The sequence below is a fragment of the Amphibalanus amphitrite genome, unplaced genomic scaffold, assembly GCF_019059575.1.
Source record: "Amphibalanus amphitrite isolate SeventyFive unplaced genomic scaffold, NRLGWU_Aamphi_draft 001083F_arrow, whole genome shotgun sequence".
Lineage (NCBI taxonomy): Eukaryota > Metazoa > Arthropoda > Thecostraca > Balanomorpha > Balanidae > Amphibalanus > Amphibalanus amphitrite.
In genome coordinates, this window is record NW_024882577.1 from 1 (window position 1) to 70,130 (window position 70,130).

At 47.8% G+C, this 70,130-nt stretch overlaps 5 protein-coding genes across 8 annotated transcripts; 2 read left to right on the forward strand and 3 right to left on the reverse strand.

Moving 5' to 3' along the window:
- The first annotated feature begins 103 nt into the window (after positions 1 to 103).
- LOC122369911 (sodium- and chloride-dependent glycine transporter 2-like) lies at positions 104 to 6,562 on the forward strand. Of its 2 annotated transcripts, XM_043345055.1 has the most exons (5): positions 1,861 to 2,411; positions 3,570 to 3,698; positions 3,986 to 4,085; positions 4,306 to 4,574; positions 4,790 to 6,562. In XM_043345055.1, exons 2-5 carry the CDS (start codon positions 3,576 to 3,578, stop codon positions 4,997 to 4,999), a joined length of 702 nt encoding a protein of 233 aa, XP_043200990.1. In that variant the 5' UTR covers positions 1,861 to 2,411; positions 3,570 to 3,575; the 3' UTR covers positions 5,000 to 6,562. The 2 variants fall into 2 exon arrangements, with proteins under 2 accessions (XP_043200989.1, XP_043200990.1); XM_043345054.1 differs by having other exon boundaries at positions 104 to 3,698.
- Positions 6,563 to 7,448: 886 nt separating this feature from the next.
- Positions 7,449 to 34,992, forward strand: LOC122369908. 3 transcript variants are annotated; one of them, XM_043345050.1, is made up of 32 exons: positions 7,449 to 7,918; positions 8,148 to 8,321; positions 8,680 to 8,898; positions 9,085 to 9,210; positions 11,198 to 11,292; positions 12,409 to 12,554; positions 12,827 to 12,987; positions 13,285 to 13,447; positions 13,617 to 13,780; positions 14,032 to 14,349; positions 14,556 to 14,671; positions 15,062 to 15,282; positions 15,546 to 15,643; positions 15,837 to 16,411; positions 16,771 to 16,913; positions 17,256 to 17,404; positions 17,737 to 17,838; positions 18,052 to 18,245; positions 18,714 to 18,902; positions 19,250 to 19,412; positions 19,756 to 19,884; positions 20,202 to 20,419; positions 22,909 to 23,006; positions 23,313 to 23,449; positions 23,674 to 23,941; positions 26,119 to 26,223; positions 28,814 to 28,953; positions 29,204 to 29,320; positions 29,569 to 29,710; positions 29,998 to 30,311; positions 30,619 to 30,759; positions 34,768 to 34,992. In XM_043345050.1, exons 1-32 carry the CDS (start codon positions 7,688 to 7,690, stop codon positions 34,900 to 34,902), a joined length of 5,691 nt encoding a protein of 1,896 aa, XP_043200985.1. In that variant the 5' UTR covers positions 7,449 to 7,687; the 3' UTR covers positions 34,903 to 34,992. The 3 variants fall into 3 exon arrangements, with proteins under 3 accessions (XP_043200985.1, XP_043200984.1, XP_043200986.1); XM_043345049.1 differs by having other exon boundaries at positions 7,465 to 7,918; positions 14,029 to 14,349; XM_043345051.1 differs by having other exon boundaries at positions 7,465 to 7,918; positions 14,029 to 14,349; positions 23,761 to 23,941.
- On the reverse strand, positions 20,453 to 22,386 carry LOC122369910 (hyaluronidase-like). The gene has a single exon (XM_043345053.1). It carries the CDS (start codon positions 22,075 to 22,077, stop codon positions 20,725 to 20,727), a length of 1,353 nt encoding a protein of 450 aa, XP_043200988.1. The 5' UTR covers positions 22,078 to 22,386; the 3' UTR covers positions 20,453 to 20,724.
- LOC122369909 lies at positions 24,192 to 28,711 on the reverse strand. The gene is made up of 2 exons (XM_043345052.1): positions 26,504 to 28,711; positions 24,192 to 26,472 (listed from the first exon to the last, which is right to left on the reverse strand). Exon 1 carries the CDS (start codon positions 28,376 to 28,378, stop codon positions 26,708 to 26,710), a length of 1,671 nt encoding a protein of 556 aa, XP_043200987.1. The 5' UTR covers positions 28,379 to 28,711; the 3' UTR covers positions 24,192 to 26,472; positions 26,504 to 26,707.
- An 813-nt stretch (positions 34,993 to 35,805) lies between the features above and the next one.
- On the reverse strand, positions 35,806 to 52,640 carry LOC122369912 (apoptosis-inducing factor 1, mitochondrial-like). The gene is made up of 13 exons (XM_043345057.1): positions 52,229 to 52,640; positions 48,776 to 48,866; positions 42,141 to 42,304; positions 41,359 to 41,685; positions 41,077 to 41,207; positions 40,635 to 40,810; positions 40,041 to 40,214; positions 39,521 to 39,717; positions 39,093 to 39,233; positions 38,507 to 38,618; positions 37,722 to 37,906; positions 37,092 to 37,247; positions 35,806 to 36,784 (listed from the first exon to the last, which is right to left on the reverse strand). The coding sequence occupies exons 2-13, from the start codon at positions 48,864 to 48,866 to the stop codon at positions 36,710 to 36,712; spliced, it is 1,929 nt and encodes a 642-aa protein (XP_043200992.1). The 5' UTR covers positions 52,229 to 52,640; the 3' UTR covers positions 35,806 to 36,709.
- Between the last annotated feature and the right edge of the window lie 17,490 nt (positions 52,641 to 70,130).

Sequence of the window (70,130 nt, forward strand, 5' to 3'; positions counted from 1 at the left end):
CGGAGTCCGCCACGCCCGTCATCAGCCCCGCAGCGCGCGCCGGTCTGTCAGCTCAGCCGGTGGCGCCGCGCCGGAGCCGTGGACCGACGCCGCCGGGCGGGGAGCGCCGCGACGGACCTGCCGCCTGCCCGGCACCCCGCACCTAAGGAGGCGTTCACACCGCCCGCGGCGACCCAAACGGCATCTCTCACCTCTCACCCCGCCACTAAATGAAACAAAACTTCAGTCACCGTTAGATCAGCTGACCTGGATTCGGTCGTATTTGGATAGGTTGACTCGTTACTTGAAATCCTCTAAGACGGGTTTGGTCTGCAAGACTGGGCACAATTCAATAACAATGATGAATGTCTCTTGGCGATCGTTGTTGTCGGTGTGAACGCTGCATTAGTCCTTGCCCCTCACCCACCCTGACCCTTACCCACCTCACACCAGCAGTGTTCTGCTGGCTGCAACAAAGTAACATATTTGTCCTGAATGGAAAGTACGAGGCGAAGACGGACTTTGGAATCAAAATTTCATTGTTATGATTTTCTTTAATTATAATTTTCTTTACTCTTGGGGTTTATAAATTTCTTGCAGGGGTAATATGTTCATTTGATTTTTTCCCAACAAAACATGTTGAGAATTTGTATTTTGATTACTGTATGCTGTCATGCACAAGACACATTTCATAAGGAATAACATCTTGTTTTTACGTTAAAACTCAATGTTTCGCAAAGAAAGATGTCTCAAGTGCTAAAGCACAATGACAAAAAGGGATACATTTTATAGGATAAGCAACATGCATTTGCTACAAAAACTGGGATATCTGCAAAGCTCAGATAATTTTAAAATGCTCTGCATAATGAGGGGATTCAAATATAATTTCGAGGTATTGAAAATACACATTGCTTCGGAGACGTACACTAACACACGACATACCAATGTTAACTGCCATGGAACTTGGAACGACCATTTACCAGTGCTCAACTGTTTTTTTCAGGTGGGCACCTCGCCACCTTGTTTGTGCTTTGCTGTGCTGTGTTGCTGTGATGTATGTGTGCGACGCTGGTTTCGGATAATAAATCGTTTGCTGCGGGGCCAATGTTTGGTCTACCTCCTCCATTTCTGGGTATTTCATAGAGCCTGTTCAGGAAATGTGATGGAGAAAAGATTATCTAGCTCAGGTCATCGGCATTCACATATTCACATTCATTCACATTTTGTTCATTTGACATGGCCTATAAATAGATACAGACGCATGATCGGAGCTAGCAATCTTATCTCTACAGTATTGTTATCTTATAAATGATGTAATCGACAATACCTGTAAGGAGGCACGAGAAGCCTTGGGGGATGTATCAACCAGTCATTTTTCTCCACTTCTAGATATTGTCAAAATGTTGGCTTCAGCTTTTATTAAAACCTCACCTACTAATCATCGAATTAGCCCCTTGTTGGTTTTTGTTTCAAGCAACAAACTAACCTCAAACGTTTCCAAACATTGCACTGTCCTGGAGTGGCAAGAAAAGTCTGCGAAGGTACATTTCCAGTGGCAGCTCTGCAGCAAAAGCGTTTGTGTTTGTGTACATTGTAAACTACACACGAAGCATCTGAACGGAACTAAAACGGCCAACAGCTGTCTGAGAATGCTCAGCCGGACCGACATCATGATTAAAAATTCCAACTGTGGAAGTATTGTGCCATTAAATTTTGGGAACTTTTCCACATAGCATACGCCAGCAGTTCAGTCAAAAAGCACAAAATTTTCTATTTCGTTAGCAATTGAAGCACCTCGGTTTCCTTTTCAACGCCAAGACAGAGCACTGATACGGCACAATAGTCCCAGCAAACTTGCTATATTGTATTTGCTATATTATATTAGGTATAATTAAATGTAAATATTCTTGAGTAAAAAAGGAAACAAGAATGTATCAGAGCTGTCTTGTTCATTTCTTTCTAATGGATAAGCTATCAGTGACCCCGAAAGCTGGGAATCGCACCTTCCTAAACGGGCGATAGTGTCTTGCAGCACAGCATGCGGCAGGCGGTGCGTCTCAGAGTCATCTAGTGGCGAGATTACAAACTGCCGGTGCTCTGCGGCGCAGTATGCATCAGGCGCTTTATCCTAGAGACCTCTAGTGGCGTAACCTCAAACTATCGATGCTCTGCGGCGCAGCATGTGTCAGGCGGTGAGGCGTCTCGGACGGCTATTGGTCGCGGGAGGCGCGGGGGACGGCGCCGGCCACTGCCCGCTGCCTGCCGGCCAGGTCAGGTCGGGTCGAGTGGCCGGCGCCGCGTCGCCCGGTCTTGCCAGCTGGTCAGCGCCAGTGTATCTCTCTCTTTCCCGTCAGCCAGGTCGTCACAGCAGGTGCGCGAGGGTGGCGTGACGGGGCCCGGCCGGCGGCTGGCACGAAGGACGTCCGCCATAGGTCTAGTTGATCGTTCCCCTCGTACATATAAACATCCCCATATTCCACATCTCTGCTGTTCACCCAGTCACTACGGCGCACTCAGTCATGGCCGCATATGAGTGTCGCTCGCGTCTCTAGTGTGTGAGTGGCGGCGGGCGCGGCGCGAAACGGATCGTCCGCCCCACGCCACTGCAGCTCTAGTGTTATTATTATCGAACCATAAAAATTGTTCGGTTATACGGTCTAAAAAAATGAAGTACTTTTATATTAACAACTCGGGCTGTGACTATGGTCAGGGATGGATGCCTGTTCGCGCCGCGCCAATCATAACTGCTAAGGCTTTCTGATGCGACCGCTCAAATCCTTAGATTAGAACACTTGGCATTTTTTGATAGAAACGTTACAGCACAGCGGTAGTAATAAAAAGGACAATTGCTTCAAAACTCGCAATTTTTCTTTTGAAATTGACGACAAATGGAACCTTAAATGCAAAAAAATAACGCTTAAAAATTAGTCAAAACATTTGTTTCTATTATGATCGTGATACTGGTTTTATTTGTTTTTTTTCGGGCGCAGCAGAAAGCCTTGGTATTCATCTTATTGCAGTTTGTTGTGCATCGACTGATGGCAAATGATCTCTGGTATACTAACCCAAAATATCTGGACTGTCATTTTGATTGACTTTGAGTTCCCAGCTGGCTATCCACTTCTACGCCTTTTCTCATCAAGTCCAAAACATGTTGACGGGTCCAAGTCTTTTGGGTGTTGTGTCCCAGAGTGCATGAGTTTGCCCCTACATAATGTCGTATGATTGAAAAGTATGCCAGCGTACTTCCCCTCAAAATTCATTGCTTTCCAAAAGTTAATCTTTCTAACTCGAGGCTCAGGCGTTGCGACCTTTAAGTGACAATAGTTTGTCGCGCCTAGTTCGCCGTTTGGAGTGCGTCTCACTTCACTGTGCCGTTTCATGAGAGAACATATATCCTGTTTGGTGCCCAATCGCTGCTCACCGCGGCTTTGCACAGATCACTTGCGCTTGCAAAGTTGCTGAAAAGCCAGTACCGATGCACCACTACAACCGTGCGGTTGGCTTTACTTTCCCTTAGTCTGTCTCTGAACTAGCCCGTGTGCTCGTATTTATTTATCGGGGTACTGACGGAGTTTATGTGTTCTCAGTTCGGCATGTTCGAATGCCTGATCTCGGCGTTTGTAGACGAGTTCCCGTGGCTGAGACCTAAGAAGATCCTCTTCACAGCAATGATGTGCTGCATCCTCTTCTTGCTGGGCATCCCGTGCGTGACCAACGTAAGTACCACAGCTGCTGTTTTGATTCCAATCTTATTTCCAAGCCTAGTATCACGCAAGTCGAAAACACATTCGAGCCCGAGTGCTCACTTGAACCGGCCCATAACACTTCGTTGATTATTTGAGAAGCTTTAGTTGCCTGTAGTTTACTGAATCGCAATTTTGTCTGCGACACATCTCTATTAGACGTTGAAATGCGTCTCATTCCAGTAATTATCATGTCTTATAACCACCGTTAGTTACTGCCTGCACCTTCACATCTACGACGTCCCCGCGTCCTTCCCCAGGGCGGAGTGTACGTGCTGCAGCTGATGGATTGGTACTCGGCCGCCTTCTCCCTGATGATCGTCTCACTCCTCGAGTGTGTCGTCATCGCATGGGTCTACGGTACGCTTTCTCAATAAATGAGTGGCCTCGAAATGTATTATATCTAAAAGATGTAATGCCTTACAAGAACGTAATCCATCTAGCAATGCAGCCATCCTTTTTGGCTTTTTTGATACAAGTTGTTCGTGTTTTGTGTTGAAATAACAAAAAGTGTTTCGCCTCAACAATATTTCGGCTGTATAATGTATATGAATAACTGGATTACTGTCTCATCCCGCAGGAGAGGAGCGTTTCTCGCTGGACATTGAGATGATGGTCGGCCACAAGCCGCACAAGTGGTTCCGCATCTGCTGGAAGTACATCTCTCCGATGGTGATCTGTTTCATCCTGCTCTTCACCTTCATCAACCACGAGCCGGTGACCTATAACGGCGTCGAGTACCCGGGCTGGGCTATCGTCATCGGCTGGCTGATGGCGCTCGTATCCATCGCCGCCATCCCCACCGTCGGAACCGTGATGATGATGAAGAAGCAGGGCACATTCAAGGAGGTGAGGCACATTCGGAACGAGCGTTACGATATTTTGATAATATAAGTCAAGGAAAATGGAGTTTTTAGACGGGGAAATCTTAGGCCGTAATGAATTAAGGTGAGATTTTCGCCAAAATCAGGCTCTTGAAACGAGAATCTCTAAAAATGTGCTGCTAAAATTACCAACCGACTTTGACAGCTGACCAACCTAACGTCATTTTTCTCTCTCTCCAGCGGCTGTTGCAGTGCCTGCGGCCTGACCCGCTGTGGGGCCCTATCAAACAGGAGAACCGCGTCCTCTACAGAAAGTCGCTCGAGAAGCACGCGTCGCGCTTCAAGCAGCTGCACGTATCCGGTGTGGACCGGATACCCAGCGGCGCCAGCCTGAGCAGCGCCGGCAACGAGATCGAGTGTCTGAACACTGACGGCGACCTGCACGTGTAACCCGCCGCCGTATCGCGGACCAATCGACAGACGTCTAACTGACGCGCTAGGGGAGGGAGGGGAGCTGTGGACGCGCTAGGGGAGGGAGGGAGGGAGGGAGGGGTGGGAGCTGTGGAGAGGCCGCGTGGACAGGGTGTGGGGGCGACTCCCACTGAGCGCTCTTTCTACTGTGCTGTGCTCTCGGAGCGCGGCGCATCTCGTGTTCCGCGCAGTGTGTGTCTGTATGCGTGTCTGCGAACATACATCTGTGTGTGAGGACTGGCTGACAGGACAGTCGTGTGGGTGATGGGTGAGTGTGTTCGCTGTATATGACAACGGTCGTCAGGTGAGGCTGGGGGGTGGCAGAAGAGTAGCTCCAAGCCATTATTACGTGTTATGACAGTATAGCCTAGAAGCAGGGACCTTCTATGACAGGCTCCTTTGTAGGCAATAGAGGCCAAACCGAGTTTCTGTTGGGAACTACTCACTGCTGGTCGGATATTTTTCACGGCACAGATCTTTGACTTCCGGTATCTTGCAATGCAAAATGTCCGTTTATGTTGCTGTCCCGCCTGCTTTTCTGTAGATTTTTTTTTTTTTGTTAAGTAACGCCTTGTCATATGTTGGCCCTGCTGGTATGACTGGGATTAATTGTTTTGTACCCGATGTGAATTGCTTTAAGTAGACTATCGTATTTGAAATGTTTGGTGGAATCGCATGCCTTGGTGAGAAGTTATCAGACTCTGAAATGTTTAAGCCACAAATTGCTTATATCATCTTGTCGCGTTGGTGTTTTTGAGTTCAGAAGTAGCCACTTAACTATGTTTTAACAGAAACTGATGCTAATATTTATGATTGGTCATTTCACGAGTCGTGACCTGTCTTAAATGCCTTTGTTTGCTTTACGTAAAGCATCGTGCCAAATAAAAAAATGCGCATGCTTTGCCTTTTCGACTATAAAAGATCTCTCGACGCAGTCTGATATTGTGGCATTGATAAGTGTACTTTATAGCTGGTTGTGTAGTGTTTCGAAGCAATATGCCCTGCTGAGTTGATAAGAGATGTCTCGGTTTCCGTACTTAAACAGAGTATAGCAGCTTTTGGTGTAGAACTACAAATGCATGCCAGCTTTACCTGCGATAGATCAGTCCTTCATTTGCGCGGAGACAAACAGACAAACCCAATACCAGTAGCTTTTTCCAAAGGACCTGAAACATTAACTGTCACAAGCTGCATTGAACCACTTGAACTTATTAATTTGATCATTAATTTGATTTATGATCATATTATTCAGCTTATAATGATCCCATTTGTTAGGTGTAATCCACAACGCTGATCATCCGCGCTTCGATGTATGGTACTGAGCTCACAGAAGATAAGTAGATAAAGCTGAACTGCTTTTTCGAAATTATTTCTGCCCTTTTGTTCTCTATCTGATCAATGCTTGCCAAAATCCAGGGCATTCAATCGCATGCTGCATCTGCGTTGCCAGCCGTTTATGTACACCCGGAATGAATGTGATGATTGTCATTGCCATTTGTCAGCTGCACAATGCACAATGTCAATGAAATATATGAGTGAAACGTAGAATGAGTTCCGTTTCAACTGGCCTGAGAGGGTACCGAGTTGTGTTTTATTGGATTCTCATCGGAGCTATGTGTTTATGATTTGTTGGATATGCTAAACATAAATATGTATGTAATAGTATGGACGACGAAAGTGGTAGCTTTGTAAAATGCTATCAATTAGGAGAAAGGTATATCTGTATCTATGAAAGGTCTGTCTATTGGCCCGAATACGTCCACGTGCATAATTGCCAACCGGTGACTGTAAATTAATTAGGCAAGCTATAAAATACAATTACGATTCGATTTCTAGCCAGTTTAAATGTTCTAACCAGACACCAGTAACCAATAATTGCGACATAAGTATGTACCTATGGCTGCTAGAGAAAATGCGTGAATGCATATTAGAAGCTCCGATACATCATGCTCCTGTGCATAGACCGAAACGTATCGTTTAAGCAAAGTTTTGATGTCATTTTCTAATCACCTTTATGCGTGATTGCTGCTTACTACAGTTATGCTTTGTGATTAATTATAAGTGATTATGCAGATTATTATGCATAAGCATATGCTTACACGCCCACTGTCCTGCAGCATTATGTACTGGACAAAAGTTCAATAAAACATTTACCTTGATTTTTTAACTCCATAAGATGCTTTGAAGCCCGCTTGCCGATGCTCTACTGAATTCACCTATTTTCGGTCTCTAATTATCTGCCAGCTTTTTCAGTTTTGTCGTCGTTTGAAATGTGAATCGTAAAAGGCGCCGTACGCATGTTCATTTATGCAGCCAATATTTACTCGAAAACGAGCATAAAGTGCACGTGAGAGGCGGTGTACAGCGAAGAAAAGGCACGTTCATGCGTTCGGCTCTACACATATTCACCAAATGATGAACAACTACCAATGCAAGACACTAATGAAGTCGAGGTGCCCGCACATAATAAGTGCAGAGCATCGTGTAGCTCACGTTTTGCGACAAAACGTGCCGCAGTAGTCGACGAGCGGAATGCGTTATCTTTGCGTTGCATAATACGATACTGTTATAGGAAGGATAATCCATTTGCAAACGTCTTTTTCATTTGTACAGATGTGCTAATCAGTGTTTCATGCGACTATTATCTCGCCAAACACCACCACTAAAATGGACCCAAATGAGATAGTCGACATCAGACCAGCTCCAGCGAAGCCGGTCACATTCAGCTGGACAGCACCAGATAACAACGGGTATCGAGTCAGCAGCCAGACCAGACCTTGTCTCTGGCCAGAATGGAGCGACAGCGCCGTCAATAATGAGCGATGGGGCATGGCTGCACCCAAACCAAAGGACAAAAAACAAGCAGCTGCAGCACCCTCGTCACTTTCTTCAAACGAGGTAGGGAGCTCCTATTCACGTCAGGAACATTAAGCATGAATAACTACTGAATTTTTAAGTCTTGTTCGATGCTTGCTTTGCAAGCATATACCGTCAAGATACAGAGATAATCTAAATTCGGCAGTAACTTATCCACAAACGTAAAAGTTCTCAAAATATTGTATTTGAATACGACAGCGTCTCCGTCACGACGTGGGGGCTTTAATAGAAAACATAACGTCATTCACAGTTATTCGAGGAACCTTTGGGAAAGCGGTTTCTCTTCAATGATATGGAAGCCAGCACCTGGATACGACTCTCGGAATATTTCTCAAATCTAGAAGAGACTGGCCCTGTAACGTGGGATGAACAAGAGTTTGTTTTCGACGTGTCGGCTCCAAATAAGCATCTCGTCAAATACAAGGTAAAGCATTGATTCTACTCAAATAAAACAATTACCTAACTTGTCTAGAACAATTCATATGCACATATACCTATATAATGAAGGAGCGATTAAAAAGAGGGTGCCTACATCGTAAATGGCAATTGGCAAGGGATCATACGTTTCTGCGAATGACCAGCTGATGTGATCTTGCACCCGGATTGCTTCGAATAGACGAGGCAACAGAACTTCATAGTCAAATCGGGATATCTTTTCTCACTTACTTCTCATTGGCCAGCCATGCTGAACAGGTATTGAAATACCAGTTGCCCAGCATATTCGTATTCCTCTCACTATCCCACATCCTGCCGATTATTTCTCCTACATCCGATCTCCTCAGGTGCTCCGACAAATGATGACCGTGCTACACGCGCTCTGGGAGCTCGGGAACGCCGGAGTTCTGGTCAACGCCAACTATGTGCCCGGCGGCCAGGGCGGCGTGGGGAAGCCGTGGCGACCCTGGTCGCTGATCTACTCCATGTGCCGGGCGGGCCCCGGGGTGCCGCATCAGCCCCTCTACAACCCCAGCGGCAAGTACCTGGTCCGACTCTTTGTGCTGGTAAGTTATGATATATTTGGGTAAGAGCTATGGATGTGGATCTATGCTAAGATTGTTTTAGGGCGTCACTTTGGACATTAGAATTGTTTCCTACATCAAAAGCTGTAGAGTGTAGACGGTTGAAAAATGTCATTCTCTAGAGTACGAGCAGGCGTTATTTCGTTTTGTTGTTCCTGGAATTTACAGGGGTGCTGGAGACAGGTATGTGTGGACGACTGGTGCCCCCTGGATCGAGAGGGACGGCCTCTTCTACTGCGCTCCATGAAACTCACCGAGCTTTGGCCGCTGATACTCTCCAAAGCCCTTCTGCAGGTGTGCTTTTGAGTATTATTTTTCATTTTAAAATCTGTATAAAATATTCTATTCATAATGATTGAGAATTAAGCTCAGTATAATCACGACTTTTAACTTGAGCAAACAGACATTAATTAACAGAGAGGTACCTACCCATAGACTGGAAGGTAAACAGAAGCCTAAAAACGTAAAAATTATCATGCAGAGAATGGAAGACACACGTGGAGTGAGCTGTTAAAGCATCTTTATTTGATACAACAATGTGTCAATAGAACGCTTTATATTATTCCGAAGATTAATCAGCATTATGCAGCATGCCCTCTAACAACGCTTCACCGTAGCACCGCTTCGCCGTGAGATGCATTTGCCACAGCTCGCGGCAGAACCGTGCGAAACGAGATCAGGCTCATAGTTCCAATGTCTACCGCTAGATGTCTGTGAAGGTTTGCGCCGGGATGTATGCTGTGCCGCATGGCTAGTGGCTAGTTTCCGCACCGGGCGCTAGATGTCTCTGTAGGAATGCGCCGGATGCGATCAGCAGGTTATCGGCTGCTCAGAGGTTACACCGTAAGGAGTACGCTACTTGACTTGAACATAACATCCTATCGGTGCCGTGAAAATTATGCCCATGTAATAGCATGCAGTGCAGGGCACCTATTGCTAATAAATGCATAGCGAAAGCTTCACGATATCCCTACGGCTTCAGCATGATGAAGACATCACATATCTAACTCAGATAGCGTCAGAATATTTGGGTCAGGAGAGGGTCCAGGACATCAGAGTTGTACTTACTCAACATACACGCAGCCTATGCGGTATGCATTATGCACCACATACCTGTATTATTATATATTACTGACCGGGCCGACGAAATTATTTGGAAACGAGGTTTGCAAAATTGACGGAGGCCCGAGTGCGGAGCACGAGGGCCGGAGTCAAATTTTGCAAGCCGAGTTTCCAAATAATTTCGTACGGCTGAGGTCAGTAAGATTTTTCCTACATGCCGCATACCTATTAAAACGTTTTGACAGGTTTTGGTCACACTTATACAATTGTTTTGTCCATAATTTCCTTACAATGATTGCGCTACTGCTGTGGATAAAGCTCTGAAGGAAATTCATAGAAGAAAATGCATCGAATTACCTTACTTCCAAAAGAATAGCGTCTAAAAATATCAACACAGAATGGCACAACAACTGGATATCCAAGGAACATAATACATGAATAATTTGCTTGCCACGACATAAGAACAAGAAGAAGGTATAATATTCCTAGTGATTAAACGTAAATTTTCCAGTGCTCTTACAAGAATCTTTTATTTATTTATGTAATCGTACTTTGTTTATGCTCTATGGCTGAACTTTCGTGAAATACATTATATTTTCCATATTTTACATGTTTGTTTCGAGGAAAGGACTTACAACTTTCAAATAATAACGCAATAACTTAGGCCCAAGGTATCAGTGGACATATCAAACGAAGATAAGACAACAAACGATAACGGATTTCGATAGGCGCATATCTTACCATAATTTCGCCTTTGTAACCAATACAAAATATTTCAAAACCCTTGATAAGCAGAGCAGATATTTTTTTACCAAAAAATGTTAGTTTTCTTATTTTACGCGGCAAATATCATGCAATAATGATGTCAATTATACATTCCGAGTCAATTATACCTCTGGGCTAATGCGATAAACTGTAGTTTAGAGGTCATTGCCCTGGGCAGTAAACCCGGGCAGTAAACTTTTGTTTACTGCCCGGCCTATCAAATAACATGGCATTTTGACACCGACAGTTTCTTGGTCATAGTTTTACTGCCCGGCTCGTGCTGTGCTTAAGACATACCCCGGCATGTAGGAAACTATTGACCTACACGTCTTATGTGAGCAAAACATTTTGGGTAGCGAGTCGTGAGTAGCCTCTCTGCTCCTGCCACCTTCATGCAGATCTAACACACGTATGTATGTTTGGTTTACACTGCTTTTTGTCACCACGTTTGCAGGTGCTCTCGTCTGGTCGTCGATCGAGCGCGGATGTCGAGGGCCACGAGATTGTAACCATGCTGACCGGCTGTATGGAGAGGACCGTTTACATGAGGTATAATGACGTAACGGTCAAGTCAGTTTGGAAGAGTCACTTATGGTAGAGGCATCGTACGTAGTCCGATATGGGCTGGTCTCCTGACTGGTTTATTATTTTCATTAACTGATATTTTTCTCAATGAATCATTTCATGTCATAATGCGCAGATGCGTTGAACTTTCTTGCGATTCTTTGAATCCATAAAAATAATATATTTGTAATATGTTGATAGTCAAGCAATTTTCCTTAAGGATAAAAACACGCACAAAACAAAAATAACATAAAGTAATTGGACAAAACGTATGATCACAGTGATCACAGTGAGAGCAGTTCAGATAGGTCGCTCGAACACAAGTCGACAAAAAAGCCGACGCCGCTTACCTATGCGGATCTCAATCACCAGTACCCGGATGCGTCCTTTACTCGCATCGCTCACAACTTCTCTGTATCAATTAACAGTCCAGGCTTTGAATGATTCTCTGGTCCGCAACCACGCTCTGGGCAATCAACCACAGATTTTGTAATTCAAGCTCAGTGGCCCAAGAAGTAAAAATGGGCGTAAAGCCAGAATGGACCAGTCGTTTCCGAATATTTTTTTCAATTTTTATATAAATTGAAATGCTGAAACAATATTTTAAAATATGCACATCATGCATATATCTAGAAGGTTTACACCAACCTAGATACAGGCAAAGTTTTTGGGTGCAGACCGCATAAGATCTGAAAGCATCGGCAATACGGATAGGCCGTGCCATAGACGTAAATAACTTGCCACAAACGGCAAGCACAGAAAACGGTTACCGGAAACCTGACAGCGTTATAATGGGTAGACGTGAAAACTCAGATGTTTTTACCTGTTCTTTAAATAAAAATATTTATGATAATAATAACACATATAGACGTTGCCAGAAGAGTAAAACAGATAACAAACGTTGCCAGAGGGGCAAAACAGATTTCAATTTATTGCAAATATCAGCTGCGAGCCGGACATCAGAACCAGCTAAAGTCCTGCTGTAGTCTATCTAAACATTCCTGACGATTCTGATAATACATAGATGTAGCTTTTTGTACGGCCTCTATAAGCATTCTTACGGCGGCTAAGATAATCGAGTCATTTTTGCACGCCCTGCAGACACATGAAGGCGGAAGAGGTATGGAAGCTGATGCAAGAAGAGCTGCTTCCTCGATACACATGGCCAGAGCCTCCTCCGGAGAACGTTATGGCAGCACCGTCAGCGACCTCCTCCCCGAGGCCGGCACACAGCAAACAAAAGCCAGGCAAGGGGCGAGAGGAGAGAGAGATAGAGAGAGAGAGAAAAAGAGAGAGAGAGAGAGGGAGAGAGAGAGAGAGAGAGAGAGAGAGAGAGAGAGAGAGAGAGAGAGAGAGAGAGAGAGAGAGAGAGAGAGAGAGAGAGAGAAGTCATAGCCTTTTAATTCCGTTACTAATATATTTGATTGCGAAACTATCGGCCGTATGAATTGTTTATATCCAAGGTAATTTTCCAGCTACCAATCTACACTATAACAGCGCAAACGTTTCTCCACCGCAGGAGAGAACTCGGCGACAGGTGATAAAAAAGGGAAGGCCGACAAGGCCAAGTCCAAGAAGCCCCAGCCTCCTCCTACGACAGAGGAGAAGCCCGAGGAATCCGAAGCAGTGCTGCAACTGCGCAAAAAGCCGTTCGTGTTGGCTATGATGGAAGACACACAGGTACTGATGGTGTCAAATCACCAGCCAGAGTTTTGGGAGATGGAGAACTGGCAATCGGAAATTAATTGTTTATGACACATTACAATACCTTTCGCTAATTACAGCATGCGTGCACGTAATTAAGCATAATGTTAGCCAAAATTGCATACATTTATGCATACATTTATAATTACGAAGTGTCAACAAAGGTCCTTTCAAGTCAAGAAGCTGATCAGCTATAAAACTAACCTCTGTACTCTAACTAAGCTTGTCAGTCGGAAATATTCTACAGCCTTCCTCATCCCACTCTGCCACCAGGATCAGTACTGCTCGGCGGCCGACGTTCCCCTGGACCCTGATCTGCCCCACCTAGCGCTGGTCTCCCAGTTCCGGGACGTGCCGCTCGAAAAGCCACCTCCCCGACCGCCCACCCCGCCCTGGAAGAACGTGCGGCGCTACCTCTGGGATCCGGACCTCACCAGTACGTAAATGAAGGCGAGGAATTAACATTAATTTCTTTGAAGAAATGCATGAGCAAAAATGTCGGCAATGATCTAGCAAGCTTCGAATCATCAAATGCTAACGCGCTTCAGTGTTTGAGTGATTTTTACGTAAAAACACCAATACTGTTCTTGACTCTTACTTCGCAGATCCGCCTCGTCCGATTCAGATGCTGGAGGTGCACACTCCTCTGCTGGAGGTCACCACTCCTTGGAACCTGTCCAGCTCGGAGCTGACCACGGACGCTGCGGAGGGGGTGCCCACAGATGTCCCCTCCTTCAGCGCCGAGCACAGTCCTGCCAGTGCCGCAGCGGTCAGTGCTTACTTTTTAGGGAAGTTTCTCCCTTTTGCAGAAATAACGATGGTTATATAACAGATAGAGGATAAAAAAGAGTGATGCTGTTAGTTTTTCAATCAATAGGTAAATATTTTACGTTTTCATGTGCATTCATGTATGTTTTTATGAGTTATAAATAAGTATGTCAGGATAGGAAACTAGCAGTCTGGCAGTTGCACTTTTAAAGCATGTTTCGAACATCTCAAACCGGATTTTTCTGTCAGCAGACCGGAGGAGAGGTGTTATCAGACAGCAGCGCGCGCGCTCCAGCCACCGCCAGAACTGGCGGAAACAGCGAGAGGAACAGCAGTAAACCGAGCAAAACCAGCAGCAAACCAACAACCAACAGCACAAAAACGAGCAAAACCAACAGCAAACCGGCTCCGACCGAAAGTCCAAAACAGAGTCAGGCCAGCAACAAATCGCCCGCGCCCGTCACCGTGGACACGAAACCAAGCAAGAGCGGCAACAAATCCAATAAGCACGACAAGTCTGTCGAGAGGAAGCCGTCAGCGACCCAATCTCTGTGTCAGCGGGTCAGTGGCGTAAGTAGGGAGCTGCACCGTCTAAATTTACGTTCCAACCTGTTATTGCATCGTGTTAGTTTTTATCGTTAGAATAACTTTTAAGGGATTTCCTTCTCTATAATGTTATCCAGTGTAATATTAATTATGAAGTGTTCATGACTTCGATATCAGTTTGCCAGAGCACTGTTTCGATAACGAATGATGTGACGTATGTTCTGTCTCAGAGAGCGTCGCGTCCGCTGGGAAGAGTTATGTCCCCGTCAGCACCGGCCATCATAATGGCAAAGGCAAAAGAAACCAAGACGTGGATGCACATGGATGAGTTCTGCAAAGTATTCAAGTGAGCAATGACAAACATCGGGTCTGCCCTGACGTGAAATAGCATAATTGATGAGTTATAAAAAGTTATTTTGTTGCATATAAAGGCGCATCGACGACGGGATCATTATGCGCCCAGAAGTGACAGGAATTCCTCCATGTCCCGCATGGACATGGAAGCTATGCGGCACAGCATAACTTAATGCCCATTTAGAAGTAGTTTGGTTACACTTAATTAGAATATACTTATTGCCTCGCCTTCAATAGTAGTAATTACTCTTCTTGGATGATATTTGCCTGTTTGACCTCAACAAAGAGCAACAATAAAACCCCCTCCCGTCAACCGAAACTTCAACTGAATATTCAATCCCAGCCCGGTTTCGTTCAACCATAACTTCTCCTTTCTTCCCAGTCGTCTCCACCTCTTCTACTCGGTATCAGCTCTACGCAACCAGTGCGTGCTCTCTGACCTGGTGACCGCTCCGACACCGCCTCCCAACACCATGTCGGGGCGGGGTGACAAAGACAAGGCAGATAAGGCGGCCAAGGGGACCCGTCTGTCAGCGAGCAGCCGTCACTCGGACGGCGAACACCCCCTGAGGCGACTGGACCACACCGAGCCTCTCTACATCTGTATCCTGTCACGATCGGGCTGTGGGGGGGGGGGGGCAGCTGTGGGATGTGAATAATGGATGGTATGGCCAGAAAGATATTATCTTAGCTCATATAAGAGCGTAAACATAACAGAATCTCGGTGTGCTGTTTTATACGCCATTTTTTCGTAGAGAAATTCTGTATCCGTACTTGCATCCGATAGTTCTGTCTTCGCTGTATGAACTCACTTTTGGCCTTGGAAGGTTTCGATGACATTGAATTTCCTTAGCATTGATACCCAGTCATCGACACGCTGGAAAGCTCTCGGATCTTCATCAGTCTTCATGTGGCGCCGCCGGAGCCTCCTCCCGAACCACCCGCCCCGGTACCCGCCAGCATCGTAAGGAACTTTGGCTTGAGTGATGTCTCTTAAAAATCGATCAATACAAATTGACATCAATGCTGAGACATTGTTCCATGATGTTTTACGCAAAGCAAAGCTAAGCGTTTCATACAACGATTGAGCATAATGCTGGGGTGGCTAAATATTATCATCTCACCAAGCCTATTGTAGTTTTTTTTCTGTCCACCAGCCGGACGAGTCGGCGCCCCCTGCCGCCGCCGTGGAGACCCCGGTGACTGCCACCGTCACCGACAGCCAGGCAGTGTCTGCCACAGCCGAGACCGTGCCGGCGACACCAGCCACCACTGAGAACCCCAGCTCGATCACAGACAACACGGCGGGACTCTCAGAAATCCCCGGAGCGCTCTCAGACAACCCCGCGGCGCTGTCAGATACCGTAGCTCCTTCGATGACCTCGACTGAGACGCCCCGGGCGCCAGAGCCCTCGTCTTCTGTCCAGGCCACCGGGACCACACCTCTGCTGACCGCTCGCTCGGAGACCCAGTCTGAGTCGGCACCGGCTCCGGCGCCCGCCGAGCCGCAGCCGGAGCCGGAGACACAGCCGGCAGCACCGGAGCCGGAGACTGAGCAGCCGGCCGAGCCGGAACCGGAACCGGAACCGGAGCCGGAGCCTCCGGAGCCGCCGGAGCGGCGCGGAGCCGCCGTGGTGTCAGAGTACTGCTGGAGCAGCGACCAGCCAGGGAGGGTGATGCTCACCCTGGGCCGCCGCTCTCCGGACTCGGGAGTCATCAGCCTGCCGGCTGGGTAAGCGATGATAGGCGAGGTGGTGCTCTGATTGCTTTGCACGCAAAATTAAACTCAGTAGCAGCTGCAAACGGCACCGTTGAACGTTTGACTAAATACCTGTTGCGTTCAGTAACAAATTTAATATTGCTGTCAAGAGGACTCACGGAATGCATTTGTTTTAATTGTAGGGACGATGATATAGAGAAAGGTGAAGCTCTGTCATCGTAGCAAAACCGTTGAAAAGCTCCTCTACATACTCCTCTTCCTTTGGATAAGGTGCATTTCTATTTGTATTAGAGGTGTTTGGTCGGTATTGTAGAAATAAGGCGTCATATTTCTTTACACCAACATGTGACGTTCCTGTTTTTGTCGTGCAGGCGTCATGTGGCCCAGCTTTTAGTGACGTCAGGCCGAGGTTATGCGCTCCAGATCGGCTCCAACAGCCAGTTTCGATGCGGCACCATTCGTGACCTGGTGCGATGGCTGGCAGAGCCTCCGCGACGCTATCTCAAGGCTGGCAGTAAGTCCTCTCTTCAGAAGCAGCACGATCTAAAGTAGCAGCAAGCATCTGAGCCAAGCTATTCATTATCTTAGAAAGGTAGTTTTGAAGTTCAGCCTGCATCTGAGGCTCATTATGTGAGGTTGTTTGGAGTTTATTCTGCGACTGACATATTTAACTTGTATTTGACTTTGAAGAGTTTTCGAGTTTCAACAGACTTCAGTAAACTCCCTGCATATTTGTTTTCATTCCGAGAGCAGTCCCGTTTACCTTGTGTCTGGTCAAGACATCCGATTCAGTTCTGTGATATGTGCCTACGTCAGTCACATGCTTACTGAACTCTCACCGTCTGTTTTGCCACAGGTGACGTTTCTGATGGTCTTCTTCAACTGATGCAAAACTTTATCTCTGAGACACCCAGTGACCACAAGGAGAAAATGTCCGCCCTCTGCCGCATATTCTGTCCCGAGACCAAACCGGAAGAGAAGGGCCTCCGCCTGTTTTATCAAGAGGTGAAACTTGTCTCTAAAGCTGAGTGGTGACTATGTCCATAAAGTTAGTGATCCCGCTCATTTGAATGATGCAACGTTTGTCTTTCACATTTAAAGCGAACGCTAGCAATGCTTCCCGGAAAATGTCAGTATGAGTAACCATGTCTACTAATCTAACATATAAGGAACTTGAAACGAACTCTTGTTACATAATTCCGTGCACTTTATTGCGCAATATTCACTCAATTCAGTTGCATAATCGGGCTGCGATGTAGGCTTTACATATAGAGCCAACAGCGCCGTCTCTTCCGCTGCCATTCCCAAATCTTATTTTCCCGGTGCCTCCTTTCCAGACGTTCCTGAAATGCCTGTGTGAAGTTTTGCCGCAGCTGCTAGCTGGTAATATAAACAGCGAGTCCGTCTTCCCATGGAAATGCTTTCTGATGGATGCAAACGTAAGTTCAAGGGGGCCGATAGACCAAACATCATGAATGGGAAATCTGATCTGCATACATCTGCAGCTATATTGGGCTTCCAGGGTAATTTATTTGCTTGGAAAACAAATTTCCATCTTGCTGTGAACCGGAAGACATTTTCTTAGATCAGAAAAATCCTCAACTCTTTTCGGTAAACTGCGGTTCACACTCTCAAATTGGCGCCGATTGCAGCACTCGATGCAGTGCCGCCGGGCCGGCAGTCCAGCACCCTCCAAGGACCGGCCCAAGAGCAAGCAGCGCGCCGCCACTCAGGGCAAGAAGGAGGTCGGGAAGACGGGCAGCACTCCGGCAGCGAAACGCACCGGCAAACCGCCCAAGGAGGAGTCGGAGCGCAGGAACGGACCGGACGATGACGTCTTCAACAAGTGAGCTAATTAGTCGGAGGCCACCACTAGAGCCTGAAACAGACTATTTCCTCAGTCAGGAAATCGCATGCGAGAGCCTATTTAAATGCATGGAAGCACGCTCGCATCAATCGCACGCACCTCCCGGATGCGATTGCTGCAAAAAACTATAATGTAGTTGAATAGGCTCTCGCATGCGATTTCCTGAATGCGGAAAGAGTCTGTTTCAGCCTTAAGAGGTGGTTGATGACTATTGCTATGGTAGAACAAAATGTACTCCTAATCGTGGGACTTATTGTGCAATGAAAGTAGACATGCAGGGGATATTTTATCATAATTATTTGTTGATCAATTATCTCAACATGCATGATGCAAGCTGCAAACTCTCATACTAAATGACCGCTTGGCTAATCTATTTTCTTGTCACGGTACCTCAGCCCAATGAAACACTGATCTAACCCGATGTCCCCTCCCCCCCCCCCCCTCCAGAGGATATGGGTCACTGGAGACGACGGCTGCCGTACAGCTACAGGGGTTTGCGCGCCGGCTGCTGGCTCGGCGAATGCTGCGCGCTCACCGACGGGGAACCATCGAACACCAGCGGGTGTTGGCTGAGATTCAGCGGGCGACCCCTCAGCTGCAGCAGCAGGCAGATAAACTGGCTGCCGAGATGCTCAGGTGGGACAGGCATTTAGGTAGACGGGTGGATGTTATCAGTGGGTAAAAAACGCAAATGACTCGCAGCAAGGCATGAGACGAGGTGCTGTTATTAGCTCGGTCTGTTGGTTTGGGGAAGCTAAGAATTGCGAAAAATGATAATTTTAATCATTGATGCTAATCTAAGTTGTCAATTGCATGGATAAACGATTAATGTCTTGTCAGATGGCAACCAGCTTATGGAATTTCCTCCCCATACCTTGCATCACAATGCCTTTTTTATTCTCCTGTTTGACTTTCATGACCTTGGCTACGTCGCTGTATGATCATTTGCACAAACTCTGATGTTCTTCCCCCTGCCTCTTCAGGAGGATGCTGGACGCCACCCGACCGCTGATGTCCCGGTACCAGTTTTACGGCGACCTCTTCCACACGGCCAACTGCACCGAGATGAGCGGAAACGCCACCGATGTGGGCGACCACCGCTGGTTCCTCCTGTTCCGACTCGGATTCCGAATCAACACTGATCATGTAAGACATGCGAGCGAAAAAGAAGCACCCGCAGTCTGAATGCAGGGTGTGAGGTTGTTGAGGATTAGCTCAGTACTGTGATATTTGCGGAATGCAGCCTTTTCGCTGGACGTTGAACGGAAAAAAGGTATGTGTGTACGGAGAAGAAGAATGAGAAAAAATAAAAATAAAAGAGCCAGTGATCGAATGAAATCCAGTTTATCAAGGATGTCACTATTTGCGAATAATCATTGCTCCCTAAAACGTTCTACGTCACAGTCCCATAGTTTTCATCTTTACGGCGAGTTACGGTGAGTTAATACTGAAGTCGTTTCATTGACTTTATCGGGCGACCCTGGCGCAGGTGGTTGCGATTCGTCCGTACGTGTCGGCCGGGTTTCCAGTACGGACTCATCTGTATGACCTGGACAACAGGTGTCTGATGGACCCCGTCCGACACACCGGGTACCCCATGCAGGCCAAGAAGGGAGCGGTGAGTAATATCGTGGCGCCGCGCAGTCGTGATGCTCTCAGGCTAACATGACCAATTACAGTTACTAACTGTAATTGGTCAGGTCAGTCTGAGAGCATCACGACTGCGCGGCGCCACGACATAGTCAGTTAGTGGTCTTCCAATATATTGCAAAAATATATGTTTTAACCTCTGTGTTCATGGTTGTTTATTCAGTTTATTTCTTTGACTATGCCTGGCTGTCATGAAGACATTGTAGAAAGCCTAAAGGCTGAGTTTACATGAGTCTACACAACCCCATACACAATCCCACCCTGATACGTGGCATCGTCCTGCAGGAGGGTTTCTGCCTGGTGGCGGAGGCCCTGCCGCAGCAGGGGCAGCGGGAGGGCCACGCCGCCGACGGACGCTGGACCTGCTGGCTGATGGACCAGGTGCAGGACCGCAGGCTCTTCTCCGATGTCAAACACATCTCACTGGCGGGCTGCGCGGCCTCCTTTCACACGCGCCACGTCGTGGACTACTACGTGCCGCGACCCGACCAAGTGGTCTTCGAGTAAGTGAACGGGGCAAAGAGAAACGCATGGGCACAGGGTTTTAACTTGTATTAGCATGCTGTCCGACAACTTACGTGTTCGGTTTTTACAGTTTTCAGCTACCCGAAGCACAAGTACGAGCACTCTAACTCGTAAGTTTTCGGTTCACTTTGACTAACTTATGGCGAAGTGTATTTCAATTCGTTTCACAAAATTGTAAGCATCATTGTTCTTATGCGTCGAAAGTGTCAAGGCCTCAAGACAGAGGCTCATTGTAACTGGATTTAGGGTAAGGACGCGTGGCTGCTTTACTTCAGCATCATACCTATCGATACTTTTCCTGCGTCCGCTTGATCTCCCACAACTGCTGATCCAGTGAGGACTGCCATTCACGAATCTTCTGCAGCTGCTGGTTGTTCTCCCACCCCACTCCGCCGTCTTCAACCGGTGCTTTCTTTTCACCCGTCAAATAGTTGACCCTGTTGTCGCCAATGCCGAATGACGAGTCTGATGTCCCCGCGAGTAGCTCCAGCTCAGTGATCATACCCACGCCCTTCTTTCGCTGCGGGTCGGGCTGTTTCTGAGACCACTGCTTATGCTTAATCGCGAGACGCAGCAGCTGGCGACCGGCCGGCTGCTCCAGCAGCTGTCGCCAGGCGTCTCGCTTGGCAGGCGTCAGTTCGACCAGGGTCTGCACGATGGGTCCCAGGTGATCACGTAGGTACTCCTCCAAACGAATACACTGGGCCGCTGTGTCGCAGTTGGAGGACGAGCCCCACATGACCGCGCCCGCCGAGCCACGCGCAGCAGGCTCGCCGAGCATGATGATGAGGTCCTCGTCCGAGAGGTAGCTCTCGTCGTCGTGATACTGGAACCATGTGTACGGGAGAATGGGAAGACCCTCTGCTTGGCGCCGAGCCTCGACCAGCCGTCCGATGACAGTGTCTCGGCGATTTTCGCTGGTAAAATTGTTCAGGAAAAGGTAGATTGAGGGGTACAGCGCAAAGCTGTCTCCAAACAGCCAGGACAGCTGATCGTTATGCTCCCGAACGTTCCCTGGACACGTTCCGTTCTCAACTTCCAGGTTCTTGCACAGGGGGTACTGGTAATAGCCCCAGAGCGCCGCAGGGCGCGCCTTCTCCGCCGCCCTGAGAGTTTGCTCGAGGAAGAGACGCGCCCACCACTCCCAGTCTTCTCGGGCCTGTTCATCGACTCTCTCTTCTGGCCAGTCGGGGTGTTCATCTCGCACTGCCTGGTGTGACGCGAGCCGGTACTTCATAGGTGACTCGGTGAACCACGGCGTCCACTCCTCGAAGTCGATCACTGCCAGACCGCTGAAGTTGACGTCTGGAATGTAGCGGTCCACATCAGCAGCGAACGCGTCTAGGTGAAGTCTCAGGTCGCCCAGCTGTGGAAGCCCGCCGTTCACCCGGGTGCCGTTGGAGAGGATCTGAGGATACAGGCCGGGGTTGTAGAACAGCACGATCCGGTCTCCCCGGAACGCGCCGTCCGAGTTGACTATGAACCCGTACTGTGCCGGGTCGATGGTCACGTTGAAGTTGGCGCACTCTGAGGAGGGCACGTTCCACACCACCTTGAAGGAGTCGTCTGTCTTCTTCGAGGTGGCTAGCGGAGACACCGTTAGCAGTGCCAGCGTCAAAAGAAGCATGGCGGTCATAGTGAAGGGTGCTCAGACAAAGTTTCTAGGAACACTGAACCCTGAGCTTTATGTTGAACAGATGATTACAGTAAAGAGAAATGCCAAACAACCCGAGCACAGAAAACAGTCTTAGTACAACCCTCTTTTTAAACTATCAGCAGTCTTCGCTAGGAGTAAAATGGTTGTTCCCAGGCTCAGCTCGTCCACTGGCGTCTCACAGCACCGCTGACAGGCCACTGACCGCCGTCCGGCCCGTCCCGGAGATCTGTTTGGGTCGTATCAGTTCAGCTTCCGACGACGCCGTCCGCTCGCCCTCACTATCTCGGGTCTATGAGATCGGCCAGAGGAGCATTGTGTTCGGCGATGTCTCAGTGGTATTTTGAAACCCAGAGTTAATCGGTGCAACGTCGGTCCGAGACTTGAACTTTGCAGTCCAATGATGCAACTGTAATCGCATATATTAGCTCAATTTTACTCTCATGTTGGGGTCACGTTTTCTCAGCAGGGTAATTCATGAGCCCATGTTAGGCAATATTCCAGGGCATTTTATTCCAAGCATTTTATTTCATTAAGATTGCTGATTGCTGGCAAGTACCTACACCTATTTTGATGAGTGAATTTATAAAAGGGTTGTATCTAGTTCATCAGATTGTAGTCTTCTGAGGGTTGACCTTACCGCTACGTCATGGTTAGCCTATGTTATTGTTCACTTGGCACACTAACTCAAGTGCTTCACTTGAACGAAAATAACAATACAGCGATACACGAGTGCTCTCATACTTTCGGCACTAATGTGCCTTTTATCTTGAGCTTCGGTACTTGACATTCATGCTCTCCGTTTCGTAACAGCTTCTACATGAGAGCGGGAAAAGGACATCAACTTACTCTGCAGATGGAGACAAGCCATCGGAAAGCCCTCATCAAAGTGCAGATATTCGATTTCGAAAGTAAGTTGTGCAATCGTTAGGTTGCACGTTTGGGTTATCAAGATTGCATCTTTTGTTCTATAGATCGCTCCGCTACGATTTGAGACGGCACAATGAAAGTTTGGAAGTAGTTAATTTAGTGATCATTTTGGAGGACAGTAATACATTTGGATGTTGGAAGGCAGGCCAATGTGACCTACTGACCGTCTCTTCCTAAAAAGTAAATTAGCCGTCTAGTGCAAAGCATCACAGCTGGCCTTCAACAGTTGGGTTTTGACCTTTGCAGCTCACTTTTTCTGACCAGCTGCTCGGTTTTGGACGTTCCAGACAGCGTCGTGGCCAGTGCAGAGGGTGAAGGGCAAGCGGTCATACCACTGTTCGTCATGGACGGAGAAGAGTATTTCATACCGTCTACCAACGTCCACGGCAACCACGATGGAAAGAAAAAGGGCTCTCTCAACAGGGTAAATAGTGTCTTTATTTTATCCCGCATTATGCACGCCGTATGATGTATATATGTGTTATGCATTGAGACATCTAGCATGCTCTGTCTGGTCTACAGAGCAGAGACCACAATGAAATGTTTCAGGTTGAATCCCTGTTTATTCAATTATGCACTTATCACTGACAGCCCTGTTCACTCAGTTATACAACCCTCGTCATTTTCCCCTTTCTTTTGACCACACAGAAGGAGCGCGGCGGGGCTCCGGACTCGCCGGGTAAGAGGGGCGCCGGTAGGGGCCGGTCGCGCTCCTCACGCACCAGTGGCGACCACGAGCGGTGGTCGGGAGACAGCGGCGGCAGCAGCAGCGGAGACGTGAGCCGACCCCAGAGGCCTGACAACTGGGACCGCTACCGGCTGGTGTGTCGGGTGCAGGCCGACACGTGGCCTCTAACGCGCTCTCAGTGGGGCTTCGTGCACAAACTGACCCAGGCGGGCGTCTCCGAACAGTACAGTAAGTGGAGGAAGCCCGGGTGTCGGCAAGTTGTGAGAAAACTGACGTGATGTATGGAAAGAATGGATGAGGATAGGGCAAATTGATAATGCGCGCGATGTTTATTTTCAGAAATAACTTGTTTCGAAACCTAAGAAAATTCATAAAATGGAACTTTATCTAGGAGTTTCGAACATTTCAACAACATTTTGATAACCTATAGCACAGGAATCTATGGCACTGGAAGTGAGCAATATGTAAATTAACTACAATTTGACCATCTTATATTGACTAGAAACACAATCGTTACAAAACGCGACCAATAAACAGTAACGCTGCCCCTCTTGTCAGTTTTCAAGTGGGGTCCTTTGACACGTTCGTTTCGGATGCGGTTCGCCACAGTAAAATTCATTCAGTAAAATTCAAAAGTAATTGGGCTGCGATCTTAGCATTTATGTCCCTTGTGACTCGAAAGCGAGCCAAACTATTAAAAGGTTGTCCTTTGCGTATAATCAAAGTGAATTAAACCGACATGTAATAAAGTAGGAGACATTCAAGCAGATTACACTAGCGATTCAAACGTCCACGTCATTTAATCTTCATCAGACCCACTGTCGGACCCGGAATCGCTGCCGCTGCCTGAGTCAGCGCTGCTGGACCCGCCTCCGTAGTCGCTATCACTACCGCTATCGCTTCCACTGTCACTTCCGCTGTCGTCTCCCTCCTCGCCGCCGTCCTCACCGCTCGCACTCACACTGCCACCGGCAGAGGCGGCGGACGCTTTCCGTTTCGCGGAAGAGACGGTGACCGAGACCACTTGTTTCGGCGAGCCGGAGCCAGCGCTGCCCACAGCTGAGGTTGTAGACCGACGGCTGACAGACTTGTGGGAGTCCACGTCTGCTAGATAATCCTCTTCCAAAGCCTGTATTTTCTTCCGTGCAGAGTGAACTGTTTCGTGCAGCTGCCGATCGAGGTCACGGAACACCTTTTCTTGTTTCTGAAGGCGATAGTCTCTCGCCGCCATGCAGCGAGAGCATGGATAGCCACCCTCCACGTCCACCATTATAAAGTGGCCGTGAGGTCCGCCCACATGTTCGCCAGCCTGCCGACGGTACTCACAGCACTGGCTCACTCGAGTCACGTCAAAGCCATCGACATAGATGGTCAGTGAGAATGGGTGGCCCTCCCGACGCATTGACCTGAATGTTATGTGATCACGAGGACGGATAACTTTAGAAAACACCATGTGGGCATAAAGACCGCAAGGCTGTTGGAACACCACCACTTTGGAACGCGCATTGTACAGTTTTTGGAGATATTTTCTCCTCAGACGAGGCATTGGATTGGTCAAATCTTCTTCCTCTTTGATTCCTAAGAAACGCATGGTTACGATGACCGGTTCTGTCTTCATTGCCAGCACAAATTTTCGAGGCGGTTGGGCCGGAAATAGACATGGTATTCGTTGCTTGTACTGAGTACTTGTTTTCCAATTTTTGTTTTTCTTTCTCCAATATTCAGGCCCATGTTTGCACTCAAAATAATCCATTTTATGCCGAGATAGGTGTATGCTTACGAATGCTACTCACAATTTACTAAGCGATTCTTTGTTCGCCGTTTTGTTTTATTTTCCGATGAAACGTGACAAATTTCTTACACTTCCGTAGAGAAAACAATGCTGCACTTTTCACTTATTAATTTAACACTTCACTTGTTTTCATCCCCTGTAATGCATATTTTATACAACCCATCAATAGCTAATTCATTAGCGTTGTAAGGAACACCTGTAGCAACTATAAGTGCCATCCACTGCTTGAGTGACCGTCACTTTTGACCAAGGTATATACAGCCTGACGACAAATCGCGGCGAGTTAGCACCTTATAGCGCAGCAATAACACGGCAGCTCGATGCATAATGAAACTGAGAATATATACTCGTATTCCCGACCGGCAGCGGCGCGGAGCGGCCTGGCCGGGGCGGGGAAGATAACAGCAGCAGGGGAGGTATCACGCCCGGAAACAGTACAAACACACATTTCAGGTTTATCGTTTATCTGTCTAAAAACCTGCTGCTCCGGCTCGATCGTCAAAGTGACTCAAGAACAGCTGCTCCATTAAATTGTGCTGATCTGTCGCGTAACCTTTTCCAAAAGCATCGGTTATTTAACTTGGCGTCCCAAATAACCGTGTTTTTATTTCAGTTCATGGACCTTTCGAGTTTCGCTCTCAAGTGGTGCTACCCACGAACAAGAAACCAACGAAAAAAGGACGAAATGCGCAGCAACACAGGGGCAAGCCTCAAGCTGGTGAGTACCAATTCAGAGACCGTTGACACAAGTGCTCGCTAGGTTTTAAGTCAAATTGCGTATGTTCAGGTCATTCACACAACGATTAACAATAAAACACAAACACGGTTTTCTAGAGATCTGACACACGAACAAAGGACCGACCGAAGACACAAACAGGACGTCATGACATTCATTAGAACAAACCATACCACACATAGCCCGTAATATCTTAACAATGAAGCTAACACCAGAATATGCTATCAGCATGGTTGTTAAAAACAACCAATTAACAGATACATTACAACTTCTGGTGTCAGCATCATTGAGGAAATCGGTTATGTGCAGCCCATGACATGCTCTAACAAATGCCACGACGTCCTGTAATGCATCTTCGTCCTCCGGTAAATGGGCGCAGTGGATCTAAAAACATAGTCGGACGCAAATCTCAATAAAAACGAGCTTAATTTGACACTTCACATGCAATGAGCACTAAAATATCTCGCTACACTATATTCTCACCATCGTCCTCATCCTCAAAGTCCTCATCCTCTCCCTCATCTTCATCCTCCTCCACCTCCTCTCCCTCTCCCTCCTCGCCTTCCTCCACGTCCGCCTCCTCCCCGTCATCCTTGAGCAGCGTGTCCTCCAGCAGGTTCAGCACCTCGTCCGCGCTGACACCGGCCGATATCAGCTGACTGCGGTCGGCCTCTAGCTGTTTGCGCTGCTGCAGAAGGAACCGTTTCTTCCTGCCATGCTCCCTTCTCCTCTCTTGACGTTGTTCGTGCCGCCACCTGGCGCCTGCCAGCAGTCGCTGCACCCTCCTCTGTCGGTACAGCACCACCAGGAAGAAGGTGAACAGACACAGGTCGAGGACGAAACCGATGGCCAGGACGCGCAGCGAAGTTCGCGACTGCGCCAGACTGTAGGTCGGCTTGATGGTGAGCTGGATGACAGCGATCTCGACGCCTTCCTCTGCGCAGCTGTACCGGCCGCGGTCGTCGCGACGTACCGAGGCGATCATGAGACGGCCGTCGCGCGACACGCGCATCCGGTGGCCGCTGTCGGCGAACACGGACGACTTGTTGATGACGCGGTTATAGTAGAACCAGGTGATGTCGCGGTCCCGTGGCCGCTCCATGCGGACGCCGAGCATGCTGCCGATCGCCGTGTCTGCTACCATCTTCTTCAGCTTCTTACGTATTGTCTTCTCGGGCGGCCAGGGACACTCGAGGATGGCCGGGTCCTGTTCGAAGACTGCTGCTTGAAAGCGCTTGCGAGGAGCCGGTCCGAGAGCCGCCAGGAAGGAACGCTCTCTAAGAGAGTCGGCGGCACTCTTTTTGCTCTTGCAGCGTCGTGGGTTGGAGCAGTTTCGCCTTTGAAGATAATCAGGCAGCTCCCGTAAGACCAGACTCAGCTGCTTTTCGTGCAAGAAGACATGCATGGAGCGCGCTGCCAGACCGGTCTTGTAGGAAACCGATGTCCTTCCGCGGGTGTTCTTCAAGTCATCCTGCTCGAAATCAACATTGCGCTGTCGCAGCGTCCCCATACGCCACATCTGGCCCGGCTGGCCCTTGCAGCCGTGACACGTCGACCACGGGGCCCACGACAAATACAGCTGGATGTCCTCGAAACGGAAGTACGTCTTGAGCTTCTTCGTGGTGGTTTCGTTGATGTACTTCTCCTTGTATTTGTCCAGGTCGCGTTCAGTCGATCCCTCCACCGGCGGCGTCCTCTGCGGGAACAGCATGTCCACCGTGTAGATGTACTTGTGCTGGCCGTCCGTGTGGTACCGATCGAAGCAGTAGTACATGCCGGTGTCATTCACATCCAGTTCTTTGATCACCAGCGTGTGGTCTGGCCCGACGGTGACGCGCGCCGAGTCACCGGCGTCGAGCTCCACTGGCTTTCCGGGCACGTCGACCGCCCACAGGTCGGTGGTGAAGTACCAGCGCTTGGAGGAGTGGTCGTCGCGCTCGTCGCAGTGGTGGCACGTGAGGCTGACCCGAGAGCCCGGCAGCCGCTCGACCGTCACCACCCGGTCGCGCTCGGCGATCCCGATCAGACGGTTACGGTCAGCGCAACTGATCGAGTCTAGCTTCCTACCGCCTTTGCGGCACCAGCAAAGCGAGATCAAAGTCAAAAGCAGGAGTAATTGCGTAAAACGCATGCTCATCGATGTTTGTGGAGCAGCAATACGCAGGAAACTCGGTGAATCTGAATTAGCTGACCCCTTAAATTAGCGTCTTCAACAGCTGTGTCAGCTCGGCCGTGAAGAAACATGGTGTGCGAAGTCGTGTTGAACACCGCTAAGAAAATAGTCGTGTGCATGCGTATGATCACAGGCGATGTTCCAAGACAACCGTCTCATAATATTCCCATCACTTTTTGCAGTTGAGCGATGTTAACCACCAATACCGCAGTAAATCACACAGTTATAATTTCACCTGGATTACTGATAAACAAAGTCAGCGAAGCATTGCATTTGTACACTCGGAAACGCGCTTATGCGGTATTTAACCCAAATTCGCCACGTTAACGCATTCACGTGACTTATATTGCGTATAACATCTTCAAAAATTGTTTGACAGCCACTATGTTCACCCCTCAGCTCCGCCGTCCGCCGGTGCAGGCGGCAGCGGCGGTCCTTTGGTGACGGACACAACGCCTGAGCCCGTCCGAAGTTCGACAGACATCGACAGGAGCCGGCCACACGTGATGCTGAGGCTCGTCAGCACGGAACAACGAGCGGTACGTCTAACTGGGGAACGTATGTAGTTCGCTACGAGCCTCGAAGTTTTATTATTAGTAGCACCTATACCAACAAAATCGAGCCAATCATATTTTTGGAATATGGTACTCTGTATGATGACGTAATTTTGGGGGTTTGTTATTGGGTGGTGTTAATTATATACAGATGGTTACCATCCGAAGTTGGATAGACCTAAAGCTCACATTGAAATTTGAATGACATTGAATGCATACGGATTTTGTTCCGCAGGATGAAATCGAGCTGTTCTACAACCACGACCACATCAACGCCATCAAGCTGGAAAAGGCAGCCTGGGAGACGGCGGACGCGGGCAGGGCTGAGCGCGCCCGGAAAATGCGACTCGAGGTAAGAATGTCCAAAGTGTATACCGTCAGGCACCGACAAATTCATGATCCTCAAATGCAATTTTCTCGATGCGTCCTTCCGCGAGGCTTAGAGCCGAGCCAAACGGCATCTAAACAATGCCAATATATGCAAATGAATTTGGGTCAAGCAGCATGACATCACAAACTGCACATTGCTTCCGTGTTGATCGCGGAGAATTTCTCCCGAACCTTCCAACTCCGTATATGTGTGTCCTTGTCCTTGGCTAGTACCTGGACCAGCGGACGTGTCGCCTGCCGGACGAGTGGCCCACCCTGGTGCCCACCACCGCCGCCGCTACTCCGACCCCAGCCGGTGGAGACAACCAGAGGGCCATGGCGCACTCGGAGCTCGCGACGCTGCCCTCCTCAGGTGATTATGTACATCAATTGGATAGAAAAAAACACCGTGCTAGATAGTTGCAAAGTTGGTGTAGATCAAATTTGCCTTTTAAGGCTGGAGAGAACCGGTCTTGAATTTATAGAAACTGATAAAGAGATGAAAGCCCTTAAACCAACCAAGCATACCTATTCGAGAGTCGGCCCGATACGTGAGAAATCCCGATTCCAATAGGTAACATAAAATCACCAACGCATTGAGCAATATCACAGATCAATTTCACAGCCCCGTGTGATCACACGAGATGTGACCGTTTTCAGAGGAGTTCGAGCCGCTGCCTGAGAGTGACCTGGAGGCCAGTGACCTCCGGGAGGCGCCCCTGGACCCGGAGCCGGAGCCGCCGGAGCCCCCGGAGCCGGCCGAGTCCGGGGCGGGGCCGCCGGAGCCGCCGGACCGCGGCTCCGTCCGGAGCCCGGAGCCGTCGTCCGACCGTGAGACGGAGCCGGAGCTGGCGCCGGAGCCGCTGTTTGTAACGCCGCAGCTGCCGCCGGCGTTCGTACTAAACGAGGTGGACACGAGTCTGTTTGTGGTGGACCAGCCGCGCCGTCTGACTGTCTGCGACGACCAGTTCAAGGTCAGACAGCTGCACTGCACCTGTGATGATAGGAGTGTGGTGAACCCTTCATGTTGATTGTGGTAGACACTTGGTGTGTTGTGTTCACTGTTCAGTCTTCTCAGCTTAGCAACTGTCGACGGGCGGAAGAACTATCTGTAGTGCTTAACGACGAAAACAAAGGGTGGGACAGCCCAGTTTGTTCAGTAAGACAAGCGTCCTTTGGTTCTTATCCAGCAACAGCATCGAGGTTACCTTGAAAATAATCCTTTGATCTGTGACGATGATGTTCTGTAACAACTTACGTGTCTCTCCCCGGCCGACACAGGATGAACAGAGCAAAAAACACGAGCGGCGGATTGAGAATTTCGCTCAGCGCTGGACGGCCGTCGGTGACTTCATGTCGGCAGAGCACAGCGGAAGAGAGGACGCCAAACTGGAACAGATGACGTCACTGCACGGCTCATTGGTGAGACTGATTTCAAGGTGGATAGCAATTATCACAATTTGGTGATGATTTATAACGTAGCTGTGTACAGTGGCCAATTGAAGAGCAAGGATCAAAACGATGGGGAAAACTGTCGTATCTCAAACTGACAATTTTTTTTTGGCAAAACTGTAAAATCAGACGCTCGGGTCTGGGATTAATTCGTTCAAGAAGCCAATGTCTAACACATGTTTCTCTCTCGAAAAATAATAAAAATAAATGAATAGCTGCACTTGTCATTATTGACAGCTGTTGGACAATGCCTGATCTAATGCTTTGTGAACATTCCGAACGTCACGACTCGCTAGTGCCTAAGCCTTCATCACAGTGACACTAATACAGGTATTGTTTGTCAGAAAGATGATTGTTTTGCGCAGGATATGCATGGTGTTACACAACTATAATGGCATAGGAATTTCCATTTTTTTAAGTTTCGTCATGAGCCTTGACTACCACTCAAGTTTGAAACTAAGGTTAAGTATACATTCGTAAAGTATAAAAGTTTGTATATGAATTAAATGTCACATTATATCAATCGGATTTTGTTGAGGGATAGTGATCCAATGAGATCATCCTATAATGGAAAGTGCAGCGTGGTAGATCATAGACCCTAAAAGCATATACATCATAACAAAAGGTTTGTCTGGGTAACCACTGAGCTGCCACGGCATCATCCATGACAGAACAATCAGCTGACACTTATAACTTATCAAAGCATCAGTGTCGTGTGTGCTGTGCATGCACAATGCACGCTGTATAACGGTCACTTCGGCTCATTAATTCCATGTTATTGAGAGGCTGTCATCCATGATTTCGATGCGCTAAGAACCGGTTGCTGCAATGGCTTCTCGTTACTAGGTCAAGGCAGGCACGGGTCCTCAAAACTGGCATGACAGGACCCAACTATGCATGCTTGCAGAGCATCGTCTGCAACTGAAAGATATTGTCATGTGAAATAATTTGCAGCTTTTACGATACAAACCCAGGGTTATCTCATATAGCGCTGCACTTAAAGTTCAGTTGATACGTAGGTATGTGCTATATTTTATGCTTATATTTGTTTGCATTTCTGTTTTGCAGCCCTTGAAAGAACAGCTGCACATATGCATGGTAATTTAATTAAATGAATCACGCCCCGCAGTCTGCTAGAAGGAGTGAACTGTGAATCTCCTATTCATAAGCGTCACAAGGCGTTACATAAATTTTTTTACCATACTTCGTACTGGCCGTACGACGATTTGCCCCACAACCGGACCATTATTTGGACACTAATTCCATGAACGTGCTTGCAACTGCACAGTGCACATTTGATAATCGCACTGGTGCCAACAGTGAAAGTGATGTTCTGGCATTCAAATGAGTGGCAGCCAGCGGTCAGTCGGGCTCTTAGCTCAGAGTCGACCTGACATCGTGGCCCTGGCCGCCCTAGAGGCCAGTTTTATGGCGTGAAAGTATTGCGCACCGCGCAGTGTTAACTCGGTAGACACACAGCCACTCAGAGATACAGACCTACTGCGCCTGAGAGATGCAGACACTGCGTCAGAGCTACAGAGACGACGCAAATGAGAAGCTGAAGCCTGAATGACGTGCTAAAATGACGTAGTGCATGGGTATATGAGTGAAAGCTTAGCGTAGAATAAGTCTGATCTACCAGGCCTGATCTCCCACGTGCTTCCAAGGACACTTGTGATCTGATACGACATCGCCAGGCTGCTTAAAAATAGGTACTGTTATACCTCAAATATTGACCTCTATTGTAACCTTTTAGAAGACGTATGCTGCAAAAGTAACCTCTCTGATCTTCATTTTCATATGAGTTACGAAATAACTTATCCTATTCTGCATTGAAATTATTTTAGCACGTAAAACAGCAAAAGAACGAGATATATCCACAAAGCAAGTCATAGTCATGTCCTCGGCCAGCATTAAATCGGTTTTCGAGATGGTCATTTCCCAAAAAAAAAGTTCCCAAAAATGTATCTCTATATAAATCGAAATCAGAAGACAGTTTCCATTTGCTAAGCCCCTATTCCGAAGCTCCCGGTAGTAACCAGGGATTCGAAATCCATGGGTCACTGGGTCAGACACTCGCCTCTACAAAACATTCGTACATAAACAAAACGATGTTATTTGTCTCGAAATGTTATTCAGCATTCAAGTTATGCATTGCACCACCAACGAAATAAAATAAGTACGAAAATGGTATCACAGGAATAATCGTTTACAGGTTTAATGGCACTATTTCACCTCATTGTGACACTACGAGCATTGTTATTTACATAAATTACCAAATGCTTAAATAGCAAATTAATTACCATCAAGGCCACATGCTCCAATTGTCCACAAAGAACCACATTTTGTACCATTTCGAAGATGCAGTCTTCCCAAGTCTTGACTCTCCCTACTCATTCCCTCCTTCATTCCGGTATAGCCTGGGAAACAACAGAACCAGTAGAATTACATTACCACACCCCTTCACCCTGTCATCTCAAACATTTCATATCTACTCGTAAGCATCCCCTTCCGCTTCTCCATGGACATGATACTCGAGTTTTAAGAGGTCCGATTGCGTTGGTCATCGGTGTCTATCCACAAACGTGACGTCGAGGTCTTCAGTCACCCTCACGACCTCAGTCACGGTCTAAGACGCGACGTTCGAGCTCCCTCAGACGCGACGTTCGTGCTCCCTCAGACGCGACGTTCATGCTCCCTGATCACCGGACGAGATACGCCGTTGTCGGACTCGTGGTTGTGGTAGATCTGGAAGTTCGATTTGAACAGGTTACTCCTCAGGATACTCCGGATGTGCGGAGACTCGGCTGGCGGCGCACGACCCAGAGGCACCACGCTATTCACAAACTGGTCCTCCTCAGAGGCGTCTGGGAAGTACAGAGATCCGTCGGGACGTGCCACAGCTACAGCCAGCAGCAGCAGGCACACGCAGCACGTGGAGAAGAGACGCAGCATGGTCTGGAGAGGTATACGCGGTGGTGAAGACGGCGTTGAAGGCACTCTCGGAGGCTGTTGCTGTTGTGGACACAGACCGTATGCTTAACACAGCAGAGGTTGAGTTATATGCCGGTTCACACGGTATTTCAGATCGTCGAGCTGTGGATTCCTTGAAGTCACACCTTGCTCCTGGCTCACCGAAGATCAGACCGCCTCGCTCCTAAATGCGCGCGATCCTCCGCTGCGGGACTATCTCTGCTGCTCAGCGCGGCAGACCTCGCTCACTTATACCTACCTGTGGCCAGTGACGTCATCAGTCTCTACGTCACGCGGTTGCTGCTTTGACGTAACTGGCTGGAAGGCTTGGACGGTGGGTCATACCGGTCCAGGAATCATCGCCGGTCCAGAGCGGCTACATTCGGTTCCGAAGAGAGGTCAACAGATTCTCCGTATAGTGATATGTGCCATTTGGCTAGAATGAACGGAGCTGAGCCTTCACTCGAATGTAATTTTAACTTTGAAGATGATCAGCGGTAATGCTAAACTATGCAGCTTCTATAAATCTCATGATATATTACGTATAATATATTTTGCGTAGGATATTTTAAGGGAATCGAGGAATATGTATCTTGTCTCTATACCTATGTAGTGTCCAATTATCAGATAATATAAATCAAAGATAAGTCATTCACAAGCATCAATCTGTTAGCTGCTACTGAGCTAAAGGTCGCAGGTCATAAAGCTCATCCTGAAATGGTTTGGATATATGACTCTGATGATACTGCTGATTATAGGTAGCCACACTAAGCTGCTTATATGCGTTTTTAAATAACCTATGAAAGAGCTCGTTTATTGGGAATTATCATGCTGAAAATAGCCGCAACAAGGCCCCGGCCTAGCTCCCCCTATACCTACATATACATGCTTTATACGAGTACAACTCCACATGTGGCTTCCATAAACCGCTCTGTCATCAGTCATAAAATCCCACCAGACGCGTGCCCATCTTCTCGAGTGACGCCACCGCCCTTCCACCCACAGAAACCGAGTCTGAGGTACCGGGCGTTTGCGGAGGTCATGCGCGACAACTACCGCATTCAGTTGGCGGAGATCGCGGCGGCATCCGCCCAACAACAGGTCGAGACGGAAAAGTCGGCCAAAAAGAAAAAGAAGTGAGACAGAAGAAGATGGAATGACGCAAAAAGGAAGCGGTCAAGATGTGTCGTGATTGAAGTTTGGTGGTGAATAAATTGATGGCGAGTTAAATTGGTGCCTAATTCACGGCGGATCGAATTGCTCGAAAACATTTACGTGAATTTTATAACTTCAGTCGTCTCATTGTTTGCTTTCCCACCGTTCCTAAGACATTTGAGCGGCACAAGAATCGGTAATTGTTTCCGCGCAAATCTACTGTTACTTTAAATATTGTTGCCAATTACGGTGCACGTATATATCTAATGAGCGATTTATAAAGGGCATCCTGCGCTGCAGTTAGATAGGTTTTCATGGATAGACATTTTTCACCCATTAAGCAATATTCGAGCCCAATATAATGAGCGCTGCATCCGTGCCGTATTGCGGTTAAGGCCACTTCCAAGACTAGACGACGATGAGAGAACGGAACTTCTGGGAAATAATCACCAAATCGGCAAACTATTAAATAAATGAAGGTGAAACCTCAAATGAGTGTCAGATTGCATCAATATCCCGAATCCAAGACTGAACGTCTGCAGCGCCCTTGTCAAGCCCAAAGCCTTACGGAAGAAGCTGTAACGTAAGGATGGTATACAGATAATAACCATTACCGAAACAGGGACCTTAATCACGCACCCCTACAGCGCCACGTAAGGGCACTAGCGCTTAGACACTTCGCCGGACAGAGGGCGCCAGCAACATGCTATGAGCTTAGTCAGCTCACCACCATCACGTTGAACAAACCAAAAAGAAACAAGACCAATTCAAAGTCCACCAGCCCACCATAGCTCGCTTTGGTAGACCATATACTCTACCCTTTCAACTGGTGCGCCATTTGTGGCTCCAAAAAATTATTCCATGATTGGCGATTTCATACGCAGCGGAATTATAACGTGTACAAATTGTATTATTTTTCCTACACTCCATATGTAACACATATCACGTGTAATAGAGATACACTGCAATCAGGTGGGCGACAGAAACCGTACGAGCGTTTAGGCAACACCCGCACGGCCCTGCGCCCTTTGACACCGATTCGAGGTCTATCTCTTGAGGATCACTACAGCACAGACGCCCAGCAGCGGCGACAAAACATTATAAAATCACCGGTTTTGTACCGCTCACCGTCCACGCTCACACATCAGCATAAAGCACAGAATCCCTCGATCTCAGTGGAGGCCCGGCCTAGAAAGAGGCAGCGGCCTAACCCTGATCAACACGTAACAAGCTTGCTCTGCATCTGGCCCGGCTCGCACCACTGGCGACACCGGCTCGGCCGAAAATTACACTAGTCAGCTCTCTATTGCATCCTATAGCCATAAAGGCGCTTCCGAAGTGCCATGGTGTAACATAGTGGGTGTGTATATTGCCATGGCTGTGCGGTGGTATGGCCCACCACTCAAAATGAAGTTTTACCTTCAATAGCCAAAGGAGGGATTAAAAAGATATGACTGGATAACAGTAACTGAGCCAAAAGAAAAGGGACCAATAAAATAGTTTTTAAAAAAAAATTAACTTCATCCGGTCCTTTGGGAGCATGTCAACGTTTTCTTCGCTTTTCAATTATTCCACGGTTTAGCTGTTTTGTATCATTTTCTGGCAGCACCACTGCCGGGCACATGGACGGCAGTCCCTTCCATCGCCGACCCAATGGCACTATCGGACTGCCTCGCCTTCCCATAGGTCAGCAAACAGTCACTGACTCGCTGACCTCCCTCTTCAGGCCACCCCACTAACACAGGGCAGCTCAAACTCGGCTAGGTGGGCACTTATCTGCCACGGTGAGCGGTCACTCGCTGTCGTGTAGACTGAACAGCTTCGACAGCTCGCTGATCTCTTCAGACTTGCGACCCTCCTTGATGATCTGCGGGAAAGGGTCGTCGCGTCAGTCTCTACTGAAGACTTACGGGGGACACTGGCATGTAGACAGAAAAAAAAAAATGTTCGGAAGAGGAGACGAGGCGAGTGATTTTTGTAACGATGAAACATTACGAATGATTTCATTGATGTGTAGCTCGGTATTATCCACAATCATCCAAGTCGAGGTAGATCAACTTGGGAGTGTATGCGTGCATGTCAACACAATTATTCGTAAGAATACATCGGAAAAGGGATATGAACGATTCAAACAAGAACCACGGCACCACTCGTCTGTTTATGTCCTTTCTCACCTTCCTGGCGATGGGCATCTTGTTGAAGACGTTCCAGAGCACGAGGCCGACGATGGTGTCGTTGCGAGTGTAGAAGACGACTCCCTTGCCGTACTCCTCGCCCTCCTGGGGCGGCCGGAGCTCGGACGGGGCTGACTGTGGCAGCGATTCCGCAGCCTGGCACGGATAGACGGGGTCAGAGGGTGGGTGAGACTACAGGTCACGGCATGGACAGTGGACACGGGCTGGGAAGGCAGGGTCACGGACTACAGCTGTGGGTAGCGACTTATGGCATAGCGCATCCGTTAGATATTAACCGGGGCTCTAAACCATCATTTCGGGCGCCAAAATAATCATTTTGACCTCGAGACAGCGTAAAACGATACTTTTGGCATAGCTACCGTTATGGCGGCCATTACACCTAAACACCTCAGAGAAAAACATTAAGTCACTACAGACATCACTATTCAATCGTTATAACAGCTCAGACTAGCGATACACATTCCACACCAAACAAAATAAACAAAGTCCATATCACACAGCCACCAACACCTCGCCCATGACTGTCGTATACAGCAATACTGATCGAATTCGCCCTCCTCCCCGCATTTTAAATTGTTCTACGATCCTACTTCCCCGCTCGGTTCTCACCTGTTCCGTTTCGGAGCGGACGCCCTCGCCCGTGGCCTCGACCACCGCCTGGGGTGTGTCCTTGGCCGTCGCCTTGGCGAACACGCCCACCGTCGGCAGCGTCGCGTCGACGATACCGATCGCCTCGTAACCTACGTCAGGGCCGAGATCCGACCAGAACATGGACTGGTGCCAGTACGGCTTCCCTGAAAGGGGAGTAACAAAGAGTCAGATGAAATGAACGGTCAAAAGCAGGGCTGCGGAGTCGGAGTCGGAGTCGGAGTCGGAGTCGGTCGGAGTCGACAGTTGTGACCGGAGTCGGAGTCGGAGTCGGAGTCGATTTTAGAAACCCGAGCCGGAGTCGGAGTCGGAGTCGCCGAAAATCTGTCGACTCCGCAACCCTGCTAGGTCTGCGGAGTCGGAGTCGGGAGTTGGAGTCGGTCGGAGTCGACAATTCTGCCCGGAGTCGGAGTCGGAGTCGGAGCTGGTTTTTGAAAGCCGGAGTCGGAGTCGGAGTCGGAGTCGCCGAAAATCCATCGACTCCGCAGCCCTGGACTCAAAAGGTCAATTGAATGAATTGAAGTGGGAGGAGTGAAACCCGAATATAACCGTAGCAGAAAGGCTTGTATAGGTGTAAATGTTGAATCCGATTTACTGCTTTGGCTTGGAATTCCTCCATTCCTCAGAGTCAATCTCTTTCGGCACTCAAACATCACTCAACACTTAGCTACAATTTCCTTAACCTACTCTAGTTAAGCATCCTTCCACCGTCTCTTCCCCTCCCCTGGGTCCGCCCCTTCCGTTACCTGCTCCGGTCATGTTCTCGCCGGCCAGCCGTCCGGATACCACAGCATGGTCGTGGTGCTCCACCCGCCGCCGACCCAGCTGAACGTCAAAGAAGCACGCCGCGTCGCCCGCCTGCCGGGGCGAGGTAGGGTGTTAGAGACAGGAGAGCGATGATAGTAGGGCAGGAGGGGATACTGTAGGGAAGGGAATGGGGTAGAAAAGAGTGAAGACAGGATTTTAAAGATGACCAATGTGGGACTTCAAGATATTTAACTTGGCTGCGTAGAGGGCAGAACCTTCGCTAGACAACATCAGAGAGCCAACGTAGGTGGCAGTGCTGTTCTAGTCGAAGGCATGCCAGCCATGGAATGCTTACAATAACTGCAGCTGAAGTTCGCACATTGTTTTCACAGAGGCACTTAATGACAAACGAGCAATGCTACTCGCAACCAGTGAGCGCTGCGGGTCATGATATCGTACATACGCGTCTGTAATTGCCAAACATTGTCTCATTTAATGACAACAGGCCACTCCAAGCTACCTCATACAGCATAGCTTCCTTGAGTAAGTATTGCTTTCCGTACAGCCCACACTATAACTACTCACCACCCAGAGGTTGGAGCGGGCCTCGAGCTCGGCGTTGACCCGGTACCCGCCGTGTTTGTCGTCCACTTCCAGGCCGGAGGTAGCCGCCAGTTCCGTGCGCGGCTCCAGACCCACCGACACCACCACGTGGTCGGCGGACAGCTGCAGAGGAAGACGGCCGGGCGTCACACGGGAGACAGATACATCACACAACTCGTAGGAATATATCACGATCAACGAGTTTGTCGGCTCTCAGATAAACCTGAATACACACATTTGACAGGGTAATCATGAATCATTCCAGCTCAAAAATCTTGAAATTCCATTTCCATTTCCAATTCCAGCTCAACACTCTTGAAACCCCAAATCCATGACCGCGGCACGTATCTTCGTGCTAGGCTCCTCACATCTCCCCACAAATCCTCTTCCCTTCTCCCTCTTCCTCTCACCTTCTTTCCGTCGTTGAGCGTGAGCACCACCTGGTCTCCGTCCCGCTCGGCGCTCTGTACCGAGGTACCGGTCAGCACCTGGACGCCCTCTGCCGCCACCTTCCGCGTGGTCCAGTTACTCAGGTACTCCGGCAGCACGCGGCCCATGTTACCCGGCTCCGGGAACGACTGGGTGACGCTCATGCCAGTCTGCTTGCCTGTGGGGAAGGGATGGCGGGATAGTCAATACACCCATGAGAGGAGGTTTCATTCCAAGAATTATCAAATGCGTCCTCAGTCTGAACAATTGAGACCACCCACAAATAAGTCTGAATAGCTAAAAGTAGCCTGAGAGCGCAAAAAAAAAACACACACACACACATACACTAAAAGGATAACAAAACGTCGCTGGATATGCCTTGATGTCCCTTTAGATTGACCTCGATCACAGTAACTTCATAAAACTGAGTCCAAATTAGTTCGCAGATCCCCTCCCTTGTTCATCCGACCCACCGCACCCCGCACGTCACATCCACCATACCTTTCCTGCCGAGCGCGCAGGCCAGTTCGCTGCCCAGGAAACCACCTCCGATGATGACCAGCGACTTGGCGTTGTTGACAACCTCGTCCAGCCGGCGGTAGTCGTCAATGGTACGGAATAGCGTCACCTTGTCCTTGACCGGCTCCAGCGCGGGCATTGAGCGCGGCTGGCCGCCTGGCGCAGCGGGAGAGGGGACGTCATTATCAGTAATCACTACGACAGAACTCAGCCCGTTACAGTCAGAGTCAGAGTCAGCTAAGTCAGAGTCAGCATCGGACTCTGCACCACTGCCAGAATCTGCCAACGTGGCAGTGGCATTCAGTCAGCAAGTTTGAGTTAAGCATTATTCAGAGTCGGTGCCAAAGTCAGCATTAGTTTCGAGTTTCGACATCGGAGATTAGCTACTCGGATCTCACAGAGGGCGTATCTATCGCTGTGGCGTATTTGTCGTCCGAGACGTGCTAGCGCTGAGATGGATACTATGGCGAGACGTTAGCCATTCGTATAACTAGCAGTCGACCAAACACCGCAGCAGCGTCCCTTCCCCTCCCTCCACCTCCCTCCGCCCATATTTTACCATCCACTCTCACGTACCTGTTGCCAGCAGACACTTGTCGTAGGTGATCTCTGTGCCATCGTCCAGGTAGGCGCGTCGCTTGGTCACGTCCAGCTTGACCACGCGCCTGCCGGCCATGACGGCCACGCCACCGTTCTCTCGGATAGCGAGGTCGGCAGGACTGCAGTAGAACTCAGACGGCTCGAAGAAGATGCTGCGAGCGGAAACGGAAGTGATTAAGTGCGTGCGGCTGAATGAAACTGGAGAGCATGACTCAGACGGGGACACGGGGTGCAAAGAAAAAGAGAAGGGAGAGAGGGAGAGAGAGAGAGAGAGAGAGAGAGAGAGAGAGAGAGAGAGAGAGAGAGAGAGAGAGGGGGGGCGGGAATCAGTGATGTAGAGGAGAAAGGAATACGGAAAGAGCGAGACGCAGCACCTATGAGGTGAAAATAAAAAAGTCCAAAACAGTATCGAAATTACCTCCTGTCCTTGCCGTTCCACTGTTTGAACTTAAGCGTCTTGGGTGTGTCGGCGTCCTCAGAGAACCAGAGTTCTTTGGAGAGAGGCGGCCTCATGTACGGGTTGTAGTTCTCCTCAGTGACCACAAGAACCTGGCATAAAAAAGCAGAATGATTAAATGGAAAGCACAAATGCAATAGCAAAATAGCAACGAAATAAGAAAGTACTGAAAATGACAAGTTGATGGATGCTTTCACAAACAAAAATGTTACAATATCATCGGATTCGATCTGCGGAACACACCTTAGCTTTGGCGTCTTTGGCTTTGATGGCCCGGAAAGCAGCGAACGATGCAGTGCCACCGCCCACCAGCAGGTAGGGCACATGGGCGGGCACTTCAGGCAGTGGCGCAGCCTCCTCGGCCGAGGCGGGCGTCTCTCCAGCCGGCGCCGCGGCAGGGGTAGGGGCCGGGGTAGGGGCCGGGGTCTCCTTGGCAGGAGCAGGGGAAGGTGCGGGGGCCTCCTCAGTCGGGGCCGGGGCAGAGCCGTCAGACTCAGGTACGCCGGTGCGCAGGTTCATCTTCTTCAGGTCTGGTGTGGTGTTGAGCACAATGAGGCCGCTCTCATATGCCTGGCGGATAAACAAGATATGGTGATGTCAATCCCCGCCGCGGTCTGCTGGATAGCGACAGAAGAGTGACACAAACGATAAAAAGACGGCCTACAAAAGGTGCCCAGTCTATGAAAGACTAGCAATTCTGCTTTTATCCAATGAGCAAACAATGGCTGAAAAACTGAGATGAGGCAACATTAATATTGATCACACATTACATAAATTAGATAGGACGAAAGTTCACTACAAAATCGTCACTGCAATGTGCACGCCGACCTACCACTGACCTCTTCATTTCTCAGCATATTGATGGTACGCAGATTAATCAGTTTAGATTGATTTAGATAATTAGTCATTTGTCACAACTTTCCTGTGCATTTCAGCGTCTCCTAGAGTCCCTGTAATTTTATGACGCCCAAACTCCAGCCGCCTTCGGTTACAGTCCCCCGCTCAAGACCTCGCGCGCTACTCACCACAAACGCCGTCACGCCGAAGAAGGCCAGACCACCGGCCAGGGTGAGGTTGTAGTTTTTCTGCTTGTTGGCATAGTGCTGCTGCCAGGATCCGCGCGGCACCGGCAGATCGTTCATCGTTATCGGCTTGTACGGCTCCTGTTTGTAATAGCGTCGTCCTGTTCCTAGGACCAGGCAGATGCGGTGTCTCAGTAACGAGCAGTCCTGATACGTGATAAATATAGTCATGAGGTGATTAGTGCACCAATCACCGGAATCGCAGACTCTAACCTCGAGATCTTGTGGATCGCTGTGCACGCTAACAAACGACTGACATTCCTTATAGCATCAGCATATCGCGTGCCGCAGAACACATCCCGACAGCTGACGGCCGACCTGGACGATCTTGAAGGGCAGCTACAGCATATGATTACGTCTTACCCGAACGCTAAAATTATTCTAACCGGTGATTTGAACTGTTGCATATTGAAATGTGACACTGCTAGTCCAGGTCATAAGCTTCAGAGAATGTTATCTTCTTATGGGCTACATTTGTGTAACCGGACTCACCCCACGTACAGGCCCGCTGCCAGTCTGCTCGATGTTGTCGCTGTCGCGTGTCCTGATCTCGTTCAGCGCACTGGAGTCACTAGGTGCCACTACGGCACCCCGCACGACTTTACTCGCATAGTGTTGCGACCCAGCCGTCGGCCTATTAACAGACCTGGCCCAGTCTCTCATCGCCGCAACCTAGTGAGAGTAGATAACGACGCGTTCAACCAACGTCTTTTCTACGCGGACTGGACCCCTCTCATCCATGGCCAGACCACAGCAGAGAAGTGGCGGACGTTTCTGGATATTTTTCTACCGATGCTGGACGAAGTGGCCCCTCTCCGACGAGTACAGCAGCGTCAGATCAGGAGTACGCCAATCAGCGCCGACACCAAGCGGCTTATTGACCGTCGCCAGGTGGCGCTGCGTAACGACCTGCCAGAGTACAAGGACGTCAACAGGCAGTGCCGCGCGGCGATCCGTAAGGATTGTAAGGCACACTTTCAGAGGCAGCTCGCTCAGGCTCGGCCGCACGACCTGTGGCGAGTGTTGCGGCCGCTCATTGGTGCTAAAAGCAAACATTCGTCGATACCCAACGCTACTCCTGACGCTCTCAACAATTATTATGTATCGGTAGGACGGACTACAGCGGCCAGCGTTCCTACCCCGGCCAACCCAGTGCCGGTGAGGCTGCCGCGTATCTCAACCAGCTACTTCTGTGTACACGCCATCGACATGGACACGCTCTTCGCGACCCTTGCTAGCATGAAGAGCTCCACGTCCACTGGTACCGACGGCATCAGTGTTCATATGATGCAGAATTTTTTCGAAGGACTAGGACATGCTCTACTGAATATAACCAACTCGTGCCTGACTACCGGCGACATACCAGCTGAATGGAAACATGCGCTGGTGACACCTATACCCAAAGGCAAAGTCAGCAGTGAGCCATCGAACACGCGACCGATTTCCATATTGCCTGCAGCGATGAAAATAGTCGAGCGTGTAGTGCAACGACAGCTGGTCACCTACCTCGAGAATAGCCACCTGCTGTCTAGTACTCAGCACGGGTACCGGAGAGGCTACTCGACTGACACTGCCCTGCACGTCGTCACTGACAAGGTTCTGCGGGCGATGGATAGCGGAGAGGTGTCGTTACTTGTGCTAATCGATTTATCTAAGGCTTTTGACGTTGTGCCGCACGACAAGCTGCTCGAGAAACTAGCGCTGTACGGTGTGAACCCGAAATGGTTTGCGAACTATCTGTCAGGCCATACGCAACAAGTGCAGGTACGCCGCAGTGACGGAAGCGTGTGTTTCTCACAGACAAAGCCAAACAGTATCGGTGTGTACCAGGGCGGGTCGCTCAGTTGTGCATTGTACACGCTGTACACAAATGACCTCAGTCTGTACGTACCTGAATCCGTGACCGTTGTGCAGTTCGCCGACGACACACAACTCCTGGTAACGGGTAAGAAGCAGGACATTCATAGCATGGTAGAGACGATGGAGCAGGCACTGGACTCTTTATATCACTGGTACTGTTCTCATGGAATGAAGTTGAACGCGACTAAAACACAGATGATCGTGATTGGAACGCCGGCTATGCTGCGACATATGCCCGCCGTTCAGCTGAAATTCTGTGGAGCGGCTGTAAACGACAGCAGAGTAGTGAAAAACCTCGGCGTCATCATCGACAGACACCTGACCTACCAGTCACATATTGACGAGATGACACGTAAATGCAACGGCGTCCTCGTTGCGCTGAGCCATGCGAGACATGTGATCCCAAGGCGTGCGCTGAAGCCAATAGTTCAAGCTCTTGTTATATCAATCGTGAGATATTGCATGTCAGTGTACGGGACTTGTGGCCAGACCCAGTTACACCGCGTTCAGAAGATTCTGAACTTCTGTGCACGTGTAGTGTCCGGGAAACGAAAACGGGACCATATCTCCGATGTATTCCACGATATGGGGTGGTTCACTGCATCTGAGATGGCGATGTACTGCCGCGTGTGTAGTTTGCGCAGCGTTCTTGTCAGTGGTCAGCCCGAGGAAATAGCCGACACGCTCGGTCAGACGGCGAGACAGAGACACGCTCATAATACGCGACGCGCCTCTGAACTTGCTCTCCCACGCATCCGAACTGAAGCAGGACGACGCAGGCTGTGCTATGGGGCTGTGCAAGCTTTCAACCAGCTCCCAGTTACCGAGCCAGGTGTGTCATTCAAACACCAGCTAAAGCAGCATATTTTTAATATAAGGAGTGTTTAAACATCGTCACGTGCATCCGTGTGGCCACTTTGGCTTTGGCCGACCTCTTCCTGTTTTTTAACGTTTGAATTGCTGACGTGCGATTGTGAAAAACCATGTGTGTTAATGTGGATCTTTCGCCAAATAAATCTGAAATCTGAAATCTGAGCACAGCAAGTCTCTCAGCTTAACTGTTCAAATGGTCATGTCTGGTAAGAAATTGCATTAAATCTGATCGTTATCAATCACTTATCAACCCATCTTCTTAGCATAAAAAATTGCTAGTGCAGGTGACTTCACAAGTGGTTGTGGTTTACTGTGGTTCACAAGTGGTTTACTGAAGATGGTTGTAGACACAACGTAGGTCTGAGATGTTGGAGGATTGAGATATGCAAAAAAAGCATAACATGTCTCAGAATTAGCCTCATGGTAAGACAAGTAGGTACTTACTTAAATTCACCAATTGCACATATAACCAATTACAGCGATACCAAACGTAGATCTGCTCTGTCAAACAGAGAGCAAACAGCACTGCCAACATACAATGAGGTGTTTTAATACCAACCCCCTCAGCAGTCCACTTCCTCATACAGTCGTGTACAGGTTGATGGTCCGCTACTCTTTATCCACCGGGTTCCTATGGCTCAGCATTGGCAGCAGCCGCCTGGTACCGGTAGGCTGTGCCGCATGACCCGAGAGTGAAGCGGCACAGTCTACCCACGCCGTTTGACATCGGCTCGGGTCGCCGGGTGGAGCGCTTTGTAGACCAGCTGTTGCGTCAGACCAGCGCGGGGGGAGGGGCTCGTGTCGGTGCACTGTGGGGACTTTGCCCCTGCTAGCACGACATTACTCCTGCGGCGGTACGCCGCAGTCAGCTGATCGCCGCGGCGCCGGGCAGCGCGGCGGAGCGCTGGAAGCCACGCGACATCTTCTGCTTTGATGTCTCGTAGTAGCTGTTTGGGCAAAATTGGGCAAAAGATAAGAGTTGATTCCAATGCAGAATTAATAGGAGAATATTTTGATATGTGTTTCCACACGTAACCCCTGCGGCGGTACACCGCAGTCAGCTGACCGCCGCGGCGCCGGGCAGCGCGGCGGAGCGCTGGAAGCCACGCGACATCTTCTGCTTTGATGTCTCGTAGTAGCTGTTTGGGCAAAATCGGGCAAAAGATAAGAGTTGATTCCAATGCAGAATTTATGGGAGAATATTTTGATATGTGTTTCCACACGTAACACCGCGTAACTCACTTTGTAAGCCTATGATTTGCCGAGTCAAATCTCCGAGACGAGTGGCATATTAACATTTTTTGTATTTCATTCAAAAATCATACCTTTGGATTATTTTTCGAACTTTTTATGCATATGCTCGTATTCCTCATTAAATACAGATTATGAAAACATGTCGCAACATCGAATTGGTGCTTGATTAAACGAGTGAGCAGGCGTTCCGTTGTCATGTTATTTTTCACCTTATCCTAGGAGCACGGTGCTAGTGAGCTCAACCCTTCACTTTGTGACGTATTTTGATGTATAAGTCATCATTTTTAAAGCGATTGAAGGTCGGATTCGGATACACTGGACAGTTCTGCGTAGAAAGAACATAAATAAAGTGTAAATCAAAATATTCGTATTTGCCCCTTATGTCGTGCTAGGATCGCAAAAGTCCCCACGGTGCGGTGGTTGGCGTGGGCTGGCGAGTGGTGTGGGGCGTGTTGGTGGACCATGGGGGCTGGGCGGGTGTGTGTGGTCACTTGCTGCATTGCACATTTTGCGTCGCTTAACAATTGCATTCCTGTTTTTGCTAAGCACAATGCACGGAAGACCCAGCGAATATAATTTACTTTACTTGCGCATGTTGTGCAAAACGTGATTTGGCACGGTATCGAGGCAACCATGGGTCTTGTTCCACATATATGCATGATATTTAGGTAATAGGGGAGAGTGGGGCAAAGCGGCCACCCTAACGTTTCTAACGATGCCGACGCTTGATTTTTAAACTTGGAAAGATTCTTTCTATACCAATGTGATCCCTATTAAATTGTCTTTTATTCCAACTGCGTTTCATTTCCAAAGGCGTTCACATATGGGAGATATTGACAAAACTTTAAACCTATAGCATATTGGCCACTTTGCCCCATCCCTGAGGCAAAGCGGCCACTGGCGACTTCTCAAGTCCCGATATGAGAAACAGAATAGTTGCCTCATGCACGACTAGGGTATTTGATGGTGACAAGGTTTAAGGGAAGATGGATGTTTACTTTGTTATCTTCCCACCTATTGCTAAACAAAGAAATAATTTTCTTGGAAAAACATTTAATTGCATAATTTGGTAACTCATGTAACCGAAAAGTGGCCAAGATGAATGCATGACGACACATTTGAATATAAATAATGTTTTTATCCAGATGGAAACAACTTATGGCCAATTGGGGGCTGGCCACTTTGCCCCGGCCGCTTTGCCCCGCGCTACCGTCCGAGACAAAAATATTCCAGCTCAGCTATTAGTGGGGTAAAAAGCATTAAAATTGGTAGAAGGCATGTACGATAACCACGCAATGCATGGACAAAAACGCTTATAAAAATTCCAAACGGTTATGGAATAAAATAACATTTAAAAATTGTAAACATAATTGGTAACCTGGCAAGAAATGCTTTTCCGTGTTTCACAGAACAATGGCGATGGGCCTGAAACCCCGGTCTGGCTCATTCGAACGACCGCAAAGAGAAGTATAATTGGAAATCATAAATTGGAACTGACGCCAGCTGTGGAGGGCTAAAACGATGGATGGCCGCTTTGCCCCGGGTGGCCGCTTTGCCCCACTCTCCCCTACGTTTATGAAAATGGTAGATTGACCCTGGATGTCAATTCGTATGCTAAATGTCGACATGTATCAAATGAACGAATGAATCAATCAATCAATCAATCGACAATCGACATGTAGGTATAAAAGCGTATAAATGGCTCGCAACCACTAAAATCAAGCAAGATCCTAACTCGGAAAAGTAGCCGGAGCCCCGATGAGGCTCGAACCGGGACTCCACGTTGAAAGTTTTGCCAATGATCCATCATCATTCCACCAAGCTAGAGCGACCGGCACCCGAAACCACAAAAACATTCATTGACTTTGCTGCCGACCGCCCGGCCCCGCCGCCCGCCCGGCCCCGGACTTTGCCCTGGCCCAATCCGCGATCCGGTGTAGCTCAGCGTAGGAGTGCTAGACTATCAAACTGACCGGTAGTGAGAGGCCCGGTTCGAAACGCTTCGCGTGCTGGGTGTTTATTTCTGTGTGGGAGGCTTTGCGATTAGTCCACTTTTCAAAAAGATTATTTGGTGACCGACTTGTTTTCTTTCTTTGCTGCTGCAATTCATGAGGAGATCGTATGGACCCTTACCTGTCCTTCCGCACCCCACTTGGGAGATGGATGTGTGAACCCCCCTGGGTTTTGTGAATATATCTAGAGCGAATTTTTGGAGGGTGGATTACGATTTGTTCTATGCGACAAGTGACCACACACACCCAGCCCCAGGTCCGCTCACTCCCTCCCCACATCACCCTCGCCCACACCACACTCCAGCCCGCCTCATTCACCGAGCCGAGCCAAATCGACAGGCCTGACCCTTACCCTCCCCCACAGCCAGTGTAACGCAGCGTCCGGTCAAATCGCTCTACCAGGCGACCCGAGCCGGTGTCATACAGTGTGGGTAGGCTGTGCCGCTTCACTCTCGGGTCATGCGGCACAGCCTACCGGTACCAGGCGGCTGCTGCCAATGCTGAGCCATAGGAACCCGGTGGATAAAGAGTAGGGGACCATCAACCTGTACACGACTGTACCATTAAAGGAATACTCACTGGATCCATTTTTAGCTGCATGCCTAAGACCAGTAAGGATGTTTGATGCAGCATGAGGAGATCTGTGCAGCGCCTCAACACAACGGAACATCTGAAAACAGCAGTGCAAAAGTGCTTTGAAACATGTTTTTATCGATAGCATGACATTGATTTGTATTGGCTCAACGAATCAGCTCAGTTGGGGAACTACGAGGCGAAAAAAAAATGATTGGTCAATAAATGAACTTTTGATGATCATGTATCGACACATATGCAGCCCTCGCTACTAAAGGTGAAAAACGGTATAACAAGCCGGTACTTGCGGTATCGCGTCCACTTATCGGAGAGAAAAGGCTTCCATTTTCCACTAGGAACTAGCGTGATTTGATTAAATTTGGCGAATTGACTCGAAAATGGCGATAGGAAAATGGCTTTTCTGCAGGTTCTGGGCGTCACAATCAGCTGGCCATTCAATAAATGGATTGGTGTTTTGAAAGAAAATTGTTAAAAGATTTTATTTGATTACAATAAACAAAGATTTTAATTTCAAAATAATAACTCAACCATAATTAGAAAAACCATAAACAAAATAATAAAAATAATGACATTTTTAAGCCACGGTACTGCTTATTTTTTTGGCGCGTCTGTTTCAATCGCCATATTTGCCAATCACTGTTTGACCTTGTGTAATGTGTTGTAACTCTGCAATTTAGAGCCGCCAGTTAATTGTGCACCGAGAGAGTGTAGGCCTTGTGTGGTTAAAAACATTACCGTAAAATGGGGTGTTAAGGGACAGTTTTGAGGTGTTTTGTTATATAACTCAAGAAGGGTTGGAGATAGAAGCATCAAATTGTCAGCATTTTATGTGGAATTTGGTGCTTTACATGCCTGCCACATTAAAGTTTTTAAGATTTATACCTGCATATTATTTTTTATTATTTTTCATCACTGTCCCTTAGCACCTCAATGTGGGGTGTTAAGGGACACCTATATTATTCCAAGAAATGGTCATCAAATGCCCACAATTGGGGTGTGGAAGGGCACACAATTTATTTATTGAAATGTTTTGCATATTCTGTCGCAAAACAAGTCAGGTTCATTCACCACTAATGACCTTTTTAGCCAATTACGTGTAATGCAGTTAACGCTTGTGGAAAATGTGCTAATTATAAGGTAAACAGAACCAAAAAGTAATCTTCTGTCATCAATAAAAACCCATGTTGAAGCTAGTCACTTGTCATTATGCTGCCCTCTTTGTTTTAGTCTTTTTATGATGACACCACATTTACCTACATCAGTCTCCATTGACCCATCATTGTAAAAGAGTGTTGAGATGTTTTGTTCCATAACTTAAGATGTGTTAGAGATAAAAGCATGAACTTGCCAGCATTTTATGTGGAATTTGGTGTTTTCCATGCCTACCGAAAGAAAACTTAATGAAATTATATTTAGATATTTTTTCTTCCCTGTGCCTTAGCACCCCACATCCACCTCAAAATATGCATGTATCCGGAAAAGAGGAAGAGGATGATGAATGAATGGGTGGATTTGCACAAGTTTTTCAGGAAACATGTGCAATACATGTGACAATACACCTATGCATTCATTTTCCCTGTACACACACTAGTTTATGTGGTACACACAGAGTTTTGGAGATGTTTCAATTTTGTGAAAATGTAGCATGATTTTCAAATCCATTTTTGAACCAAATCACTTGCATGAAAAACCATACCATTTTGTCCTATGGTCAATAGCAAAACAGTGTCAACTACCACACTGAAGTTTTTATTGAACCTTCTCAAATTAGGAAGTTAATATGACTCAAAGTTTTTCCCATGCAACTGTCCCTTAACACCCCACTGTCCCTTAAAGGAAACAGTTCACTTTCCTGAAATTAGTATTTTGCTATTGATTTATGATTGTTTATGCTCAAAATGATCATGAAATAAAATAAAACCTTTTTGTAAAAACAATTATTTTCTATATTTTAATATAGGACGAACTATATTCTATGTAAAATAATGTTTGACGCGGAAGCTTATTGCGCGTTGACCAATCATATCGCGTAGTTCAAACCTACGCATACTGCATTGGCTGTAAGCAGCATGCTGATTGGCTGACGATGACGTGGCTGCATTCCTGTGCAAGGCACGCATTCCTCTGCAAGGCACTCTTTTCGGAACGAGAAATGGAATATCTTCGTCTAGGGTGATCGTTGAGCCGTAAAAGCTCCTGATTTGTGCTAGTCTCAGCCCAAGCTACGAAACTGCTATTCCAGTTCAAAACCCCATGTTAAAAGTGAACTATTTCCTTTAACACCCCATTTTACGGTATGCCTTATTTTTTCATTTGAATGTTAGGATGCATTGAAAAGATGAAGTTGTCTGATTTTATGACCATATATGGTCATCGCCCTGCCCACTCCAGCCGTTGATTGGCTGATCCAATTTTTGTTTGGCTCCTCGTAGTTTCCCCAACTGAGCTAGTTGCAATGTGACACTACCATTCACTGCTGTTTCAATCATCACCTCACTTTGATATAGCACCTAGGCTACATCATAAGTCAGAGGCAATAGTACCATAAGTCATAGGCAATAGTTAAGTGCCATTTTCATACAAAATTTTATTTTGAAATAATAAATAAATAGGTAGGTACTAGGTAGGTAACAATCACAATCAACAAAGGAATATATTTAGCAGACATGTGCATGGATCCGAGTGATGGATCTATGATCTCAGTGGATCTCGAAGCAAAGTACATGTTTGGATCTATGATCCCACCGGATCCGGCGTGAAAAATACATCTTGGATCTATGATCTCATATGATCTGACGACAAATTAAGAACATGGATTTATGATCTGAGTGGACCCCACCAGGCACGGCACCACATTGTGGAACCTTGTTTTAAAGGATTTCTATGCCAATAAGTCACACAAAACTATGGATTATAACGTGCGATCACATAAAATCACTAAAACAGAACGTTTGTGAGTTGAAACAAGTGCTTTTTTGGGATTTATGTGTTGACAAAAAATAAGTGAGGATCTATGATCTCACTGGATCTCAAGCAAAAAATGAGACTCGGATATGTGATCCCTACGGATCTCTTGATAAATTACAGAGCTGGATCTATGATCCCGTAGGATCTGAGATCAGGATCCGTGGGATCAGATCCCAGATCCATTTTCTTGGATCCATGCACATGTCTGATATTTAGGATTAATCATGTCATATACAACTTATTGCCCTGCCTAGAGAAATTAACATATTTTCCAGAGTCAGACAATTGCAATAGACATGAAACTTTTAAAAGAAAAACAGATAGTTCCATGAAAGCAGCATAGAATCAGTTATAAGAGGCCGAAATAAAATGTAAGTAAAGCGCCAGAAATGAAAGAGTTCGATGAAAACGGAAAATACAGACAGAAACAACACACTGAAAGCACATTAGTGTTGCATTTTTATTCCTTACCTTGCGAGTTACAGTTCCTCCGCGAATTAATGCGAGCAACAACAATCTTAATATTTATCTACCCCAGACACGAACGCCGGCCACGATTTCCCAAACACAAGATGTAAAATACAGGTGGCGCTGCGATCGGAGGCAGGCTTGCACTATTATGCTGCCTAAGGCAGTATAAAGCTGCTATCATGCAGCGGCCCTCCTAACCATAGAAATAGAGCTTCTAAAGCAGCAACCACCAAAAAATACTTCATCAAACCGATGTTATTCGACTCAACACATGCATTCTTCGTTTCCTGAGGAAAATGATCACTTGCGTTAGTCAGCATGATCCGTTTACTTCCGCTTCCCCGTGCGTATTAGGGGGAAAATCGTCAGGGTTAAATCCTGACCTTGCTGTTACGCTTCAGCCCGTTATCTCATTTGTATTCGTCATGCTGCTCCACTGTAACGACCGGTCGTGCGGTACAGTATGCGTCCAGGCGTTCGGCCGCCCCGCGCGGCGCCATGCGATTGGCTGCCGGCCGGATGTCACGTGACCGGTTGGTGGGTCATGGTCGGGCCGCCGCGGCGAGGCAGGCACTCGGTAAGGAACTCTCCCGACGACTATCGTCACCATCGGTATAAGGAGCCACCTTCCTGGCCGGGTCTGGTCTGTTGACAGTGGTCGATAAAACTTCCAACGTGCCAACGCTCGTTGGAGCAAGATATTAGCAATACTTGGAAGAGCTGGAGACAGTCCGCCCGTCTACATGGATGCTTCCTTACGCCTAAAGTACAGCATTGACTTATGACTTACTAATCGTCCGGTGCTGTTATCGGCTGCTCGGTACCGCGTGTATGTTCCCTAATTCACTCCTGGTCACCCTTCGGTCACCCCTCGCTGGGTCGGGCCAGTCGGCTATTTTTATCCTCTTTCCGGCTAGGCCACCCGCTGATCTCCCGCCGTGCCGCGCCGTCTGCGAGGGACCTGACCCTTCTGCCGGCAGAGGTTTCTCCAGGTGTCTCCAAGGAGCCATCGTAGCGCTAAGGGTGTGCTCCGCATACACATACATTGATTTTCGCCCTTACTAGCAGGGCCGCTGGCACGCGTTGGCGGCGCCCTGCGGGCATTTTTTCGCTTAGGGTCATTTTGTGGTGAGGAGGATCAGAAAATCACCCTTCCAACTTTCTCCAGGCCTGGGTGTTTTATCGAGCGCGCCTGAAAACGCACAGTGGAGCGAAATCACACTTCGATTGCGTTACTTCGTATTAGGTAATACGATAAAAAGTCCGCTCTTTTCTCAATCAATAAGGACAAGTGCGTTAAAGCACATATATAAACTTTTAAATTAAAAGCTTTAAAATGCTAAATTTCAACATCTCTAAGCTGATGATAATCGTTAGTTGTTTCAGACTTTAGCGCGAAAACGTAGACATTCAGATCCACCGTGCGACCGGTCACCGTATGCAGTAGTGTGATGGTGTGAGTTGGGGAATCAAGGCCGTATGGGGAGAATGTGAGGAGATACCGGTGTGCCGACGCGGCGGATGGCAGTTAATTTTCAGGATAGGTAGCGAAAGGCTCATTCCCAGACGTTGTGCCAAATTTTGCGGCGCTACAACACGACGCCAACTTTTACGCTATTCGCGAAAAAAAAACTTAGGAAGGCTGCCCCCCCCCCCCCCCGCCAGGCGAGGGCTAAGTTGGAGACAGTGATGGGACTAAGATGTTCGTTGGAGCAAGTCCAAGCATTTTATCGACCTCTGTCTGTTGAGCGCCCACGGAATTGTTGGGCTTGGTTTGTCACAGTTGACCCTGCCATTCTATCTGCTCAGCCGCTAAGAGGGACGCGCATCTGTGTGGAGATGGTTTGCTATAGCTGACTTCATACGGACAGCGGATCTTTGAGCCAAAATTCAACCCAACCAATTTCCGGATTAATCATTCCATTTCGCGAACCCGTCCTAGACAAACATCAATCAATGCATTGACAATGCGGCCGTTGATGTGTTGATTTGTGACAGCCAACACAAAAGCTTGCTGAGTGATGTAGGTATATACAATTAGATATACCTATATTGAGTAGAAAAAACATACAGCACATGGGTGGACGCGTTTCGTCAGAGACTTTTTCAACGCCCGAATATCGACAAAACAATACGAACACACAAGAACAAAGCTTTGTTCTTGTGTGTTCGTATTGTTTTGTCGATATTCGGGCGTTGAAAAAGTCTCTGACGAAACGCGTCCACCCATGTGCTGGATGTTTTTTCTACTCAATATATACAAAAGCTTGCATTGCCAATGCATTGAATATTACCCGCGATCCCTCTGGATAGGACGCGTATAAAGCCGGCGCAGCCGGATTCTAGGGAAGATTTTCCTGGGTAGATGCTGAGCTTCTCTTGGGTTGTTAGTAGCGGCTGAACACCTTCAATTAAGGGGGGGGGGGGCACTACCGACTTTTGGTCCCATTCTTTCCATGCAACGCCCATAGGGCTAATGTTAAAATGCCAAAATCAAAGGGGGGCACGGTGCCCCGGTGCCCTCCCCGTTCCGCCGCCTATGGTTGTTAGTACCTAATTGGTGTATTAGAAGTGCCTATACTGATATACCTTCGACGCCGCGGTTTGTAGCTTGATACTTGATCCGTCCATATTGACCGGGCAGGTCAATACACAATCCAGTGAAGCTGAAGGTGATACTTCATTTCTATTTGAGCCATCCGGAGCAGTGGCGGATCCAGGGGGGGGGGGGCAAAATGGGCATTTGCCCCCCCCCAAACGGCATAATTTTAACATTACACCTATGGACGATGCATGGAAAGAATCGATAAATTGTTATGGTTTGCCCCCCCCCCCCAAAAAAAAACTCTGAGCTAGATCCGCCTCTGATCCGGAGATCGGTTTGAGATTTTAGCACTTGCTGAGCCCAAATTGTCACGTTGTTCTTTCAAGGTCAACATTAGTTCTTTCTTATAAGTTATATCCAACTTAACTGATAGCCATGAGCCAGAACGGTCTCCCTCCACAAAAAACTTATATTTGTATTTATAATTTATTCTGTACTGGCAGGGCATATTTTAAGGATTTTTCACTGCGTCCCAAAGGTGGCATAGGGCACATGCTTTGATCGGAAAGGGCACTTTGCAAGCGAAATAGTATATAACTAGGGTGACCCGCGTGCTCCGCAACGCGAAGAAGGGTTATTTTTGACCCGTGGGTATTGGGTTGGTCTGTGTCGATTTGGTTGATATCCATTTCGTTCGATTGCTTTTGACGGCCAAGCATTTTGTAATAAAACAAAAAAGATACATCGCATCGAGGTGGCCGTGTCGTATTATCATGCGTTCTACTTTAGAATGATTCGAAAACTGGCGTGGAGTCTTTTGAGGGCCATCGATGAATTTCGCTAAAAATGACAATGTAATGGTGTGGAACATTTACATTTTAAAGAATATTGTTGCTTGTCATGCAAAAATGATGGGTGTATCTTAGACAAAATTGAATGCTCTTTCTAACGGTACCAGTTTCAATCATGCAGCAAAACCCGTGTAATTAATAAAGTGGCACATCATCGACAAACACCATTTTCTCCATCGAATTGTACCACCTTGTCGTCGATCAATTAGCTATTCACAATTTTCCCATGAGAGGCGGTACATTTCTCTTGCCAACAGGCGTTGTTCCAACTCGCTCCGTTTAACGGTCACCTAAAAATAAAATAAATTCCAAAATCTGTCACAAACCACAATGTTTCCAATAAAAGTATCCTCACGGGTGCACGTGGCACGTGCCATCCTCTGCATCGTACACTATTCGACAGCCCGCTCAATTATCTACACGATGCTGCTGTCCCCGTGCCGTTCTGGCGCCCGGTTACCGAGATATGGCACCGGGACCGGACCCGTGTCGGCCAAAAATAGCCGTTTTCGCCCGATTTCGCACGCCGATTTATACATGTAAAGTCTATGACGCGAATTTTCACTTTTTGAGCACACGCCACGCGCTCCCTATCAATCCGAGCGAGCCCAGACCCCTCAAAGGCCCGTCGCGCATCCTTGATCTATAAGTTGTGCAAATTTCACTGGGCTAGGTGCAACGGTCTGGCCTGTAGTCCACGCAAAGCACCACCAAGTCGGGACCTCGACCACAGACAGACGCACCTATAAGTAAAGTAATCTTGAGACGCACCCACCACAAAAAGTAATATCGATGCAAGTGAGATAATGTACAGATACATGTGTCATTGTGTAGGGTAGAGTGGGGCAAAGCGCTCAGGGCGGGTAAAACGCCCACCCCTCTTATTTATGAAATACTCGACTTTTTAAAGAATCCTTGATAGCCACTTTCAAGAACACGCAGGAATCTGCTTTTGCTCCCTTTTTTGGTTCCACAAGTGGGGTTTTCTGGATATAAAATACAGATTGGTATATTGCTGATGTTTTCTAGAAATTAAAAGCTTTCTTAGTGCCAAAACTTTGTCTGATAGAGATTGAAGAAGGCAATAAAATTTTGTTATGTTGAATCTGCAGATTTAAGCTATGCTTTGAGCATTTATTTGCTTGCAACACAATTGTGACAGGCTTAATTTTGGCAAATTTTGTTTTGAATGTGCTGTTGGGGTAATACGAACACTTTGGTGTGGGGCAAAGCGCCCATCATGGGCCAATGGGAGTTATACAGCACGGATTATTGCGAGCATTTTGGGCTCAAAGTGAGTGGCGGGATATGTTTCTATTGCTCAGAATTCTTATAAAATATGCAATTTTCTGGTTAGGATTGTCTAGAACGATTTATTCGCGAGATCTGATCTTTGCTCACCAGGGCAGTGACAGGCGTTGAATGAGGACTGGGGTGGCGACAGCAGTGTTTAAGGTGTTTTTAATAATGCAATCTGTCGAGTTGAGGTCTAATGAAATGAGGAATGGATGAATACTACATTATTTTGTCAGAGTATCAAAATTGTTATAAGACATTCAGGACTAGGCGTTATGCCCCGCTCATATGGGCGTTATGCCCCACGGGTGGGGCCAAACGCCCGATCTGTAGTCCTCTCAAATCGGACGGCATATCTCAAATAGGTACTATGCATGCCACAAGTTTCTGATGTGTTATTTGAAGAAAGCTAAGGTAATGAGCTACCAGATCAGCTACCTGGTTGTTCTTCAAATTTGTAAGATAAGGAGATACTAAGGCGAAAAGTTAGGGTGGGCCCTTTGCCCACCCTACCCTACTGTGCTGGTGGAGGGGCAGCAAGCGGGATATTGGGAGCGGGCTGTGATTGCTTTTGGCCAGTCTCGAAATTCGCCCAGTCGTGGCGCGTTCTTTATCCGCATTCAAAGGACGGACCGGCGAGCGCTGTTAGTCACTCGTTTTCCTGAACGGCGTTGAGCGTGTTCGACCTCCCTTGACGCACCAAGTTGTACCTATTTTTTAATGAATAAAAATAGATATGCACATGATTAAAATGTGATATATACGTCTTTTCACGCGTTTTTCACCCCTATCGATCGATTCAAAATAGAGCTTGACGTGTGAAATATTGCCAATTCGCATTGAAGATACTATGTGTTTGAAATTATACGATGACCAGGGACGTAGCCAAGGGGGGGGGGGCGGAGGGGGCGCCCGCCCCTCCCTTGGGGTTTTCAGGAGGCCCCCCCGAAAGGATTCAGGCCAACGTGGGCCGAAGGCCCACGTTGGCCTGAATCCTTTCGGCCTGAATCCAACGGCCAAAATCACGTCGGAGGCGAACGAAATTCACGCGGGAATATAAAAAAGGACGTCAGAACAATCAGGGCCCTCTGACCAGCCTGACAAGTGACAGCTAGGGCCCTTCTCATCTCGTGTGAATAACCACTAGTGTCTGTGTCCGACCGCTAGGGCCCCTCTGACTCCTCAGTAGAGAGGAGGCCCTCTGTGGGTAGGAGGCCCTGTGTAGAGAGGAGGCCCCCTTAGAGAGGAGACCCCCTGTAGAGAGGAGGCCCTCTGCAAAAAGGAGGCCCTATGTAAAAAAGAGGCCCTCTGTAAAAAGAGGCCCTCTGTAAAAAAGAGGCCCTCTGTAAAAAGGAAGCCCTCTGTAGAGAGCAGGCCCTCTGTAAAGAGGAAACCGTCTGAAATCAGAAGGCCCTTTGAAGAGAGGAGGCCCTCTGTAGAGAGGAGATCGTCTGAAGAGAGGAGGCCCTCTGTAGAGGAGGACTCCCTCAGTAGAAAGGAGGTCCTCTGTAGGTAGGAGGCCCTCTGTAGAGTGAAGGCCCTCTGAAGAGAGGAGGCCCTTTGCAGAGATGAGGTCCTGTGTAGAGACGAGACTCTGAAGAGAGGAGGCCCTACATAGATAGGAAGCCCTCTGTAGAGAGGAGGTCCCTGTAGAGACTAGAGAGGAGGCCCTCTGTAGAGAGGAGGCCCTCTGTAGAGAGGATGCCCTCTGTAAAGGAGGCCCTCTGGAGAGAAAGACATCCTCAGCAGAGAGGAGGCCCTCTGTAGATAAGAGGCAATCTGTAGAGAGGAAGCCCTCTGTAGATAAGAGGCCCTCTGTGGGCAGGAGGCCCCAGGTAGTCAAAGACAGCGTCGTATATTAAGTACATAGAGTGGAGGCCCACTGTAAGCAAATTACCTTCTGGCTTCTGTTCCCTGCTACTCTCTATAGAGTTCTAGAACTGAGAACTCAGGAAACTGTACAGAATAGACTCCCAACCGCGTCGCCGCCCACTGTAGGAAGGGACAGGGGAGGAGGTCCTCTGTAAACAGAAGGCCCTATCCTATGTACATAGACAAATTATTTGTATAAATGCGCTCAGAGAAATCATGCCGGGTGCCGTCAACGGTTTTGCCGTCAACGGTTTTACCTGCAGTGGCCGCAAAAACTGCCAAAATAGCCGATACTAGGGTGACCCGCGTGCTCCGCAACGCGAAAAGGGATATTTTCGATCGGCGGGTGTTCGGTTGTTCTTGTGTCGGTTGGGTTATCTATCCATTTCGGTCGATTGCTTTTTGACGGCTAAACGTTTTGGTTTGTGGAAAAAATATCCACCGCATCGAGGTGCCCGTGTCTGATAAGCATGCTTTCCACTTCAGAATCTGTCAAATGTGCTTTATAATTGAGGTGCGTAGTTTTAAGACAAATGAAAGGCGTAGATAATTTTCGCTAAAAATCGTTTTGCAGAGGTTTAAAACATTTATATTTTTAAGAATACTGTTGCTTGTCATGCAAACGTGATGATTGGATCTTGGAGAGAATTGAATGCTCTTTCTAATGATAGCATTTTCAATTATCAAGCGTATCAGGTTAAGCAGCAAATCCCGTGTATCTTTTTAGTGGCACATTATGGACAAATACCATTTTAATTCAGCGATTTTTCCACATTGTTTTTGATCAATTAGCTGTCCACAATTTTTCCATGAGAGGCGGTACATTTCTCTTGGCAATTGACGTTGTTTCAACTCTCTCAGTCTGATGGTCACGGGAAAATAAAATAAAATCCAAAATCCGTTTGAAATGGCACTTTTTGAAATGAAATTGCCCTCACACTTGCACGTGGCGCGTGCCACCCCTGCACCGCACACTATTCGATTGCCCGTTCGATTCTCTACACGATGCTGTTTTCCCCGTGCCGATCGGGCGCACGGCTACCGAGATATTGCACGGGGAACGGACCCGTGTCGGGCAAATTTAGCCATTTTCGCCCGTTTTTGCCAGCCGATTTATACATGTAAAGTCTATGACGCGAATTTGCACTTTTTGGGCACGCGCCACGCGCTCGCTATCGATCCGATCGAGCCGAGACCGCTCAAAGGCACGTTGTCCATCCTTGTTCTATAACTTGCGCAAATTTCAGCGCGGTAGGTGCAACGGTGTGACCTGTAACCCGCGCTACGTAGCACCATGTCGCGACCTTCGTAATAGACAGAAACTACGCCTTCCTCAAATAGTAATATAGATTTTCGGAAACCAGTTTTCGGCAATAACTTTCGTCTCAAAATTTGCACGAATTTTCCTTTACCAGCATCGTGTTCCGCTCGTCAAGACGTGTGGAATGAACTATCAATTGACCTTGAAAGGTCAACTTGAAAATTTGGCCTCAGGTCAATGTCATGACCTGACCGATAAGGGCTAAGTTCCATATCAGTCCATCCGTATCGTCGAGCCAAACACAACTAAGGTGTATTCATCGCTCTAGCATGCCTCTATCAAAAGTTATTCGCGAAAAAGTCAGATACCATTGGTGACCTGAGATGACCTCAAGGTTATAAAAAGGGGTCACGGGTGCCATTTTCATGTTCAGTGTGTCAAAGATACTAGTAATTCAGTGTTTTAGAGTGTTTATAATGACTTCCGTTCCGTCTAAAAAGGCGACTTTCAATTTAAGGTCGCAAAATTGACCTGACCTTATGTCATCGATATCAAAATTCCAAGACATACATTGCTTGCATTTTGTCGCTCTTGTGCATTTGCATCTCTGAAAGTTTCAAAGCGTTTGGTCACTCCGTGTAGCTTTGGCAGACATTGAAACTTTTTATGTAGTGAGGTCATCTGACCTGACCTGGTGACCTGACCTTAAGTGACCAGGGTCTGAAATTTTCACAACATATGTAGAAATGATGTAGGATAAAGTGTGCCGCGCGCCCGTTTTTGAGATATTCACGGTAAACTGCAGGGGGTGTTTAACACCCCCCCCCCCCTCGGCAGGGCGCGGGTTAATGCATGAACCCAGCAACCCATTTCTGAAATATATAGGATTAGGTACCTGTGGCTGTGTTGGTATTTTTAAGATGGATGCAATTACCCAAACCATTTATCAGACCGTGGTGATATTCCCATAGCCATGCTTCGCAGTGTAATACACAACTCATAATAATTTATTTGACCGGGAAATTAATATATACCTATCCATCGATTGTTTGTTTCATCTACGGCGTAAATGAAGCAAACCACCTGGACCTAGGAAAATTTACTAACGAAACCATGTTTTACTTACAGCAAGTAAACGTGGCATCATTCACACAGAAAAAAATTGATAACCGTATAGTTTCAATCTTGCAGACGTCAGTCAGGTCAGAATCGTGACAAGCCTATTGGAAAATATAATGAACTGTGTCCTGCTTCGAGAAAACGAGTCAAAACCACCCAATTCTTTCTGAATTACGTCAGATTATCTGATCTGTAAGCACACAGGTGGCATTTGCTGACAGGGGCACCGGGAAGGATCATCTGAGGTGAGGTCATCAACAGTTTTTAGCTAATAAATCACGACATGATGGGGCTAAATAGTTGTTAGTGTACCAAACCGTTCGCCTGGTCATGACGCGCCGATTGGTACATACCTGCAGCGTGACCTTCCTAGGTCAGATTTTGAAGTTGACCTATCTATGTAGGACGTTATAAACCATGTTATTTGCTATGACCTCTGGCGACCTCAATATTGACCTGACCCAAAAAAGTTGTTTACACAAGTTGTAAGTCGTTCAACGAACTATCAAACGCCGTTGCCGTTTGTCGCTACGATTCGTGCTTTTCGAGTTCTGACGGGGGCCAAAAAGGCCCCCGCCCGATTCAGAGTTTTTCAGAGCCCGCCCGGAATACGGTTAAGCGCTTGAACGATATATGATAATACACCAAGTGTTACTCTGACCGTCATCCAGTATCCACCCATTCCTCGCAGATCCTCCCCCTCCTGCTGCGGTCCGGCAGCCATCGCCGCCGCCGCCGGCGCCCGAGTTTTTTTTTTCCAGTTACCATGCCACTCGGAGACTTGTGATATGCGTACAGCGTATGTTTCTTACCGCTGCAGCGGTAAGAATAAAGAAACATACCAGTGCGCCGGCCATATGAAAGCTGAACAAAAGTCTGCGTTATGTTGTATATGTAATTATGTAGGCATGAGACCCTCTGTAGAAAGGAGGCCCCTTTAGGGAGGAGGCCCTCTGTAGAAAGGAGGCCCCCGGGATTCCTCCGCCCCTCCCTTGGCCAAATCCTAGCTACGTGCCTGACGATGACTTAAGGTCAAACAGTACCCACCCACCAGGCAGAGAATGGCACGGGGGCTCAAACTAGGGTAGGGCAGGGCACGGGGCTTGAAGACGGGAAGGCAGCGCATAAAATTTCGAGGCAGAGTATATAAGGTATCGGGTTTGAGGGCAGGGCAGGGCGGGGCACAGCGCCTGAATGCAGAGAAAGGCGCAGGGCCTGGAGGAAGGGTAGGGCAAGGAACAAGACCTAAGGACAGGGCACTGGGCAGGGCACATATTCCAGGGGTATAGTAGAGAAAACATAATAAGGTGTACGACCTAGGGTAGGGCAGGGCACAAGGACTGGAGAGGACATGTATGTTCTTAGGTACATAGTAAATCAGGGCACAACGCAATCGGAAAGGCAACATTTGTTACACAGTAAAAGACCGAGGCATGTTACTTAGTTTTGCTCGCACTTTCCTCTGAAACCCTGGCATTTCAGTGTGGGACGCAGTGGTCCAAATTTCGCGAGGGCTACGTCCCAAAGGCAGGGGGCTGCGTCCCAAAATGGGACGCAGTCAGTATGTTAAAATATGCCCTGTGTACTGGTAGGCTTCATTATTTACCTGATTTTTTTTTTTAATCTGTCTGTGGTCATGTGGCATGTCGACAGCTGAAGAACTTATGCATCCGGTACCTACGATAAAAAAAAAACTGGAATAGGGGAAGCGGGGGTAGCACCGCCATGTGGGAAACACCGCCATCCTCTCTGTCGGCAAAACTCTGAATTGTAAATGTAAACACCCGCCATTTCGGTGTCCGAACGGAAACGGGACGCCGCGTGAGGTAGGTTTCGCAAAGATTTATTTGATTTTGAGATCGCAATTGCCCATTTTGTGAATTTCAAACCATCGTTGTAATCATTTGGCATGTTTTAGCAGCAAGTAAGTGGTCATTTCAAGTCAAAATGCCTTGATTTTTACGTTAAATTTGAGGGCATGAAGTGCTCTTCGTTTAGAAAGGCATTACAGAAGAATCGCGTCCCGGCTTGTTTTCCCGTCGGGGCGTTGTCGGTCCATGACTGTGTGTGGGGTAACACCGCCATGCTCGGCGGTGCTACCCCAAGGGGTGGCAAAATGGATAAAGCCGCAATGATGATTCACTCAGCTCAGAGAAGAGCTTTAGTTAGGCCGCAAACGTCGTCTGTTTTTTAACCTCACGTTTGACTTCACTGGATGTTTCGAAATAAACGTGAATTTGTCATGCTTTGTATGCATATTGTCCGCAACGAACAGTCTGATCTGTGATTTGTTTGTTTGTTTGTTTTGTTGGGTTAGGCCCTTTCGGTCGACAAGACCATTGCAGAGCCGGAAGGAATAGGAATTAGGGGGAGACATTGGTCTGGGCAGGCACCCTAGTGAGTCGCCGGGGCTGAACCCGTCCAGAGGACAGGCCACCCAGCCCCAAGGCACTCACTGCACCCGGCTACGGGGTGCGCTCCCTCAGGAGCAGCGGTGCCGCTCCAAGGGAGCAGCCCGCATGAGATAAAATTGCCTGTCCAGCCCGGAGGGGGGTTGCGGCGTTGAGGAAAAGGATTTCAGTATCCTGAGGAAAGAAACACGGAACGGTGATCTGTGACAAACTAACAACCAACTCTTGTGTGTCTTATATGAGTTTGAGTTACTATTTTAGACAGCAGTAACGCTTCCAAGGGTGGCTGTCACCGTAAGGCCGATCTGTGGATAACATCGCCATCAGTGGCGGTGCTACCCGCACATTTTTTGGAGGACGGAAAATGCAGGACTTGTTTTCAATGTATGTAAAGTAGCGAAATTTTATAATGGAGCGCTGGAAACTATGCCAACATGTAGGAAAACATTCCTACTTTCACATGAATGCAAAAGAGCTTCGTTTTTACTACGCATATCAGCTCAGTGAGCAGAAATGCTTAACCCGCGACCTGGTGGGGGGGGGCTATTTTTTGCCCCCCCTCCAGACTTTTCGATATATCTCGAGAACCGCTATGCCGATCGTTACCAAACTTTCAGTACCCTCCCGGACATCAATTTTACACATTGTGACCAAAAATTTTTCCAAAGGCTATGATAGGTTGGCCGGAAATGACGTCAGAGTGACGTCATGTTCTGCCGTTTTCGACCCAAAAAAGGGTTTCGCGGGAAGAGCTGTCAGGCCTACAGCTTTGCAAATACAGAAAAATGGTAAAGACATAAAAGCTGTAGAATTGAATGAGCTACAAAACTGCCATCTCGGATTTTTGAAATTTTTGGATTTTGACCCCCAAAAATCAAAAAATAAATTTTTTGGATATAATAATCGAAAAATCAAAAAAGTTTTTTGAATTTCGCAAAAACCGGAATATATGTGATAGTCCTTAGCGCCTTCTATCCACATACCAAATTTGAGATTGATACCTCTTTTTTGGCGAAGTTATAGCGAAAAAACTGTTCAAAATTGATGACGTCAAATTTTCAAACTCAATTTTTAGCAATTCTAGACCCCGTAGCGCAAAACAAAGACCACCATTAGACTCCCCGTGACGAGCTGCATCGAATCAATACCCATTTTATGCAAAACTATCAACTTTAAGATTTGACCTTTTTTGGCCTGACCTTGACCTGACCTTGACCTGAACTTCACCAGAAAGTGACCTAAGCCGTACCTGATAGTCTTTTAACCAACACCATTGAGTTGGAAATGAAAAATTGGCCATAAAACATGCATCACACAACCTTAGTAAAGTTGGGCTCATGTGACCTGACCTGTGACCCTTGGTGACCTGACCTTTGACCTGACCTATTATTGTCAGTGACCTCTAATAGCAACATATCTACTAGGCAACTGATGCCCTATCGCTGATTCTCGACAAAATGCGTTTTCCTCGGTGTTATAGCGCATTCCCTCTAAGGACCCGTGAACGGTGAAACATTTCATCTTTGACCTGACCTGTGACGTCATCGGTGACCCCGAGGTCAATGAAATTTGGTTTCCCTGGACAAATTTGACAGGCCTTTCGAACGCCGTTTGAATTTTGCGGATCCGTCCAGTAGTTCCGGAGATACGAGGGGGGGGGGCAAAAAATAGCCCCCCCCCCCCACCAGGTCGCGTTATAAACAGACCCCACCAGGGCGCGGGTTAAGGTGGCGGTGCTCCCCCCGCTTCCCCTATTGCTTCTGACACGGGCATGGAGATGGAGATGCTTCTACCAGGGAAGTTGATGGGGCAAAAAGTCGTCAAACCCACAATGTCCGGTTATGAGGTTGAATAAAATGCCACACTGAATCTGAAATCTGAATCAATTCCTATCATTACAGATATGATATAGTGCATTACACAGACATAGCTCTTCTATGCGAAAAAGATTATTTTGCAAAGCAACAAAGTCTTAGAAATCAGCTGAAGTTGGTGGGGCAAAACGCTTATTGATGGGGCAAAATACAATATAGTAATAATACATAATATAATACAATACAATATAATACAGTATAGGAAGCTCCGCGCCTGGCTTCTGCGATGTCTCATAGTTCACGAGCTATGAACCAATATTACCGAAAACGTCCAACTCGGGAAAATTTCAACGTTGGTGACAGCTCATCGTTGATCCAAACTAAAAGATTGCTTATGAACTTCTTGTGACGCTCTTCCGGACACCACTTACCTACGTGCCGCTTGTCGCAAGAGCCGATTTACATGGGGACATAAATCTTCCCCCCTTTCCGTGTTACGATGTCATCGTCGCTCTGGTGTAGCTTCCTCTGGCCGGAGATAACATTTATTTAACGCGTTTCTCGAAGATATCTATCCGGCATTCAACGGGTCGTATACACCGCTTACCATTTGTCGCTACCAAGGCTATAGAACTCCGTGGCGCTACGTTGCGTGCATGAGTCTTTTCTTTTGGGGGGGGGGGGACATTTCAAGCCGGGCCCTGAACACAGGCAGTGCGCTTAAGAAGTGAGTATAAGTTAACACGAGAACCATTTTTATGGGTATGTATGTACCTACATACACTATACCTTGGTGTGAGGCCTGGCTGTCATGAAGAAACTGTCCACAGAAACGGAAGCTGGACAAGGACAAATCGATGGCTTTGCTGGTTGCCACAGTGGAAAGCCGTGCACCGCGCAAACACGTGCCATGGTGTGGGCCATTCGAGTATAGCGTGCTCTCCGTGGAAACATAGTGCTCTATTGGAGCTCACGTGCCAACGCCGGCTGTCGGGTTGTCGCTACGGTACACCCCGTGGGCGGAGCGGGGTAGGCGACTGGCCACGTCAGTTGCAAAAACACGCGCTGTCCAGCTTCTGTCGCGTGAGCCCTTGACCAGTGCCGGGAGGTCGCAATTGCAGTTTGGCCGGTGAGTAGACACGGCTAGTCCCGGTGTCAGCATGGGCAGGCCCCCGCGGTTCAGCAGCACCGTGTTGATGCTGTCACTGCTGCTGCTGGCGATTCTATGGACATCCGACGCTTGTGAGCACACTGCCTGGAAAAGCGGACGGATGGACGCGGCCGAACGGCTGCAGGCTCTGACCATCTCGTCCGGGCAGGCCAACAGCTGCACCTGCTGCGCGCTCTGTTACCAGCGGCAGACCTGTGCCAGCCTCAGCTTCAACTCTGTGACCTCCGAGTGTGAGCTGTACAGCAGCGTGGCCAGCTACGCCACCCTCCAACCGGACTCTGACAACGAGTGGAGCTACTACGTGATGCCGGGCCGCTCTGAAACGGGCCAGTTCTGCCGGCAGGACTCAGACTGCGTCACGGACGGCGACTTCTGTCGCGGCCGCTTCTGCACCTCCCTGGACAAGGTGACCTGTCGCACCATAACTGACAACTTCGGAAGCATTCAACACTACGCTTTAGAACCCAAGGTCTATGGCTGGGTCGGCGGCAAGCACGTGAAACTTCACTGTTGGATGAGAGATAACGGAGACGGTTACACACCTATTATTTGGAGCCGCAGCGGACATTCGTTTAACAGATCTACCACCCTGTTTGAGTACAATTTGCAGCTGGAAAGTAGCAAGCCGGGACAATCGCTTCTGTATGCCGTGGAAGATATCCGTCAGCTTGAAACCAGCGCGACCTACGAAATCTACATCTGGGCCCTGCAAAACGGAAATTGGGAAACATTACTGGTGTACCAAGCCCCTCGAGACGAGCCCGTTCTATCTGACACGGCGCGTACGAATGCCTGGCAGAGCCAAGAGAGTGGCAGCGCTCTTAATTGGAACCCATCGATGCTTTGGACGCCTTCTTCCGGCTCCACTCTTCTGACGACCAACGCCGATGACGGACAGATAACCAGCGGGGCCATGGCAACCAGCGACGGCGTCATTGATGTCGAAGAGCTGTGGGTCTACATACTCGAGTAGCTTGGTGCATCTGATTGATACTTGATGCACTCGACACGATTCTTGGCTTTCTCCAATCATTCGTAACCCTCGCCGGCCGAAGGAGGGCGCGTGCCCTGATTCCGACTACGTTTTTTTTCGCGACTGCTCGGGATATGCTGTTGGTAGAAATAAAAGTTACCGCGTCTGACCTTTGATTCTAGCTGAATCCTTTAACACCAACCGGCAAGTTGGGGGGGGGGGACTTTTTTGGCCACACAGATTATCTCGGAAAGTATAAAGCAAGCTAGAAAGACGCAGTAAAAAGCAACATATAGCTCGCTACAGGATCTTTCAGAATTATCTAGGACTTTTTTGATCAGATGCCTCTTGCACCAAACTACCTAGCTAGGTAAAATCGAAAAACCGGTTTCAGAATAAGCTAATCCAACGGTGGTAAATTTGTTTGCAATAGCCCAATACATAATCCTACATGTGCTTGCAAAATTTTGCATGCAAATTGTTACATTTGAGACTTGGACTGGGTATACGATGCAAAATAATCCAAGCATTGGTGCAAAAGGATTTTGGTGCAAGAGGCCTCTGGTCATCGCTGAGGTCACTGGAGGTCACCAAAGGTAATTTTTACGAACTTTTGTTCTTGAATTTGGCAACTTTTCACACATCGGCGCATAACTCGGGAACCAATAGAGCTGCATTACTGCGGGAAATCGCATTCGATAGCTCTTTCAAAGGTCTTTCTGAATAATGGTCTCAGATTTGACCTAAGGTCAACGGTTTAGACTCCAGAGGCAAAAACTATCAAAAGTTGGCGTTTTTGCGGAAACGGTTTTTGCATCATAACTTTTGACTCCAGGCTTGTATGAAGCTGATTTTACCGGCATCGCGTTTGTCTCGTCGAGACGCGTCGAACGAACTTTAAGTTGACCTGAAAAAGTCAACTTAAAAATTTGACCTCAGGTCAAGGTCACGGAAAAGGCCATGTTGCATGTCATTCGATTTGTATTGCTGGGCTGAACACATTCATGGTGTTTTCAGCGCTCTAGCATATTTCTACCTAATGAGTTATGGTAAAAAAACTGCTGGAGATATTTCATGACCTGAGATGACCTCAGGGACATAGGTAGAAGGAGTCACAGGTGCAATTTTCCGGTTCAGTGTGTCATGTTTACCTGTTTCACGGTGTTTGAATGTGTTTTCGGCCAAAAGAAGAGCATTGCCATTTTCCCCCATTGACTTACATATAATGGAGACGGAGAGGTGGCAAAATTGACCTGACATTAGGTCACTGATGTGACTTTGAGATATACGAATTGTTCATACTGATTTCCTCATGCAAAAACCCGAGTTTCAAACTTCTGGTATGTAAACTGTAAGAATGACAGTCACAAAGTTTTTAGAGGCATGGTTACTTTACTTGACCTGGTGACCTGACCTTATGTGACCTGGGGTCAAAATTTTAACACACGATGCGAAATTAAGGTATCATAAGCTATACCAAGTCAAGTTTCGAGGTGGTGCGCGCCGCGGTTTTCCTTACACGCGCAAAAAAACTGGGTGTGGCCCCCCCCCCCCCAATTGGGCGAAGACAGACTGATCCTGAAATATAATATTTGGTCTTCGCGGTCCTCTATGTGGTCCCCAGTAACTTCAGACTCGTGGTTACGCGCCCATGCTCCCTTGAATGTAACCGCAGGTTGTTTCTTCATTAGACAAACACTATTCGTTAGAATTGTGTTTTTCTATTGAAAAACAACTGTGGCATCCTTGATAAAGTATATATCAAGTATATATAAAGTATATATAAGTATATATATATATATATATATATATATATATATATATATATATATATATATATATATATATATATATATATATATATATATATATATATATATATGTGTAAACTTTGGCAGAATGTTATTCTTAATGCATTGTTTGTTGAAAGCGACAGCGAGCTGGGCGTTGACGATCTTCTTTTCTGTCGATTCGATCTTTCGCACTAGCTTCTTTCCGGGTTCGTTATATTCGTTAAGTAGTTCGGCGAATGTCATTGTAAGTAAAAATATAAAGCAACTGGTTGTAAGGTTCATATTTTCAACGTTTCATTGTAAATCAAACAACATTTTCAAGATCAGAACCTTGACTGTGTTAACAGTTGCATATCACGTCACTAGTGTACTCGAATATATAAAACAAACACGTGCATTGGTACGCTGGAGCATCTCTCCTTACATTCCTACGTTCATATATACATCATTACATCATGGAAATATAGACATGTGACACCTACCTCCCGTGTGGTAACATACCACATATCACCAGTGGTGCAACATCACACAGTTAAAGCGAGACGTGCACCCAGCGGTGCTCCACCGTACAGGGACAATGTTCCGCGTGCATTGACCTGCTTGTTGATGAGAGGGTCTAAGTCTCGAATGTATACCGCCTCGAGTGCTGTAAGATACCGTCCAGTGGCCCCATGTGCTAGTATTGTCGTGTTGGAGGTCAGCATATGTCTCGTCAGTCGTTGATGATGATGTTTTTCCATGTGTGTGAGTGGTCCACCGCTTTGTAGATGCATGGTCAGTCTACGTGAGAGTGAGG

What these genes read in the sequence shown, in the direction of transcription:
- LOC122369911 (XM_043345054.1), top strand. Translation starts at nt 3,558, where the DNA reads ATGTGTTCTCAGTTCGGCATGTTCGAATGCCTGATCTCGGCGTTTGTA. An exon ending in CGTCATCGCATGGGTCTACG is followed by an intron (nt 4,086 to 4,305) that starts GTACGCTTTCTC and finishes CTCATCCCGCAG; the next exon opens with GAGAGGAGCGTTTCTCGCTG. An exon ending in AGCAGGGCACATTCAAGGAG is followed by an intron (nt 4,575 to 4,789) that starts GTGAGGCACATT and finishes CTCTCTCTCCAG; the next exon opens with CGGCTGTTGCAGTGCCTGCG.
- LOC122369908 (XM_043345049.1), top strand. Translation starts at nt 7,688, where the DNA reads ATGGACCCAAATGAGATAGTCGACATCAGACCAGCTCCAGCGAAGCCG. An exon ending in TCCGCCTGTTTTATCAAGAG is followed by an intron (nt 17,405 to 17,736) that starts GTGAAACTTGTC and finishes CCTCCTTTCCAG; the next exon opens with ACGTTCCTGAAATGCCTGTG. An exon ending in TCTGCGACGACCAGTTCAAG is followed by an intron (nt 30,312 to 30,618) that starts GTCAGACAGCTG and finishes CGGCCGACACAG; the next exon opens with GATGAACAGAGCAAAAAACA.
- LOC122369910 (XM_043345053.1), bottom strand. Translation starts at nt 22,077, where the DNA reads ATGACCGCCATGCTTCTTTTGACGCTGGCACTGCTAACGGTGTCTCCG.
- LOC122369909 (XM_043345052.1), bottom strand. Translation starts at nt 28,378, where the DNA reads ATGAGCATGCGTTTTACGCAATTACTCCTGCTTTTGACTTTGATCTCG.
- LOC122369912 (XM_043345057.1), bottom strand. Translation starts at nt 48,866, where the DNA reads ATGTTCCGTTGTGTTGAGGCGCTGCACAGATCTCCTCATGCTGCATCA. An exon ending in CTGCGCGCTCGGCAGGAAAG is followed by an intron (nt 39,718 to 40,040) that starts GTATGGTGGATG and finishes CCTTCCCCACAG; the next exon opens with GCAAGCAGACTGGCATGAGC. An exon ending in TCCGCTCCGAAACGGAACAG is followed by an intron (nt 37,248 to 37,721) that starts GTGAGAACCGAG and finishes TATCCGTGCCAG; the next exon opens with GCTGCGGAATCGCTGCCACA.